Source organism: Schistocerca piceifrons, chromosome 4 (genome assembly GCF_021461385.2).
Source record: "Schistocerca piceifrons isolate TAMUIC-IGC-003096 chromosome 4, iqSchPice1.1, whole genome shotgun sequence".
NCBI lineage: Eukaryota > Metazoa > Arthropoda > Insecta > Orthoptera > Acrididae > Schistocerca > Schistocerca piceifrons.
This window is the reverse complement of record NC_060141.1, coordinates 246,468,318-246,540,406: the sequence shown is the minus strand read 5'-3', so window position 1 is coordinate 246,540,406 and position 72,089 is coordinate 246,468,318. Positions and strand designations below refer to the sequence as shown.

At 42.3% G+C, this 72,089-nt stretch overlaps 1 protein-coding gene across 2 annotated transcripts; it reads right to left on the bottom strand.

Annotated features, from left to right (window-relative positions):
* Positions 1 to 20,257: 20,257 nt before the first annotated feature.
* On the bottom strand, positions 20,258 to 59,456 carry LOC124795720. Of its 2 annotated transcripts, XM_047259802.1 has the most exons (4): positions 59,318 to 59,456; positions 35,940 to 36,122; positions 21,480 to 21,609; positions 20,258 to 20,433 (listed from the first exon to the last, which is right to left on the bottom strand). In XM_047259802.1, exons 1-3 carry the CDS (start codon positions 59,361 to 59,363, stop codon positions 21,503 to 21,505), a joined length of 336 nt encoding a protein of 111 aa, XP_047115758.1. In that variant the 5' UTR covers positions 59,364 to 59,456; the 3' UTR covers positions 20,258 to 20,433; positions 21,480 to 21,502. The 2 variants fall into 2 exon arrangements, with proteins under 2 accessions (XP_047115758.1, XP_047115759.1); XM_047259803.1 differs by lacking the exon at positions 21,480 to 21,609.
* Positions 59,457 to 72,089: the final 12,633 nt, after the last annotated feature.

Below are 72,089 nucleotides of genomic sequence, written 5' to 3'. Positions count from 1 at the left end.
CCTAAGTACAAAAACACACACCCATGCCCGAGGGAGGACTCGAACCTCCGCCGGGACCAGCCGCACAGTCCATGACTGCAGCGCCTGAGACCGCTCGGCTAATCCCGCGCGGCCCACCATCATCAATAATACAAAGGCAACACTAGAGATGGGTCGTTCGCGAACTAGCGGGTCCAAAGGAACGGTTCACCAAGACGAACGGAACGAGCGAGGAACGAATTCTAAGGAACGGACTTTCATAGTACACTTCGGTCGCGGTTTTCTACTTATAGCTCCCGGGAACGGGAAACTGTCGATCTTGTTCTGTCGGCGATTTATTTCAAGCTTTTTTTTAACTCTGAACTTCTGGTTTTTTTCGTATTCTATTCAGCGTCCACGACAGGTAATTAAAATGTATTTTATAATTACGTAAATTACATAAAAATTACGTGGTATATAATACATACATCTTTCCAGGTAACAAAACGGCGTATCAGCTTACTTCACTTACTTCGATAAACAGCAGGAGAAATACTTGTAAAAAGGCAAGATTTTTTTTGTTATTACTAATGCAAACGAAGTCGGCACGGCACACACGAGCGGCCATTTTCCGTCTATTTTGATCCAAGGTAAAAGGGCATGTTCATTGTTATGGAAGGCAGACCGACTTACAACCGAATTAAGCCCGCGCTCCATAATAGAGAGTCTGGTGTCACATTTTGTAAAGAGAATATGATAACTTCTACAATATTATTTCAGTGGTGCAGGGTGGCGCACGAAAAATCGGTCCCGATTGTCGCCCACCAATCGTCATCTAATGTTTGGAAGTTGTTGCTTGCATTAGCTTATTTGCTGTTTCTTCACTGCCTAATTATTACATGTTTATCTATTCTGCTAGTAGCAGTCAACAAATCGTGCGTAATTGGCGAGCAGTCTGTACTCGGGGCCGGTTTTTCGTGCGCCATCTTATATTATTTCACTGCAATCAGCCACCTAATGCTACAGTTGGCTAAACGAGAGGTTTTGCAGACTCACGAAAATTACAAGCGTGTGAGAATTTTGTTATGAATAAAAACTCTTTACTCCAGGGGGAGGCAAGTGTCCCCTCTTGGCGCCTTCCATCTTCAGTCACCTATGCTACTAATTTTCTATTTTTCGTAAGAACCATATACCAAGCACAAATGAACGGTGAACGAGTAAAAATGAACGGTTCCCAAAAAAGAGCGATCACCAGTGATCTAGTTCCCAAGGATGAACGAGTTTGTCCATCTCTAGGCAACACTGCTGCTCTGCTTACACTTCCATCAAAGCCAACGTAACTTTGCCCTACGGTACTACACATCAGTCGATGCATACACGCAAGCCACAAAAATGACGTCCAGTCCATAGTAAGGTTTGAACTAAGTTATCGGCGACATGAATGGTATTTAAATTCATTCCAGATATCGTCTCATATAAGACAACGGCTCGGAGCATTACTCTTTGTGATGGTGTTAGCAGAATCTGCCACGTTTTCTTCTCGCAGTTCCTTTCAAATGAGTCCCCATTGTTAACTACAATTCTCAATACATGTACAGGGATGGCAGAATCAGATTTTCGAAGAACGGCCTGCAGGAAGTTTGCAAACTGACACAGCAGATCGTTTTGACGCCCTGTTCTACGCTGAGATTACTCTTCCTGAGCGCGCATAATTGTCTCAAAATATGAAACCATAGAACAGAGAGCGAATGTGTGATAAGTAAACAAACTTTTCCACTTATTTTTTTTTCAGAGTCGGTGAAGATTGTCCTTACTTTAGAGACGGGAACTTTTAGTTTCTTCACGAGATCATGAATGTGATAATACCAAGAGCGCTTTTCACCATAAGATATAACTGTAAGTTATAAACTATAACGAACGATTTCCGTGATTATCTGATCAGCTCGAGACAGTAAATTGATTCCACGCGAGTTCCGAGTCAGAAACAGTATACACTGTGATGTTTTTCTTTTTCTTTTTTTTCAGTTCACTTGAGTCCATGTTCTGTTACCCATGTACTAATGTTATCCACTGCCCTGTTTGCTAAATCATTTATAATACATCCAGAGTCTTTCACGTTGATATCATCTTCAGAAAGAATTATTTTTGCAATGTTTTATGACAGGTCAATCATATATAAAGCAATGGAAGCAGAACAGAACCCAGTGGCAACCCTCATTTTACAGCGTCTCACTCTGTGACCGAGAGGTTCTAGGCGCTTCAGTCCGAAACAACGGTGCTGCTACGGTCGCAGGTTCGAATCCTGCCTCGGGCATGGATGTGTGTGATGTCCTTAGGTTAGTTAGGTTTAAGTAGTTCTAAGTCTAGGGGACTGATGACCTCAGATGTCAAGTCCCATAGTGCTTAGAGCCATTTAAACCAATAAGATTCAAATCTGTTTCTGAAGAACAACTTTCTGTCTCATATACTCTAGGCTAGTAGAAATCCTTGGGTAACAGAAGAAATATTGAATTTAATTGATGAGAGGAGAAAATATAAAAATGCAGTAAATGAAGCAGGCAAAAAGGAATACAAACGTCTCAAAAATGGGAGCAACAGGAAGTGCAAACTGGCAAAGCAGGCATGGTTAGAGGACAAATGTAAGGATGTAGAGGCTTATCTCACTAGGGGTAAGATAGATACAGCCTACAGGAAAATTAAAGAGACCTTTGGAGTAAAGATAGCCACTTGTATGAATATCAAGAGCTCAGATGGAAACCCAGTTCTAAGCAAAGAGGGGAAAAAAGAAAGGTGGAAGGAGTATATAGAGGGTCTATACAAGGGCGATGTACTTGAGGACAATATTATGGAAATGGAAGAGGATGTAGATGAAGATGAATTGGGAGATAAGATACTGCGTGAAGAGTTTGACAGAGCACTGAAAGACCTGAGTTGAAACAAGGCCCCGGGAGTAGACAACATTCCATTGGAACTACTGACGGCCTTGGGGGAGCCAGTTCTGAAAAAACTCTACCATCTGGTGAGCAAGATGTATGAGACAGGCGAAATACCCTCAGACTTCAAGAAGAATATAATAATTCCAATCCCAAAGAAAGCAGGTGTTGACAGATGTGAAAATTACCGAACTATCAATTTAATAAGCCACAGCTGCAAAATACTAACGCGAATTATTTACGGACGAATGGAAAAACTGGTAGAAGCCGACCTCGGGAAAGATCAGCTTGGATTCCGTAGAAATGTTGGAACACGTGAGGCAAAACTGACCTTACGACTTATCTTAGAAGAAAGCCTAAGGAAAGGCAAACCTACGTTTCTAGCATTTGTAGACTTAGAGAAAGCTTTTGACAATGTTGACTGGAATACTCTCTTTCAGATTCTAAAGGTGGCAGGGGTAAAATACAGGGAGTGAAAGGCTATTTACAATTTGTACAGAAACCAGATGGCAGTTATAAGAGTCGAGGGGCACGAAAGGGAAGCAGTGGTTGGGAAGGGAGTGAGACAGGGTTGTAGCCTCTCTCCGATGTTATTCAATCTGTATATTGAGCAAGCAGTAAGGGAAACAAAACAAAAATTTGGAGTAGGTATTAAAATCCATGGAGAAGAAATAAAAACTTTGAGGTTCGCCGATGACATTGTAATTCTGTCAGAGACAGCAAAGGACTTGGAAGAGCAGTTGAACGGAATGGACAGTGTCTTGAAAGGAGGATATAAGATGAACATCAAAAAAAGTAAAACGAGGATAATGGAATGTAGTCGAATTAAGTCGGGTGATGCTGCGGGAATTAGATTAGGAAATGAGACGCTTAAAGTAGTAAAGGAGTTTTGCTATTTGGGGAGCAAAATAACTGATGATGGTCGAAGTAGAGAGGATATAAAATGTAGACTGGCAATGGCAAGGAAGTCGTTTCTGAAGAAGAGAAATTTGTTAACATCGAGTATAGATTTAAGTGTCAGGAAGTCGTTTCTGAAAGTATTTGTATGGAGTGTAGCCATGTATGGAAGTGAAACATGGACAATAAATAGTTTGGACAAGAAGAGAACAGAAGCTTTCGAAATGTGATGCTACAGAAGAATGTTGAAGATTAGGTGGGTAGATCACGTAACTAATGAGGAGGTGTTGAATAGTATTGGGGAGAAGAGAAGTTTGTGGCACAACTTGACTGGAAGAAGGGATCGGTTGGTAGGACATGTCCTTAGGCATCAAGGCATCACAAGTTTAGCATTGGAGGGCAGCGTGGAGGGTAAAAATCGTAGAGGGAGACCAAGGGATGAATACACTAAACAGATTCAGAAGTATGTAGGTACTGGGAGATGAAGGAGCTTGCACAGGATAGATTAGCATGGAGAGCTGCATCAAACCAGTCTCAGGACTGAAGACCACAACAACAACATCCTCTAATTATGAAATTAACCATTATTCATCTACTCCCCTAATCACGAAATGATCTAACTTAATAACACCCCACAAGTTGTGACATTATTACCGTGAACTGTGTTGGCCTGTTGGAACCGAAAATTAGCCTTTACCGGAAGTACATCACCTGCTAAGTTGGTGTCAGTCACACGCATTGACCCATGCAGGTGTTATCCTGTTATGCGCGTATCACCTGTACCTTATCACAAAGTTTATGGCAATTGCAAGCAGCTTTCTCACTTAGTCCATCTTTTAAGCTGAGTGCGCACAGTTTGCTGGGTGAGATGAGAGTCTGGAAGATAGACCACATGAGCAGTCATCCTCAGTTGATGTTTGTTAGTTGTCGCTACGTAGTACATAGCATTAGCCGTCAGTTCGTCCGTCTTGGAAATTGATTCCATGGATTTTCATCAGACAGAACAAATATCTATTTCCTCATGCAAATTATGCGCTTCCTATTGGTAATTCAAGTTCTACAGACGTGTACTCATTCTGAGTCCTGACGTTGCGATTATCAAAAACCTTTCCCTCAGGATAGCGAAAGCCGTGTTTCCACATTCGAGGTGACGTTAGATTTCGGCATTAACGTTTGTACTTGTCGATGCATGACTACGGAGGTAAGGAAAATGCAATATGCTCTGCTGAATTCGCCAGTGATTGTGATGGCAGGAGGAACTGTGTGGAAATGCGAATAGCTTGACGCAGGATATGTCTTTTTTACGTTAAGATCAAGGCGTTGTTTTCATCTGCTTCACTGGAAGCATTTAGAATAGCCTGTGTATCATCTTCTGAACCGTCAGAAACGACTTTGTCATCCAAGTATTGGGGCTGAATTGACGCTAGTTGAAGATACTTCTGTACCGGTCCTTATTTTTTAGACGTTGATAATCCTCAGTTTCAACATCTGGCGGTAATTTTGGTTTGACGAGACGAATGACTGCACCAACAAATAGTGAGAATATAGTGAGCACAGCGACACATCCCTGTTTAATATTAAAGATTTCAAATGATTCTCCTTGTTATTACTGGTGAAGACAGTGTCTTCAAAGAAGAATCTAAGTATTTTCTCTGCAGAACAGATGCGACCAATTTTTGAAAAAAGAAGTAAAGTGTAATTTGCTGTTTCGCACGCAACAGAGAGAAATTAAATAAGAATTCTTGAGGATGGCTATGTAGACTGGCAGTTTGCCGTGAAGGCGACGAATTTGCCTCAGGATTTCACGTTAAATGCAAGTAAATGACATTTATAGCAAGTTGTTGATGGCAACTGAATCCTGCAGGTGACGGACATTTTACGTCGTAACGAGAACAGCGAACTGTTCATCAGTACAGTTTTCTATCCGCAGTCTGAGATCGCAAAGTCTATTCAGATATAGTCACAGCGGAAGCGATCTTCGTTGCGACATAAAAGAGTCTAACTTTTGTAAATTGTTACCCTTTCAGACTACTGGAGACGTGTGAAAGTTTATTAGGATAAAACTGAAGACAATGAAGATAATATTTAAGCACACCTTTTCGATCCCAAACTGCTAAGCAAAAACTTGTATGAATGATATATTTCTGAAGTTATTGGTAAAAAGAAGATAAAGTACGGTAAACTTTTCAGGCTGTCTTCTAGGACCTATCGCAACATTTCGTAACTTAATGTCTAACATTACAGTTTTTATCCTGCTATCGTGCTTTCATAAGTTCACCGTCCGTCTAAAACAGTGGTCATCAAACTGCGGCCCGAATGAAGTATTCGTGCTGCCCGCGGTTATCAGCCGTGTTTTGTAACAAAACGCGTTTAGCAACTAACAGTCGAATAATCCAAAGATTCACCTAACGTCAATATTATAGTGTTCATGCTCAGTAACGAACTAATATACTTACAGAGACAGTAAGATTTTAAGAAATGCCTAATTTTGATTGACGTTGTTGAATTCGTTCGTTGGTTGTATGGCCTTCAGGCCAAAAGTCACAAATCAAAAGAAAAAATCGTTCGTGAGCTAGGAGAAGTTGGCCTTTTACGTCATGGGCAGAGGGATAAGTAGTGCGGTCACTGCGGGGTTAGAGCACGTGAGGAAAAGGAATGTTTTATTATTTTCTTCCAGTACTAACAACTCACAGGCTTGAGCAACTTGTACCGATCAGCTGCTAAGGTATAAATTTTGACACAGCAGTAACATGGTGAACGAGCTTTACACAGACGGTCATCTTCAAATGCTTTGTATATTTGAAACAAAGCATAAAATTAATTAAGGCTGTTGTAATACAACATAATGAATAGTAGAAGACAGGCATTTAAATAATTTATCAAACTGTATGATGGTGGCTAACATTCAGTAGCGTATTTAAATATAAAAGCAAATACTATTATTGATGAAAGTCATTCCAAACTGAAACCAACAACACTTCACTACCCAACTATAATGTCACAACTGCTAGATCTATGTGGCAGCCCCAGATAACAAATGTAAGCAACGGATGAGCATTTGACACGTCAGCTGCAAGCAGGCAGTGTTAAATAGTGGAAGTTCGTCCGTTGTGTGTCAACGGTGTTGTCTCACAAACTGTAGTGCAGCAACGAACGTAACATGTGTAAATCAATTGTTCAAGATATGCTCCAATATGTGTTAAAAAAGAGGAACGTGTGTGCAGAATTTGTCCTACGCACCCTATCTCTCGAAAAACATCGAATATAAATTTAAATGTTAGGAACTCTGTTCAGAAGGTGTTTGCCCGGAGTGTAGCGATATACGGAAGTGAAACATGGACGATAAGCAGTTCAGAGAAGAAGAGAATAAAAGCTTTTGAAATATGGTGCTGTAGAAGAATACTGAAGATTAGATGGTTAGATCGAATAATTAATGAGAAGATACTGAATCGAATGATCGAATGGGGGAGAAAAGAGATTTATGGATTTATGGTACAACTTGTCTAACGGAAGTGATCGATTGATAGCAGGCATCCTGTGACACCAAGAAATAGTCAGTTTGGTAACAGAGAGAAGTGTGAGAAGTAAAAAGGGTACAGCGAGTTCTAGCATTAATACACTAAGCAGGTTCAGATGGATGTAGACTGCAGTAGTTTTTTGAAGATACAGAGGCTTGGACAGGATGGACTGTTAGGGAGAGCTGCATCAAACAAGTCTTCGTTCTAGAGGCAACAGCATGAATAAAATAAAAGAGGAGACTTTAAAGGAAAAGGGAATAGACAAACTTCCTTTGCTGTGTGAAATGCTTTAACCTTTACGTCCAGAACCTACTGATAACAGTTAGCATTTTTTTAGGGTTCCGTAGCTCAGTCTATAAAAACAGAACCCTTTCTTGTTTTTCTGTCTGTCAGTCGGTCTGTCCGACTATTAAAGACTCTTTTCCTCAGAAATGGGTAGACATATGAAGTTGAAATCTATGTCGCATACTAAGATCTATGGTCCCTTGGCGGTGTAGAACATTGAAGCTTCTAAGTAAATTCAATCAGAAGAAACGGCTTCTATGCCATATGCCTATAGGGTACTTCCCATTGACCCAGAATCATTAAATCTGGCAAGAAGGGCAATGTTTCACAGTACAACCAAAGGAAAAAATTAGAAAATTGTTAATTTGTAATTTTAACACACGAAAAAAATTATATTTGTCATTTGTTATCCGACTATCTGTCAGTCTGTCCTCCTGTTAAGACCCCTTTTTCTCGGGAACGGGTAGACATACCAATTTCAAATTCATGTCACATACTAATATCTATGGTCCCTTAGAGGTGCAATAAAAGTTAGCCTCTTAGTCAATACAATCAAAAGATATGGGCATCTATGTCACATTTTGATATTCGTAAACACAATCATAAAAATCTATAGGGTACGTCCCATTGATCTCGAATCATGAAATTTGGATGTAAACAACGTTTCATAGTACAGGTAAAAGAAAAAATCGGAACAATGTTAATTTGTAATTATATCAAGTGAAAAAATTTTTTTTGTCATTTCTTACAAAGTCTGTGAGTCTGTTCGTCAGTCTGCTAAGACTCCTTTTTTCTCTTGGACGGGTAGACATATCAAGCTGAAATTTATGTCGCATACAAAGGTCTGTCGTCCCTTAGTGGTGCAATGAATGTAAATCTATAAGTCAGTGCAACCAAAAGATACGTCAACTTGTGCCACATATTTTTATACTGGCAAACTCATTAAAACCTATGGAGTACTTGTTGTTGACGTACAATCATGAAATTTGTCAAACAGTGAAAGTAAAGGGAAAATCCGAAATTATTCATTCGCAGTTATGTCATATGAGAAATAATGTTGTCATTTGTTATCCAACAGTGTCTGTTCATCCATCTATTGAGACGCCTTTTTTTTAGGAACAGATAGATGTATCAAGCTGAAATTTATGTTGCATAGTGAGGTCTATGGTCCCTTGCTGCTGTAAGGAAGTTAAGCTTCGAAATCAATGCAGGCAAAAGATATAGCCTTATGTGTCACATATTTTGATACTTGGAAACACACTCAATTAAACCTATAGGTTACTTCCCGTCGACGCGTCATCTAATTTGGGAGGAAACAAGGTTTCACAGTATAAGTACAGGGAAAAAAATCAGAAAACTGCTAAACTTGTAATTATGTCAGGCAAAAAAAATTTCTTGTATCATTTGCTATCCGATTTCTAAGTTGAAATTAAAAATTCTCTACAGTCTCCGAATCACCGGGTCCGAAATCTTGCCAGTGTCAATGTCGCTACAAGGCAAAGACCTATAGATTACTTCCCGTTGACGTGTCATCTAATTTGGAAGTAAACAAGGTTTCACAATATAAGTAAAGGAAAAATCAGAAAAATGTTAACTTGTATGTATTTCACTCGAAAAAAATTTTCTTGTATCATTTGTTATCCGATTTCTAAGTTGAAATTAAAAAATTCTCTACAGTCTTCGAATCACCGGGCCTGAAATCTTGCCAGTGTCAATGTCGATAAAAGGCAAAAATCGTCGATGTTCTCGATTCCCGAAATGGCTGAACCGTCTACGTACACAATAAATTTTTTTTCGGGACCCTCAGAGTGCGAAATTTACTCGCACTGTCAATTTTATACAAACTATAGTTCCAATGGCACTGCTAATGACAATAGTGCTACAACAGATTAACGTCCAATACGATTCGCAGCGGCTCAGCTTGCAGTCCCTCACGGACACATTTAATGGTATGCGATAACCTGTTTGCACACTTACCTACGACAATCATCTGTGCTGACAGCATGTCTAAGCAGTGGCGAGCTCTGAGGACGCAGCAGGACTGTCGCGTCTGTGCGCTGTCCGCGGCCTTATATAGCAGGCTGGACCAATCTGCAGCCGGCTGGCCGATTCAGGAATACACAGCGGGAAAACTACACAGATCGATAACCGACGTAGCGAATCCCACGCAGCAGCAAACCGTGCGCTATACTTGTGTAATAACCGCTTAACAGCGCTGGCTTGCGCTGAAAAGGGCGTCAGTTTACGGCGCCTGCTTCGAGGTGCCGAGCTCATCAAGTGCGAGACGTATCTGTGGAGGGATGATGTTTATGCTCTTACTGAACATATAGTTACGCTCTTACAAGAATGAACGCGTAACGAGTTGTGAGGTCGCCGTTTCTGCATCTCCACCGACACGAGAACAAACAAAACCTCTATGGGACGGGACAAAGTGTGATTAAACTTTTCTGTGATCAGTACGACTTTTACTGCTGCTTGCTTTTGATCGCTCTCCAGTCATTAATGTGGAGTCTTCAGATGTGGTCGATCGCTAAAATGGATGTCTCGTAACGTAGCGCAGAAGGATATATCGGGCCAAACCGATCCATGTGGGCGACTATTTGCTCTTCAGCTTCACATTGGTCGCATCAGAGACATTCTGAAGTCCCTATGCGAATCGTGCTGATGTTGCACGACTGTCTTCTGGGAAGAGAAAATTCTGGTACATTCCAAGTTGGAGCTGACTCGAGGTGGGAGTTCGTGACTTGCAGATCGTGTCAAACTGATGTCCGATGATCATTGATGCTGAAGGTGTTGAGGTGGTTGTGGACAGCTGCAGATGGATGTCTTGACTTCAGTCTCTGTTGCTAGCGTTTAAGGAAATCTGTATCGCTATGAATGGGAATGGATGGGTTGCCATTACATTTTTTTCAGCTTTGATTTCAGGGCTACCAGTCTTCTAGTCTGGGGAGGTGCGATATTACTCATTAATGATAGCTACTGGATAGCGGAGTTGTTTTAATAGTTCCACTTACGGTTCGAAATGCCTGGTTTAGCTGTGGGTCGACAAGGTTGGTACTGAACAGTAATTCTCAAGTAGGGAATGCCGTTCGGGACTGAACCATTCACGAAATTTGAAGCTTTACTCGGATCCTGTGGCATGGTTTTGTTACTGTATTTCAGTAACACCTTTCGGCAAATGAAATCATAAACTAACAGTGGCATGTCAACGCATTATGCTTAACAAACTTCACCTAACCGATTATCAGTGAATACTAATAATGAAAAGGTGCATCTTCGGTAAGCAGAGGAGTAGTTATGAACGAACTAACCAACGAGAAGGAGCCAGTGTGCAACTGTGAGCTGTTTTGTAAAGCATCCCACACAGTATCACTTACAGGAATAACGTAACATAATTGCATGTAAAAAAAAAATCAAACTCTGCAGTAGTATACGTAACGTAAATCTTCGCTTTTGAGATCGCTGTCTTCTTTTTATCTCCACATACATAAAAAACATTTTGCCTGAGCAGGTACAAATTACGTTTTCCTGTCCTTTAACATTTTGCAGTGATATTTCACGAGTTCAGCCACTGGCCAGTTTGGGCGCGATTTACCGTGTATTCCAGGCCTTGACACAGCGTCCACATCTGACGTCACGCAGTATTTCACGGCGAAAATCCAGACGCACAGTGCGTGGCTAGCGTGTACTGCGCGTGAGGAGCACCTTATCAATTCGCTGACTAATTTACGCGTACAGCGCCTCTTCCCTCTCGTTCCCAGCTTGTTGCTGAACCAACTTCTCTTGCCTTCTGGCATTTCCGACAGAGAATAACCTTTAAAATTCTGACTTGTATATTGTTAGTCTTGACTATTTTCTTTGCGTAAGTAATTCGGATAACTTGTTGCAATTGACATGTGAGTCATATTTCCAATAGCTTGTAGTGAGTATATTTAATGTGTCTTTGTTCGTTTTTATATTCATCCGTAAGTTCTGTCCGTTGAGAGAATACTGTAGCCGCACGAGCTGCATTTAATAAATTACCCATTTTAATCTTTCACCTAACTTCATCGTGCCGTTGCATATCGATAGTCGCTGAGAGGTATGTGATTAAATATACGCCAGTAGTTGCAAGAATAAAGAAGTTAGGGATGTGAGAGATGGAGAAATCATCAGCACTGGTAAAATTTCAGTCTGACATAATTTATTGATTGTTGTGGTATACGGGCATCTTACGTAGTTCAAAATGGTTCAAATGGCTCTTGAGCACTATGGGTCTTAACATCTGAGGTCATCACTCCCCTAGAACTTAGGACTACTTAAACCTAACTAACCTAAGGACATCACACACATCCATGCCCGAGGCAGGATTCGAACCTGCGACCGTAGCGGTCACGTGGTTCCAGACTGAAGCGCCTAGAACCGCTCGGACACTCCGGCAGGCCTTTCGTAGTAAAGTGCATGATTCTCTATCACTGGTGTTCGTGTAACAGGTGGTGCGATAAATAAAAGAATAGCTACCTATAATTAGCCCTTCTAACTTGAAACATTCGTTATCAACGTCATCGTCCGATCTTGTTCATTATTAGGAAACTGGATATAGTTTGTTGTAAAACAAATCGTAGTATTCGAGCTACACATAGTGTAGGGGAAGGTAGGCTAGGACTGGAACTGAAGACGAGAACAGGAATGATGTGACGTCACCATTTAGGTGGAGATTTCAAACCATATCCGTCCCCCCTCCCTGCCCCTTGGAGTAGGAGAGACCGGGCCAATATCGACACGTTAAGACATTTTTCGGTTTGCTTTGGAATCTGTCACTCCCATGGCATTGTGTCTGATCCAGGAACGTTAGACGTATACCTGTACCAGGAAAATCGAAAAATATTAAATGCCTTAGAAGCTATATAAATATTTTTTAAGTGTGCAACCTGTCAGTATTGCCCCGAGTACCTGGGTAATACTCTTTGTGGGTAATACCAACAGTACGAAATGCAGACAGAATAATATTCCTAGTCGGCCGGGGTGGCCGAGCGGTTCTAGGCGCTACAGTCTGGAACCGCGCGACCGCTACGGTCGCAGGTTCGAATAGTGCCTCGGGCATGGATGTGTGTGATGTCCTTAGGTTAGTTAGGTTTAAGTAGTTCTAAGTTCTAGGGGACTGATGACCTTAGAAGTTAAGTCCCATAGTGCTCAGAGCCAATAATATTCCTATTCTACCAAATAACATATTTAATTATCTTAACATGTATCAAAATATATACACAAAAAGTGTTTATAAAAGTTGTTCAAGCTAGAAAAAAATATATCAGCCTCAGCTTTATTGAAACCTAGAAATCTATTTGTACTTGTTGCTGATAGTTTTCTGAAGCTTACAAGGATTTTTCTTTTTAAAAACAGAAGTGTAGTCTTCTCCAGATATTTTGGTAATTTTAATCAAATTGTGCTTATGGCCTAGTTTTTCAGCAAGTTCATGGGCAATTCACCCCAACTCAATCAGGGAAATGTCATAGAATTATTGTGCCAATGTAGTCACATTGTTGACCAATTATTGTTTTTGTTCAGCAATAAGAATAAATCTTCTCCTCAAGATCTTGTGTGAATTTGATTTTAATAGGTCATAAAGTGTAATTCCTGGTATTTTCAATTCCTCCTATACGATATTCAGTGATCTCCCTAACTTCATTAAACTTAAATGCCATTTTTAAGGTTACTAGACTCCACTTAGCACCTATCGATTTTCTTTTTCTTGTCCTCGCCATTTAAAATTGGATATAAGGCCTTACTTAAGTGTAAACACCTTTTTCCTGACGTTTAGAGCATGGGGAAATACCGACAGCCTGCCGACATTGCCCTACGTTCGTTTGTCAACATTACCTCACTCAGCTTCATGGCTGAGACTTTAATGGCTTTGCTAGTGCCCGAAAAGTTACAAAACCCACACTAAAAGACGCAGTAATAAACATACTATCTGCCTCCCTTATAGTTAATACATTTAAACATGTTTACGTTCTTAACGCTGTTTGATAGTGAACGAAATATAGCATGAAAATTCACTAAATTAATTAATGTCTAACGCCTCAATAAGACAGTCGTTTACAAGAACTCTTCGCCTCTGCACCCTGCTCCTGGCATCATCCGCTATGCTTCAGTAGTTTCTCCTACTCACTCCAGCGCTACTCAGCTGAGAAAACGATTGTGTCGGTATTAACTGATATGCCGGTGTTCTCCCAGTCTCCCCTACATTGTTTATCTTGAGCAAAAAGAAAATGGATTACTTATCAGCAGTGTATAAGATTTTTCTTAGTAAAATATTTCTGTAACATAATTGTAATTATCGTTTCATAAAATAAAACATATAAAGTGCACATAACGTGTGTCATACCAGTAACCATTATGATAATGATTTTCTTGATGTGGTACTTCATAGTTTTTTTGGGTATTAACAAAATCGATATCCTCATCAGCGTCAACCATTAAGTTACAGGTTATTTAGGAAAACTATAATCAGGAAATAATGCTTTTAAACTGGTTCTTTATATTTCGAACCGTATTTTTGTTATGAAGTTAGTACTTTTAGCAACTTTTAGTCTGCTGCTGAGTTGTGTGAATAAATATTTTACTGTGCAGGAATGGCAAGGCGATGACAAAGTTAATGTGTGTATCATATATGAGATGTTAATTATTCGAGGACACAGAAATAGAAGGAACTATACTGACTTAGACGTACACAAGTGACCAATTTTTTAATCGATTGGCGACAGAATTAGATTTTCTGAAAATATTCGCTACATCAGGGCAACGGACAACATTTTGCTTTCAAATATTCTATCGTCAGACATATATTTAAGAAGCAATCTTTTGCTTCAGAGGCTAAGGCTGTCTTAAGTAAATATGGGAACGGGTTTCTATTAAGCAAAGGCTGAAAAATTTTAGTGTAGGTGTGGATAATATAGTTTTTTATTCGTGCAAATAACTAAATTTCATGTGCGAAAAGTAATAATTGATGTTTTAAAACGTATATATGATGCTTTTCGTCTTCCTTCCTTCCTTGCAGTTTGTGTAATTTATTATGGAAGTTCCATTATCAACAACATCGATTATAAATTGTAGCTTTAATTATTTATCAATGCTGTTACTAGCGCTGATAATCCCTTAGTGCTGGGACTAATACTTTCGTAATCTCACATTCACCGCCTAGTACATATATGAGCGAGGTTTCTACGGCCTCTCGCAGCCCAATCACCATCGTTCACGGTCATTCCAGTCGCCTTCATTAAGAACTATGGCCGCCATTGCTTCGTTGAGGTCGTCTTTCCAGCATCTCGCAGGTCTACCGCGCTTTCTTCTTTGGTGTGGAGTCCATTGCCATACACGTTTTGGCCATCTTGTGTCTGACATACGCTGTAAGTGACCATACCAGAGTAGGCTCTTCCTTTCTATGTAGTTTAGGATTGTGCTTTCGACATTCATAACCTCTCAGATCCTATCATTTCTAATATTATCAAGCTTGGAAAATCCACAACCCCGTCTCCAGAAATCCATCTCGACAGCCAGCAGGAGATCTTCCTGCCTCTGAGTTAGTTCCCAGAACTCTGCACCATAAGTTGTGATTATTTCAATAATTGTGTGGTAGATGGTATGTTTTGTTCTGCGCGTTATGTTTTTGTTCCAGAGAATACCATTTAGTTCCAGAATGAGTTTTTCACTCTGCAGCGGAGTGTGCGCTGATATGAAATTTCCTGGCGTATTAAATCTGTGTGCCAGGCCGAGACTCGAACTCGGGACCTTTGCCTTTCGCGGGCAAGTGCTCTACCATCTGAGCTACCCAAGCACGACTCACGCCCCGTCCTCACAGCTTTACTTCCGCCAGTACCTCGTCTCCTACTTTCAACCTTCACAGAAACTCTCCTGCGAAATATTAATACCATTAGTTGTTTCATGGCTCGCTTGCCCTGGCCAATTTTATTGTTTATATCATCCATACTTCTACCATTGACACCCTTTAACAGTATCAGCACCAAGTTGTAAGTCGTTAACAGCATTTTCTCCCACTTTCAGATATTCTGTTTTAGATGCGTTTATGACAATACCCCATTTTTCATATACTTCTTTCAATTTGCGCAGCATGTAATTTGCATCTTCCTCATATCCAGCTACTAACACTTGGTCGTCAGTAAAAAATAAAGTGAACAAGATCTCATCGTCGCTGGGGATACCCATTCCTCCTCATTTCCTTTTCCGGAATTTTAGTGCCTCCTCTAGGTGGATCTTAAAGTGTGTTGGGGCGAGTGTGCATCCCCGGCTTAGTCCCTTTGTCACCTCAAGCTCTTGAGATAGTTGATTTCTCACTTTGACCATTGTCGTGCAACCTTGGTAGAGGAGTCCGACAGCTTTCACACAGCGTGTCACCGAGCTATGTGAAAGCTGTCAGACGCCTCTACCAAGGTTGCACAGCAATGGTAATAGAAATAGTAATGGAGATATTCTCAAGTATAATAGACCTTCTTTTGGACCACTCAAGTATTGTTGTCAAGAAGAGTAAAATATCATCAACGTACCACGGTCCTGCTTCCTCGTTGCTAATGCTGCTCGTGAGGCCAGCGACCCATTAAAGCTGGTGCTACTGCCTAGACCTAGATTTATAGAATGCACAGTCCAGCATGGCCCTTCAGCTATTCTTCATGGCCGTGGTGATCCGCTGTGTCGGGATGCTCCACAGGAAACAGGGCTTTAAATGAGGAGTTGGTTTGAGAAACCACATTGATGTAGCCCAGCAGGAGTATTAAATATTAAATTTGTATTTATTTTTATATCAGACATGTACGAGCACAACAGCACTGCAAGTCAACGGTAAAAGCTCAATGAATAACTTTATCGAATGTTTACTATTAATGGCAGTTCATCGTCCTATGAAAGGTGTAAGTGCGACAGCCCACGAACAAGGTGTATCGCAAACAGCGCTCTCAGACTCACCGACAAGGGAACCACAGCAGCACGTCTGAAACCGAAGACTTACTGCCGACCACTTGTGCTACCGCCGCTGATCGTTGCAAATCTCCCCATGCGCTGCTCTCTGTTCTTATTTTTAGACGGTACCTTATCCCACACAGTAGCCTGTCGTTCTACCGCTGCAAAAAGTACATATTGATTGCTATATGTTGTACGATAAGCTGGGTATTCAAAATAAGCATAGCGTTCTGATCATTTTGGTACGTTCTGCTATGTGTGAGGAATAAACAGCATTTCTATAGAGACCCATATTATTCTCGATCTACATGGACCTCCATCAAATGGCTACCAAAGGCCGTGCATTATATTGGGTAGCAACTGGTTACTCGGTATGTCCCGGTTTCTGATTTACCTTACTGAGTACCCGACGTTGCACGGGTATGTATTTATTCCATTCTTCTGTTCGTCCGTCTGCTCCTTCTCCATTTGTCCGTCCGCCCCGATAGCTGAGTGGTTACTGCAACGGACTGTCGTGCCAGGGGGCCCGGGTACGCTGGGTCGGAGTTTTCTCCGCTCGGGGACTGGGTGTTGTGTTGTCTTTATCACCATCATCACCTCATTCCCATCGACGAGCCAAGTCGCCGAAGTGGCGTCAACTCAAAAGACTTGCACCAAGTGACCGGTCTACCCGACGGGAGGCACTGGCCACACATTTTTCCCTTTGTCCATCTCCTCTTCCCACCGCTCTCTTTCCGTCACCTCCTGCCCTTCTTTCTGTCCATATGCTCCTCTCCCCTCTCCATCCATCTTCTTCTCCCCCCTATGTCGATCTGCTACTACATCTCTCGCTGTCCTCTCTCCAAAACGAGCGAGGTGGTGCAGTGGTTATCACACTGGACTCTCGCATTCGGGAGGACGACAGTTCAAAGCCGAGCCCAGCCATCCTCATTTAGGTTTTCCGTGATTTCCCCAAATCGCTTCAAGCAAATGCCGGGATGGTTCCTTTCAAAGGGCATTGCCGATTTCCTTCCCCATCCTTCCCTTGTGCTCCATCTCTAATGACCTCGTTGTCGACGGGACGTTAAACACTAATCTCCTCCTCCCTCCTCTTCCTCTTCCTCTCTAAGTTATGATGCCCACCCCAATAGCAGGCTGGCAGTTCTTACCACTACAATATTTCTTTCCAGGCGGTAAATAATATGTGAACCAGATTTGGGTGAAATCGGTGCAGGGGCTTAGAGGATCTTTTCAGCCACGACTTTCCCAGAGTACGCACATGTCCCATACATTTAACATATTTCACACGTATTTGTACCGTATTTCATCTGTATCTGTAGCGAATTTCACCCTGTAGTTTCAGTCTCTACGTCGTATCTCCTAAACAATATGTCGTGTAATTACATACTTCCTCATGTACATACAGTGGTTTATTTGGATACTTTCTGCGAAATGTATTGCGAATACAGTAAGTATCAAAGACGAAATAAATTAAAACATCAGGTATGATGCGCATTTTTTCAGGTATCTCAATGTTTATGACGTCATATATCCTGAAATAAGTGTCGTACTATAAGTTTAAAAGACGTGCGTGATACGGCAGTTTCTTACTCATCTCAGTGTTTATGACGTCATGTTCCCTGAACTATGTATGTACATGTGACAACTGTCTGCAAAATCTGTCGCGAATACAGTTAGCAATAAAGAAGTAATAAATTAAAACATCGTGCTCGATGCGTCAGTCTTACTGCATGAACAGCGAAAACCTAGTAAGCGATAAACTTTCTTCCTTTCATCATTTTGCTGGGGTTGTTACAAAGATTAAATGTCGTTAAGGTTTGAAATTATGTATAAAGTTCGTCGCAAGTCACTAAGTGCTCTCATTTTCAAATACTGGATGAATATACTCTGGGTATTCGCGCGTCATGGGCTACACTACTTTTTCGCACCCACCCCCACACTTTTGATAAGTAGGTGGTTCTTACATCAACAATGATTTTGTCCAGAGAGAAAGTGACATGTCTAGAAAGTCTGGTTGCAATCGTTACAATGTTTTAGGAGGAAATGTGGAACACACATACATACGTATATAAAAACACACGTACAAATATCCATTTTTGTAATAGGTATGGATTTATCTTACTGAGACCTAGTTAGAGTGCAAAGATCCTTTAGTTTATTTAGATGTACTAATGCAGTACAGAAATTATAAAGTAAAATGTTTATGTATTCTAGTTTTGTTGGCAATGAACCTGTCACCCCCGAAAACTGATGATTCGACTCTGACACTAATATTGTTCGTTATCGATTATTTTGATATGTCACCCACTTGTATACCCCGTCCGCTCCAAGTACAATGCATAGAACGTTCATGGATATAACTCGCTCGTCAGACTGGCATGAATTTTTGCGTTTTGTCGGTTTTGGTTGGTTTCATTTGATAACAAAAATCTCGTCACTCTTGACATTTCTTTCCGGCAAAGAATTATCCACGTTTTGCACTCCAATCAAATCTCGGAAGACATTCAAAAGTCGTTGATTTTATTTGTGAGTCACATTCTGGAAAAGATCCTGAACACCTGATGTAGAGATGTTGCTCCACGTCCTCTACTAAACACTGCGTGGTTGCAATTGACTAGTAGAAAACACATCTGTTGTTGTACACCAAGAATGAAATCAGTCTCGGAAATTTTTGGACGGATGATATATTGAACCCCACGCGCAGCGGGGCACTGGCTGTCTTACCCAATAATTATATACGTACCAATCTCCGTTGCAATTGCTCTGGGCGTTTCAGAGCATTTTGACTAATGTCGTGAAACTGTGACAGAGTTGATGAAATTATTTCGGATGATCAGCCGAGTAACAGCATCGTCTCGAAGCAATTTTGCTAATTGTCAACTTCAGGTTAACTGAAATTCCCATCTCCACGTTGCTCTAGCACAGGGATCTGTCATGTGTAAATATTGCCGTGGTCACATACAGGCTAACCAAGTGCTGTGCTGCGGTGGAGCAAGTCACAATTTCTCCTGAAGAAAACTGCAGCTAAAACTCGAAGATGTCTTATCTCCTAGCGTTTGCGCCTCTCGCAGGATAACTTGATAACGTTTTCCTCTATCACTTATTTACAGACAACTCGACACACATTATTTGGAACAGCGCTTCTCTGCTACATCTGAAATGTTTTCTTATCACTTATTCTTCTCCAGACAAGTCTTAGCTTCCCCGCGTGATGTATTTGGCAGCTAGCACTGCTATGCACAATATTTTACCTCTACAGTATGGCACCTACCTATATCCTATCCTCCACTTGTGTAAATACGTGGTTGTGTCGCCTCTCTTGTGTCTTGGATACATTTCGTTTGGGGGGGGGGGGGGGGGGGGGGTACGTGAATAGACATGGTATTCACTTAAATGCATTAGGTTAATCAGCTCAGTAGACGCTACTTACACTACGTTTCCTATATATTTTGTGGGAACCTTGACTGAGATAAAATATGGATCACGAACTCTAGAACGTACACTTTCAGTTGTCTAACCACGTTGAAGATTGTATTTTTAGGATCGTGTGTTCGACGACAGGTCAAGTCATTCGAATCAGCCCCAACATCGCTTGTAGTGTAAGCAGTAAAGAATGTCGTTGTTTTCGGACTTGATGTAACGTTTGCAGGCAGCGTACCCCAATGTGTCTACTGTTATACGAAATTTAGATACGTAAATAAATAGAGAAAACAGAAGTTATTGAGTACTGATATCGTTTATTAAATAAATTGTTAATAAATACAAGGATGGCGATGCTGAAGTGTGGTCCCAGTATTACCGCTGGTCTGGAATTCGATTAACGTTTGTTGGTTTCTTGGTAGACGGCGCGCTGCTTAGAGCTATACAGTCTTCTTTCATCGTGAACTGGAAATCTGAAAGAGATACGAAAGATGTTCCATCAAACAATGAAAATAATTAAATTTCTTATCTTTTATGAGTTATTAGCATTTGAAGATCTTTTCAAAATAAATATTTAAAACACAGAAAAATATAAAAGTCTCTAACTAATCGCCAAATCTCTAATTCATAATCGTGGTGAAGAAGTTCCTACGATCAACATCTTATCAAGTAAAGGGATGTATACATACTGATGAGAGGAAAGAACAGTAGGAATGTTAAATTAACGATGGTTGTTTTGAGACACTTTATACAAAATTTCAAACATAACAGACCCTGTGTCTCGATTATCATAACCAATGAGATCCTACATTTAAAATACTCATTGTTTTATTTCTCTGTACTCCAAGATCTACCTATGTTCTGCTCTAATTGTTTGGTGAATTACTTAAGAAAGCAGTCTTTGTCTTTCGAAAACAACGTATGTTGTTTAAGTGAGACTAGATGGAAAACATGTTAGTCTGTTATACAAACGTACACTTTTCCGCAGCCTAATTTTTATTTTCGTACAACCTAGACTCGAAACTATGAGCTCAGTTTCCAATACAATAGTATTACAATGAAACAAGTTTTATTACATATCTCAATAAATATGTAGCAGCCAAATCAGTGAATAAGCCTAATGTCTACAATACAATAATTGTAATAATACAAGAAACTCAGTTAACAAAATCTCGAAAGAAACAGTTATCGTAGAATGGAAAATCAGTCAAGTTTGAATCATTATACTTTTCGTAGGTACTACAACACAAACTAATCAAGGTTGTGTCTTTTAAAATCATTCCGGGTGACAATTTTTAGTGACCCTTCATTTCCAGAACTTCTAAATCAATAAGTCCCTGTTCTCCGTGGCCTGCTCTACGCTCCTAGTACACCAGCACCGTAGCCAACATGACTGCAAAGTAACTGCTTTGAATTCACAGATTCATCTTCTGCGCTCATTTTCCCCTTCCGTCTCGATGACACTAAGATTAAATTGACAATGCCGTACTTAACGTCAACTATAAGTAAAAATACGTACTTGGCAGGTTGACTAGCAATATTTCATAACGCATTGACAGAGTCGTTCGGTGAATTCTTGTTGGGGGATGGTTTCGGACGTCCACTGTTGACCAGGGCTGGGCAGTTTTTGTCAAGCGTTATTCGAAAATCTGAAACATTTAAACAACAACTGCAGAATTCGGAAACAGCGTATTTCACCGTCGCGAAATGTTAGTTTACTCATACATACATGGCAGCATTCTTTTGCAGAATCATTAATTGTTTTCTGCCACCTGGTCAGTCTAGTTTGTACATGTAGCTCTCTTCTGTCATCTACCTTCCCTGTCTTCCTGCATCGACTCTGCAATTCCTATCCTCCAGTGTTATAGGAATGATTCAAAATAAGTTTTACACCACCCTCGTGACATATTGGTTGAGGATATTTGTTCATAAAAACTACTTGGGTCACAGGAAATCGTCACGTTTGAAGTGGAGGTACTATGGAACTTCGTTTGAATGTGGTAGTTTGGGCCATATATCAGCCGAATAATCGAAAATATACGTACACGCGGGAATTCAGAAAAAAATAGAATGACAGATAATACAATATTTTACATAAATGTTGACCAGATATTAAAAAAAAGAGTACGTTTCGTACACTGAAATAATCAGCTACGTATCTGTTGAGCCAGATTCGTATGTCGTTTACGTGTAGAACGATCACGTTATAGCTCGGCCGACATTGTTTCATCATGCCGTTCCAAAAAACCGTTATTTGTCCAGCTGCGATGTGGCAACTGTATGCGTCGTAATGTCTTCAGACTGAGTGTCAAATTCGTGAGATAATCCGTCATCACCATCAGAAACCATTGTCATTTCGCAGCGAGTCGTTTACGTTGATAACGCCTATGTCTGAGTATCTCGAGATCTTTGTAAATGTTGCAACACCAAATTCATCAGCAATGTCTTTCTACAATTGAAGCCATTAATTAAAAAACAGCACAAATGAATAGTTTGACACTACACGAGTTGTGGCTATTTGGTATCAGTGTATTCATTGACGGAATCCGTTCCTCTGACAAATGATCGAGATAAGTGGAAAGCGACGACATGTAAAATCATTTGAGTACCATAAGAACTCGAAGTAGAGAGGATATAAAATGTAGGCTGGCTATGGCAAGGAAAGCGTTTCTGAAGAAGAGAAATTTGTTAACATCCAGTATTGATTTAAGTGTCAGGAAGTCATTTCTGAAAGTATTCGTATGGAGTGTAGCCATGTATGGAAGTGAAACATGGACGATAAATAGTTTGGACAAGAAGAGAATAGAAGCTTTCGAAATGTGGTGCTACAGAAGAATGCTGAAGATTATATGGGTAGATCACATAACTAATGAGGAAGTATTGAATAGGATTGGGGAGAAGAGAAGTTTGTGGCACAACTTGACCAGAAGAAGGGATCGGTTGGTAGGACATGTTCTGAGGCATCAAGGGATCACCAATTTAGTATTGGAGGGCAGCGTGGAGGGTAAAAATCGTAGAGGGAGACCAGGAGATGAATACACTAAGCAGATTCAGAAGGATGTAGGTTGCAGTAGGTACTGGGAGATGAAAAAGCTTGCACAGGATAGAGTAGCATGGAGAGCTGCATCAAACCAGTCTCAGGACTGAAGACCACAACAACAACAACAAGAACTCTATGACTGTGAGTAATACTGGAAGTGGACCGGTCACCAACAGAAACAGATGCTTAATCACTGGTTCTTTGACTGTGCTTATGAACATGACATACCATTAAAAGCCCCTAAGGCAAAGGACGTTGGGAAGTATATAGCATCCGTTGATACTCGTCATCCCGATATTTTGAAGAACTGGTGCAGAAACACAGAACGCAACAGATGAAACATGCTGACTCAGATAGTCAAGTCTGGACACAGATTAAAACTGACACTGTATTATTCACAGTATCATAAACACGTTAGAGTAAAAATAAGTACGGTTTATATCTTGCCAATTTAATTCGGACTCCCTTACTGTGGAGTTGCACAACATGAAATATAATGATTTCCCAACCAGCAACAAAAAAAAGCAAGATTTCTGGCAGTGCTTCGCACTTAAGCCGTCGGATTTCACTAATTTGAATCAAAGTTTTATATATATAACTGGGCACAAAATACCAACATAACAATCTAAATGTTTTAGAGATATGCAAAAAAACTGGTTTCCTCAAAAGTAAGGTTGGTGGACTTGTGGTGCTCTTGTTCTGGAAGCCATGGCTTCAATTCTCCGTTACCCTATGCAGTGCAGCTACCTTTTTGTACATGTACACTACCAGTTTCCTTGTCTCTGATGTCATTGTTCACTTGTAACAATCGTAGGATATGCTGTACTGTACAGCTCTGTTTCAACGTAGTAACTGACTTGCATATGACGGCTGTCTGAATATAAATCTAACAGGTCTCGTCGTCGATTGTTGCAGCTATAGAGTTAGAATACTGTATAGTTATTGTACTAAAAACCATACAGATGAACTGGGGATCCCGATTTATGAGGGTCTGACAAAGGAGATCCCACTGTAAAGCTAAACCTGCATCTGTATGACTACTCTGCAACTGGCACTCAAGTGCCTGGCAGAGAGTTCATCGAACTGTGTGTGTGTGTGTGTGTATGTGTGTGTGTGTGTGTGTGTGTGTGTGTGTGCTGAGAGACTGAGTAACATGGAAAGTGATAACGATTTTGTAAATACGATGAAATAAGAAGAGCTCTCATTCAGTGTAAACGCCTCACGAACTATCACGCCAGAACAGAGAGAAGGAGTACATGTTAAAGTAAAAGAGGAGGTTTTTGACGATATATCTGTGTTATTTACGGACAGTGGTGTAGAATCTGCTTCAAGAATGTCAGTTAATGTCACTACTAGGGATAATGCAAATCCTGAAAGTGATATTAAGCATGAAATCAGTAACAACCAATTGTGTGATGACATTGTTGGTATTATTACTGAATCAAATGTGGATACCAAATATGGAATACTACCGGTGGAACAAGATAAACAGGAAACAGTGGTGCAGAAAATTGATCCTCTAAGTATGCAAGAAATGTTTGCAGCATTAATGGGTTCTATAGACGATGGAAACAAGCAACATACTAATTTGGCTGAAACAATTGGTCAGAAAATTAGTAAACTTGATGAATAACTCGCAAAGTGCACTAATGTTCTAAAAGAAATGTGGAACAATGATTTGAAGTCGTTAGAAAGTAAAGTGGTAGGCAAAATTTCTCAAGTTGAGAATAATTGCCAACAATTCGTTTAAACTGTAAAAAGTGAATTAACAGATGCTTTGAAAAAAGCTGCTATTGGAAACAAAGAAAGGGTAGATTTGATAAAAGAGAGTGTGCAGAAAGTAGAGATTAAAATAGCGGCGGTAGAGTCTATATGTGTAAATGATCACAAATTGTTAGACAGTAAAATCAGTTCTGAATATACCAAATGGATGAATGAAGTAAAATGTGTGTTTGACTGAGTGTGTGTGTCTGAAGAAAATGTTCTTCAGCTAACTAACCAGGTAAAAGAGGTTGAAACTAAGTAGGATGAGCATGAAAGTAGATCATGCCAAGTTGAAACTAACCTCAGACATTTAACCAACGGGAGTGGGTGTAGTTTTGTAGTAGAATCGTCTGAAATATCATACGTCACTAACAGGTAGGTTTTACGTTTTGATCCAGCAGGAAATGTACATCCAAAAGAATTTTGGAATGACTTTGAAGGTTTTTTACCTAGTTTGTGGTCAGACAGACAAAAAATAGGGTTTATTACGTCTAAATTCTTGGGAGAGGCTAGAACTTGGAGGGTTATCGCTACTGAACAGTACGATACTCTACATAAATTTAAACAGGCGTTTTCTAAAGAATATTGGGACAAGCAGAAACAAATGGAGTTGCTAAATACCTTCTGGGCTGGGGAAAGTTTAGCCACAGAGAGGAAAGCGTAAGAACGTTCGTGTTGAAGTGAATGACAAATTTGTCTTATTGAAACAATAAAGTAGAGCAAGATCAAATTGTTATGAACCTGGAAGGTAAACTGTCCACGAAATGGCGAAACAAAGTTATTGCAGCTCTGAGGGATGACATTCATAAATTCATTAGTTATTTGTAGAGAGCGTAGAAGTTGCTGCATGAGGAGGAGCATGCGAATCGTAATGTCAAACCACCAAATAATTCAGAATCACAGCAGAATGTAAACTTTAACAGAATAAGCGTTTACTATGGAAATAGCAAGAGCAGAGATGCCGGGAGGTGGTGCTATCCAGCAAATGATAGGCGAAATAAGGGGGACCAGGTGCACAGTTATCGATCGTATTCTCTGGTGCGAGAGGATGATGTTGCGCCAAGGTGACAGAAAATGGAGATAAAGGTAAGAAATAGTACAGAATCCCAGAATCCCTCAAACTAAATGCCGTCTGTAAAAGGGTAGCGTTTACAAGACGTGAAGTAGTAACTTGAACCCGCTAGCAAAACCGTTTGTATTGTACATGTTAGCACTAAACAGACAGGGGTTATAAGTAGGGAGCAGAAGAAGGTAGTAACAACAGACGAAACGAGCTACATAAAAAACTGTACATTTAACGGAGGTTTAGGGGATTTTTCGAACAGGCATAAACAAAATAAGCACTGTATTGCAAACTAAATGGATGATGTAGCAGCGGAAAATGTGACAGAACCTGAGTGCCAGAAAGTATTTAGCAACCAAGTTGAAGTCGAGTCATGTTCTGAGGAAGGAGAAATAACAGGAGCTGCAGAATTACGGGAGATTAGTGATGTCAGTGTAGAAGGAATACTAGCGTCTATAAACGACGACATTTGTGACGCTATAAGGGAGAGGCAGGAAAACGGTGTCAAAAATGGGGTCCACTCAGTTAATTGTGGAAAAAACTAAAAGAGAGAGAAAAGAGAGAATGGCAAAACGCCGGAAAAAGTTTTTGCGCTGTCATTAATGGGTAGAATAGTTAGTTTGGGGAAGAAAAGTGAAGAGAGTAATTCTCCAAAAATCTGTGTAATTTCTGGAAACAGGGAAGGTTTCGGCAGAAAGGATGCTGTGAACGATTTGTTGGAGGAGGGTTCTGACACTAGCAATGAAAGGAAGATGTTGAGTCAGCCAGTAATTAGTCTACAAGTGTGTAATGAAGAAGTACGGTGTTTAGCAGATAGTGGCAGTGATTTATGTGCTGTGAGTAAAAGTTGGTTAGAATCGTTGCCAAAGAGAAATGAACTTGTAATAATGCCAGTAAAGGGGAAACAGATAATGAGCTACAGGAAAAGTTAAAAAACCTGTTAAACACGAAGGTATATTGCCATTAAAAATAAATGTACTCCATAACTCCTTTATAATCCCTGATCTACATATAAAAATGCTAACTGGCGTAGACTTCTTTAACCAGTACAAAGGGAGATTAATTTTTAATGAAAATGTAGTAATTTTTGAAATAAATGGGAAAGATGTGATGGTACCATTTTTTCGAAAAAATAATTTGACCAAAGAAGAAGTAGCCAGTATACCAATTAGGTATTGTAGAAAGATGGAAGATTTAGAGGGCTACAATAGGTTTGGGGATGGTGTGGGATTGGACCCTGAGGAATGAAGGTGGTACAAGAAAAAATAGCTAAGGCTCTACCAACGAATCTCCAAACTGGCGAACTGGACTAGCGGAAACAAAGGAAAGTGAAAAAAGATTACTGCACAAAGGCGAAAAAGTTTACACATGAATATATGTGTCAATTTAGGATTACTTAAAACCACAGCCAAATGCGTATAGATTAGTATACTGGAAATCGGGGAAACCATTGGGCTTAAAAAATGTTATTGATTTGAAAAGATATATTAGTCCAGAGTTGATGTGAGCAAAGCTTGGAGGCTTCAGAGGGCGTTGTAACATATGCAATGCTAAGTGTTTGACAAACACCAGATGCTTGAGTTATTCACAATGCAATTTCAGTTTCTTTTCGTATTGTCAATCTTCCTCTTCTGTCATTCTGAGCTGAATCTATCATCTATAATTTTCTTCTCTATCACTGAAGGTAAAGTGTTTGAGAGCCTCAGAGGGCGTTATGGTGTCTTATGACGAAATAAGTTTCATGGTGAGAGAAATGGGAGTCAAATTGTAACGGAGTGAAGTGACGACATAAATATGTTGAGGTAGGAAAGTAAGTAAGGTACGAAGGTGATGACATAAAGGGAAAGTAGAAAAATGGTGCATTATCCTGCTGAAAGCTGACAGTAAGGATTGACTTTAGTAATATGAGAAGTTATTCCATGCTATGTGGAAATGTATAAAGCATTAATGTATCAGTGAAAATAATGGCAGATAGGAAGGAATATCCTGCTGGAATATGTAACAATAAGTAGGAGGCTGTTTGAAATGTAGGGAAATGAAAGTAACAGGATGTGACAAGTGCAGTTAGTAAAGGAGATATTTATGATGAACACTAAAGTGTAGTGATCAGGAAAAGACATGTTGTAATGATGAAAAGGACTATACAGTAGCCACATAGTTAAAGGAAGTTCAACAAATATGACGAAAAATATGCTGGGTAAAACTGAAGAACATTTATTATGAAAGGAACATGAATGAATATGGAGATTATATATACTGTAAATAAAAAAAATTATTACTGTTTAATAGTGGTGAAAAATATGAAGAAGAAGTGATGCAAAGAGACACTGCATAAAAGTGATAACTATGTATTATAAAATGTTTGTAAATAATTGCTTTGTGTGAAATGTGTTAATCAGAAATAAATGTTCTCAAGCTTAGTTAAAGTAAAGAAAAAGTTTAAGTTTTGCTTTCAATAACACCTAGTTTTTAAATAAAATCATTAATTCTTCTAAAGGAAATGAAATCGGGAAAAAAAATTCTAGTAGATTGGATTTCACTGACTAAAGCAAAATAAAGAAGCAACACTCTGTTAATTTACTTTCATTTGAAGTCAAGTTAAATGAAATATAAAATTTGTAATTAATTTCTTGGAATAATAAGTAATTGTGTGTTAGGATCTATGTAAAGAAAGTAGTCTTAGACGGAAATATGGTTTCAGGAACAACGTTGCACGTGAACTCTGGAAGGAAAGATAGGTGGAGAATGGGGGAATGTTACAGACACTACAGTGCAAAGGTGCCATAGTCAAAAACCAGGGAAATATATGTGACAAACAGACTACAGTGATGTGCTGGTGCTAAGGTAAGATAAAATACCATTACTAAATGGAAGGAGACAAATCGCAGTGCCTTCAAATAAAAAAAGTGAACAAGTAGTTAATTTCAAAAGACTTTCATGAAACATGAATTTAAAAATGTTGAAAAAGTTATTAAAATATTGAAAATTTGTTTTGAAAATTTGCATCAATTTTGTCAAGTAAGATATGATTTTTCATAAAGAAATTAAAAGATTAGGCTAGGTTAGTTGTAGACTGTCAAGACCAGAGTACTAAATTTGTAATTTTAGTTTCTAAGAATGAGAATTATTTGAAAGATGTAAAATTTGAAGCCAAGACCAATCATTTGTATAATTCTAAATTTTTTGGAAAAAGACTTTATAGCCATAGGGGTGTGTGAGGGCCTGTGTATTGAGAGAATGACTCATGCAAGCACAGTCACAGATGGTCTGAAGGGACCCCAGTCGAGTACACACTTCTAATTTTCATTCACCAGAGTCCAGTAGTGGACACAGACACTCAGAAAACAGGTCAAGTGAATGTCTTTGTGAATTGTTCTGTTTATTTCTTGAACGCTTTTTTGTTTTATTTATGTTTGTACAGTTTTGTATATCCTTTTAATAATGTGAATGATGCGTCAGTGTGGTCTAAAGTAAATATGTTGATCATTGTTCTACTGATAAACGCTGTACGAACTAGTGTGAGAAAGTTTTAAGACAGTGTGAATGCAGACGACTGGGAATTTTGTATCATAATATGTTAAATAAGTTTATTTTAAAAGGAAAGCTAATTATACTTCAAATGACAATAGTTAACAACGTGAAGTATAAACAAAATATCACAATGTCAAATTTTTATTTCGGGATAAAGTACAGTTGGAAAGAGTATTATTTGTTGATTGATTAGTCATGAAAAGCGCGGACTAACGCGGGACAATAATGTTTTCTATTGGCCATAAAGAAAGTTGACCAATCAGAATTGAGTATTCTTCACGCGTCTTTTCTCTTGGAGATAGAGAATGCTTAAAGGAGTCTAAGTAGTTGGATCTCAGCCTTTCAATGGTACGGTCGTGTGTAGTATGAACCCCGAAGAAAGTTATAATTTACCGGTTTTAGTTGTGCTACATGTTCCAAAAGTGTTTTAAAGTGAAGGCATATATATTCCTGTGTGTCTTTTAGAAAGTACGAATTTTTAAGTAATTTTGTGTATGAGAAAAGACAGTAATTTCGCGTGGCATATTGAGCAGATCTGTGACTAAAAACTTGAGTGCATTAGACACCGATAAACTTAATATTATGGCGAGAATTTTCATTTAAGAACAATCCGTGCTTAGTATCTGTTCACATTTCGTGCAATATATTACCATAAACTTGCTAACGTGAATGAAAGGGTTTGTGCATGATTGTGTTAAGGTTATCACGGGTTTGGCAGTGAATATGGACATTATCAAGGTTCAGAATATACCGAACTTTTGCCAGTATTCCCAACTTTCATTCAATATTAAGACTTTTCCGCGATTCTTCGAATAGTTACGTTACATGCAGTCTGGGACGAGCTGCAGTGCGGTAGGTTTCTGCTCGTCTTTCCTATCGGCGATCTGCTGCATAGAGTTCACAGGTAGGTGCAGGTAATGGAAGAAAGGAATCGCGCCGCCGCACAGTCGTGAAAGGGACGTTGTATACAATGTGAGCACTACCCAGTCCGCCAACGTGAGTCGGGGAGTCATTCCAAGATTAGACCGAGCACACGTTGTCACTTTACGGCGACTAAGAGTGTCTGCAAGGAAAGATGTTAGCCGATGCTGTACACCACAGCGACGTCATTCCAACAGTCGGTTGTTATTGTGAGTGAGAACGCATTGAAGATCTGACTCGTAATGGTCGCCCGCGGTCAGTAACACCAGCTGATGGCCGCTACCTACAGATCGCAGCTACCCCGAGTCGAGTGCAGCAGAAGTGCACGATACCATCTTGGAGGCAACATGGATGTCTGAATCGATCCAGACATTACTCATCCGTCTCCTCATCATCAGTTTTGCCTCTAAGCGTTCATCACGGACAACAACAAAGTCCCGTCAGTGGTGTGCTTTCTCTGCAGTGAGGAATTCAATGATGACACGTTGCTTGTAACGCACATCAACTACAGATGCCATTTTGAAACTGTCCTGCAGCTACGCTATCTGTCGGAAGTGACAGAAACTTGGCGTGCTCACTCAGGAGACTTCAAATAATACATACATAACGTTTCGCATTCGTAACGTTGCGTTCGGCTGAGAAAAGGCTGCCGTGCATTACTTTCTGGGCAACGCTCCTAGTATCCACTTACACCTCCCAACAACTACACGGAATCCTATAAATTCCTGCTTTTTCCAGCGGCTGGCGAGTATCCGTGGCCAATTTTAAGTGATCTTGTATCTTCCGGGTGGGTTTCTAGATTATCGCGATGTTCCGTTTTCTCAAGATATTTGCTGTGCGGTGAGTAACGTCCTTAATGAAAGACGCCTGTGCATCACTACGAATTCTGCGCGGTGGTTTTAACTCTCTTTTTACCTCGTCGGACGGATGACCACTCTTGAGCAATGCATTGGTCAGATGTTTTAATTCTGCGTCAAGCAGCTCTGTTTCGCAAATGTCCCTTGCTCTCTTCGCCAACGTTTTTATGATGCCTCGCTTCTGTTGCGGGTGGTGGTTCAATTCCCGTTGTAGGTCATGGTCTTTCTTGGAGACTAGCACATCAAGAAAATGTTATCTTCCGCCTGATAAACTGAATCTTCGGATTGATCCCGTTGATATGTTTGTGAAAACGACCTAATTCCTAAGTACCTCCATGAACGTATCATCCACGTACCGGAACAAAAATTGTTGGCAGTTTTCAGTGCCTGTTCCTCAATTTTTTCCATAAAGAAGATGGCTGGCGGGGTGGTCGAGCGGTTCTAGGCGCTACAGTCTGGAACCGCGCGACCGCTACGGTCGCAGGTTCGAATCCTGCCTCGAGTATGGATGTGTGTGATGTTCTTAGGTTAGTTAGGTTTAAGTAGTTCTAAGTTCTAGGGAACTGATGACCTCAGAAGTTAAGTCCCATAGTGCTCAGAGCCATTTGAACCATTTTGAACCATAAAGAAGTTGTACGTGGTTACTACGAAAAAGAACGGTCAAAAAGCGACTACAAGAGCACAACGGCAATCGCAGAAAAGAAGATTGACAGATAAGCTCTTCCGAAACTAACATTGCGAAGGGAACTGCATGTAATAGGCATTTAATCAGGTATCTCGCAAAAAGGCAAAGGAACTCGCGCAGCTTGTGTGTATCAAACAACACTGAAACTAGACAGTAACTGACTGAAAGCGTCTGGTGTGATCGGACGATCATTTTGCCTCTTTTCAAATGAGGCCCAATGATGAGTTTAACCCGAAGTGAGTGGAAGGTGTAGCTCAGGCTACATGTCGATCGGCGTTTAGTAAAAGAGTCCGCAAACATAGGGGTGCAGTTCTCCACTGGACGTTCTCTATCTCTTCTACTTAACCTGTCAACGAACGGTCCCAGACTGATAAGCAGTACTCAATAATCGGTCCTACTTTTGCACACCTCCGCTTCTATTAGTACCCTTGTATTGTATGTATTGAATGTTAACCGGGGACCTAGAAACGACGGAGAGGCTCCGTCCCCGCCACAGCCGCAGTGGTCCACCACCCCACGACGACTACCGCAGTCCACTTCACCCCTCCACCGCCCCGTACAGAACCCAGGGTTATTGTGCGGTTCGGCCCCCGGTGGACCCCACAGGGAACGTCTCACACCAGACGAGTGTAACCCCTATGTTTGCAAGGTAGAGTGATGGTGGTGTACGCATACGTGGAGAACTTGTTTGCGCAGCAATCGCCGACATAGTGTAACTGAGGCGAAATAAGGGGAACCAGCCCGTATTCGCCGAGGCAGATGGAAAACCGCCTAAAAGCCATCCACAGACTGGCCGGTTCACCGGACCTCGACACAAATCCGCCAGGCGGATTCGTGCCGGGGACCAGGCGCTCCTTCCCGCCCGGTAAGCGGTGCGTTAGGCCGCACGACCAACCGGGCCTGGCATTTGTACCCTTACTGGTCATATTTTATGTTAATAACCTGCCATCAATGGCAACACCAAAATTTTTGCAAATGGTGCATTTTTCTGTAATGAAAACAGCTGCACATGCATAAAGTCGTATCTTGTTAATATGATATAGCAGTGTCGTTCTTGTTCAGAAATACGACACATTCCTTCGCACATGCATGCGTGTCCGAAAGGACATTGTACCGTAATTCTAACAACACACCGACACCGGGCAAGCGGCTGCCACGTAAAATGTCTCCCTTGTGCGGGAAAATACATGATGAATGGAGAGTGCACGTTGTAGACACGTGGTTGACGACAAACAGATTTTTGGGTCTGGTTGTGGAGCGTACTCGGATATCCTAATGGTAAGGCGACCGCCCGCGATAAGCTGGAAATCCGTGTTCAAGTCCCGTCCAGCACAAATTTTCATATTCGTCGTTCCATTATACAGCTGATGGCTGACCATAATCGCAACTGCGAATACATTTCATATCTTGTTAAGATTTGTAAGACGTGCAAAGATTACCCATACGCTTTACATATTCAGAAATGTTGTATTATGCACTTCACAAAACAAAAACACGTAGTATCCTTTGACTACTGTATCGGTAAGTCACAGCTGGAAACATTCAACTGATTGAATTAGCTGGATGTAACAATCTGTCCGAGTATAAAGTGGAATGATTATATGGTCTGTATAATAGGTAAAGCAGCCGCCAGAATTCCGTTCATTATTAAGATACTAGGAAAACGTAATAAATGTTTAAAGGAGATTGCGTAGAAAACGTGTGACCATCCTAATATATAGTTCATAGATGTAGAGCCCTTATTGAATATGACTGATAAAAGATATTGTACACAGAGAGTGATTCAGCTGCCCCTAATACTGTATTTTATGCAGCCAGCAACACCTTCAGTTACCACGAGCAAGATTTTCCTTTTCTCTCGCTCGCTAAGGGCAAACTGTTAGTCCAGCAAAAATGAACATTATCTTTTTGTACGAAATTTAATGTCATTAAATTTTGTATTGGGATACGTTTTCCTAGGCCACAGTTTTCAGAAACTGCGGCCTCTATCAAAAACACACCTCAGTGCATAATTTAACTACACTACTGGCCATTAAAATTGCTACACCACGAAGATGACGTGCTACCGACGCGAAATTTAACCGACAGGAAGAAGATACGGTGATATGCAAATGATTAGCTTTTCAGAGCATTCACACAAGGTTGGCGCCGGTGCCGACACCTACAACGTGCTGACATGAGAAAAGTTTCCAACCGATTTCTCATAAACAAACAGCAGTTGAACGGCGTTGCCTGGTGAAATGTTGTTGTGATGCCTCGTGTAAGGAGGAGAAATGCGTGCATCACGTTTGCGACTTTGATAAAGGTCGGATTGTAGCCTATCGCGATTACGGTTTATAGTATCGCGACATTGCTGCTCGCGTTGGTCGAGATCCAATGACTGTTAGCAGAATATGGAATCGGTGGGCTCAAGAGGGTAATACGGAACGCCGTGCTGGATCCCAACGGCCTCGTATCACCAGCAGTCGAGATAACAGGCACCTTATCCACATGGCTGTAACGGATCGTGCAGCCACGTCTCGATCCCTGAGTCAACAGATGGGGATGTTTACAAGACAACAACCATCTGCGCGAACAGTTCGACGCCGTTTGCAGCAGCATGGACTATCAGCTCGGAGACCATGGCTGCGGTTACCCTCGACGCTGCATCACAGACAGGAGCGCCTGCGATGGTGTGCTCAACGACGAACCTGAGTGCACGAATGGTAAAACGTCATTTTTTTTATGGATGAATCCAGGTTCTGTTTACAGAATCATGATTGACGCATCCGTGTTTGGCGACATCACGGTGAACGCACATTGGAAGCGTGTATTCGTCATCGCCATATTGGCGTACCACCCGGCGTGATGGTATAGGGTGCCATTGGTTACACGTCTCGGTCACCTCTTGTTCGCATTGACGGCACTTTGAACAGTGGACATTATATTTCAGACGTGTTACGGCCCGTGACTCTACCCTCAATTCGATCCCTGCGAAACCCTACATTTCAGCACGATAATGCGCGACCGCATGTTGCAGTTCCTGTATAGGCCTTTCTGGATACAGAAAATGTTCGACTGCTGCCCTAGCCAGCACAGTCTCCAGATCTCTCACCAACTGAAGACGTCTGGTCAATTGTGGCCGAGCAACTGGCTCGTCACAGTACGCCAGTCACTACTCTAGATGAATTGTCGTATCGTGTTGAAGCTGCATGAGCAGCTGTACCTGTACACGCCATCCAAGCTCTGTTTGACTCAATGCCCAGGCGTATCAAGGCCGTTATTACGGCCAGAGGTGGTTGTTCTGGGTACTGATTTCTCAGGATCTATGCACCCAAATTGCGTGAAAATGTAATCACGTGTCAGTTCTAGTAAAATATATTTGTCCAATGAATACCCGTTTATCAACTGCATTTCTTTTTGGTGTAGCAGTTTGAATGGGCAGTAGTGTAAATTAAATTTCCTACAATAGCGTCCTGTTCATTTCTTCTCAAGGACTAATAGTTTGCGTGTTGCAATTAAGAGAATTTGAAAATCTTGCGCGTAGTTTTTGAAGCCGTTACAGGTCGCATAAAACGAAGTGGTAGGGGTGGCTGTATCACCATGTGTACAAAGAATGGCAACAATAATTGTCACAGCTTTGTTTAACTTCTAGGAGACCATCACGGAAATGTCATAAACACTGAACCAGCAGGCATTTGTGAATTGACATCGAGGATACCTGTGAAAGCCTACCGACAAAGTTCTGAGAACCAGTAATCTGTGAGCAATCTAGGAACATACTGCAGCTCCCGAAGTATTGCTCCCAAAGCGATCACGAGGACAAGATTAATTTGAGTTGAACAGCAATTCTTTTCACCCTCCATTCGCGAATGGAACTTGAGGAACCCCTAACACATTGTACATTGGTAACCTCTGCCACACACTTAACAGTGGTTAGCAGAGTATTGACGAAAATGATGATGTAGTATTGCATCCCCCCAATAATATCTGCTATCGGATTTCCGGTCAGTTATGCTAATAACAAGGGCTGCTTAACGCTACAAAAGAACAACAGCCCATGTTGTGAACAAAGGACTGAGAAGACATAACGCCTTGCTCTCGACTTGTGGGTTGTACGTGGAAGCTGCAGCACTCACTGGTGCGGTTGATGCAGTTGAACCTCTTAAGGTGGCAGTAGGTGAGGAAGGCGCTGGTGGTGTTGAGCTCGGAGTCCCTGCCACAAACGGGGGACCCGGCGCCGGAACACGGCTGGCAGGAGGCTCCAGCTGTCTGCGACGGTGGCGCTGGCAGTGGAGACGCCGAGGGCAGCGTCCAGATACCTGAGACAGAAGGCGGCGTCACTCTCTGCACTGCAGTCTCAGTGAGCTGCCCGCAGTTACTGGTCGTCCAGCTCTAACAACTACAGCGTTCATCAAACTACTATATATATTTATCACTAACGTTTTACTTGCAGCTTCGCGTGCATATGTGCATGGCACATATATTGCGTGTTCTCCTCTTCTCACTCTCACACCTGCACAACACGTTGTGAATTGTGGGATGAGTTAAGGACAATCTGTTACCACGAAAGGCCGGAATTTACAAGATACCGTGCCAATGTGGTATGGCTTACATAGGTCAAACCACACGCACCGTGAAAGAACGCTGCAATGAACATCAACGTTACACCCGCCTTTTGCAGCCAAGCAAGTCCGCTATTGCTGAACATTGTATTTCTACTGGACATTCAATGGAGTATGAGAAAACAATGATTTTGTCCACAGCAACGTCTTTCTGGGACTCCATTATTAAAGAATCCGTAGAAATACGACTGGCGGAAAATCTGTTAAACCGTGACAGCGGCTGCCAGCTGGACAGTGCATGGAATCCCATCATCTCCACGATTTGCTCAAATCGAAGACGACAGAGTGCGTCGACGGCCGTGGCAAACAGCAACGCAGAGGGCGACTGAGTTTCGCTATTCCACCAGCGAGGGCGCTGCCGGCGGGCAGTGTTGGTTCAACTATCAAGTTTTCGACGCATGCGCAGAATAGTTACAGTACGCTATATATTGCGGAGCGGAGGACGTTATCGACAGTCTGCGACGGATCACCTGAAGATGACTGGCAGGTGCCCAGTTGAAATATCGTGGGAAGTATTGAACGACGACCGGCTGCAAGCCTGAAATTTGTTTGAACTGCACAACACGTTAGTTGTTCAGGTCAGCCTAGATCTCAGATTTTACCAAATCTTGATAACCCCACTCCCACCCCTATGGAAGATAGTTCGTTCTTACACAAATAGAACTTGTTTCCAGAGAGTAAGTAGTGAGTGTACCAAATTTGGTTAAAATCGATGACTTAGGAGGAGATGTGGAACACATATAATCTACAGGAATATCCAACGATTGGTAGAAGCGGTGCTGAGGAAAGAGTACTTTGGGTCCAGGAGAAACACAGGTAATACTGACACTTTGGGTTACCTTAGAAGATGGATTGAGGGAGGGCAAACTCGCATTTATACCGTGTGACGAAAAGTGTTTTAAAGATTCAAAATTGTTAAGGTTTTCGTGGCCACTTTTTGGCAAACTGCCTGTTCGCATATGCCTCAGGTACCTTGGTCGACATTTGTTTGATGCTTTTCCTGGCGGTTGGCCAGCACGATTGGCTGGCATTGTCCGAGCTTCACCCTCCATTACTGGTGGCGGACTGGAGTCGAGCTCGCGGCCGCACATTATGTTATCTGGCGCGTCAACGTCCATGGGCTTTTCTGTGGGCGTTTCCAGTGCGGTTCTGCCCTTGCTACCTGCAACGGTCGTTTGCTACAGCATGGATATCAAGGAACCATTCATTTTTAGGTTTTCTTCTTCCTTGTTGAAGCTATTCTCGTGTTTGTCTATCTCTATAACTTCTCCGAACAAGCGGGTGTTATAGCTCTTCTCTACGGTAAGAACTTCCGTATCGGCGAATTTTACAGTGTGGTCGGTCTCACACAGTGCGTGCTCCACCACGGCCGATTTCTCCGCTTGCCCCAGCCTGCAATGCCGCTTATGCTGAAAGATCCATAAGAATAATGTTGCAATAGGACTGATTGTTAGCGCGCTCTTGGCTCACCGATGTATAAACTGGCGAGAGCGAAACACTTGGTCTCTCCGCTCCAGCAGCATGTGGAAAATACTGACACATACATAACGGGCTCAGAATATTTCGTTGAGAAGGTGCAGAAACTAAGACTTGGACTAAAGGACGTCCTGGTCAGCCTTGATGTTGTTTCTTTGTTTACCAAAGTGCCACTCAGCGACTCTCTGGAATACATCGGTTCCATTTTGCCGTAAAAATCACCAAGCTCTTTTATGTAGAACTGTTTCGCAGCTTCTACGAACAGCTGGAAGGCATCGCCGTGGGTAGTCCACTTAGTCCAGTGGTGGCCAACTTCTTCGTGGACATTTCGAAGCACAGTCACTGGACTTGGCACCTTGTGTGATACAGGTATGTCGACGGCAACGATACCTTCTTTGTTGGGAACCATGGTAAGGAGCAGCTCGGTGATTTCCTTAGACACCTGAACAGCCTCCTTGTCAAGATAAAATTGACCAAGGAGGTAGAAAAGGACGAACAGCTACCCACTCTAGATGTGCTGGCCACGAGGGATGGCGAAGACCGACATATATGGACTGATACCTACGCAAACTTTCAAATCTCCACTCGTACCACGAGCAACATGGTTGTGCGAGCCGCAGCGCCTCAGACGCGAGATGAAACACCTGAAAAGCATCTGAGGAGCAGTGGGTACTTAACCAGTTACATAAGAAGCGCCACAGAATCGAACACTCGGCGAAGTGACAAATGAGAAAAATAAATGTCGGGTCGGCATTTCTGCCACCTCTTTCGAGAGTGGCGAGCAGAACTGGATATATATTGCGCAACCATGGCGTAAAAATTATTCATAAACCGATAAAGAATATCAAAGAGCGTCTCAAATTGGCAAAGAAGAAAAAGGACCCACTTGCAATTCCGGGAATATACCGCATACCATGTACACTCCGTCTTCAGGCCACGAGTGGTCTACCGGGACCATCCGACCGCCGTGTCATCCTCAGCGGAGGATGCGGATAGGAGGGGCGTGGGGCCACCACACCGCTCTCCCGGTCGTAAGATGGTATTCTTGACCTAGGCCGTTATTATTCGGCTCCTCAATTGGCATCACGTGGCTGAGTGCATCCCGAAAAATGGCAACAGCGCATGGCGGCCTGGATGGTCACCCATCCAAGTGACGACCACGCCCGACAGCGCTTAACTTCGGTGATCTCACGGGAACCGGTGTATCCACTGCCGCAAGGCCGTTGCCTATACCACATACCATGTACGTGCGGCAATGCCTACGTTAAAATGACTCGATGATGAATCAGCACCAAGATTACCGAACATAAGCGGTATTGCAGGTTGGGGCAGGTGGAGAAATCGGCCGTGGGGGAGCACGCACTGTGTGAGACCGACCACATAATGAAATTCGCCGACACGGAGGTTCTTGTTGTAGATAAGAGCTATCACACCCGCTTGTTCAGAGAGGCTATAGAAATACACAAACATGAGCAGCTTCAGCAAGAAAGAGGGAACATCAAGGTCAACGGTTCCTTGATTCCCATGCTGCAGCGAACGACCGTTGGAAGTAAGAAGGGCATAACTGCAGCGGAAATGCCCACGGAAAAGACCTTGGACGTTAGCACGCCAGGTAAACTGGTGTCCAAAATTAAAGCAAGAAACAGGTATTTCTCCGTCCTGTGTCTAATTCACGATATAGTCATACAAACTGTCAACCATATGTCCTTAGGATCGTGTTCTGCACGAAAGATGGCATTCCTGTCAACGGTCAGCCATGCCAACGATGACGTCAAGGAATTTATGAGACGAGGTAATGTTTGCCGGGTAGCCCCACAGTCACAATCGCTGTATGCACAGTCACAGACGGTGCAGTATGGCTCAGAAAAGATGCATACCAGACTCTCTGCGGTGGAGGGCCATAGAAAGAAAGGAAGGACTGTCGCAAACTGATTTGGCCTGATGGCTTAATGTGAATCGTTCTTTGGTTTCTCGGATGTGGTGACAGTTTATAGAGACCGAAACTATATCCCGAAGACCAGGACAGAGCCTACCACGTGTGACTTCAGAAAAGAGGACCTTTATTTGGCTGTAAGGGCACGACAGTACTGCCTTAGTACTACACGGCTACTTGCATGTGAGCTCGCAGCATCCACTGGACGTGTTGTATCGAGGCAAACAGCGCGCACAAGGCTTCGGCAGAGAGGCCTTTACTGTCTGACGTGTCTTCGCGGAAGGGAATGTCTAGAGTGGAGTCATCAACATGCCACCTGGACAGTCGAACAGTGAGCCAATGTTGTTTTCACAGGTGAGTCCCGATTTAATCTGGAGAGTGGTTCTCGATGGATTCGCATCTAGAGGGAACGTGGAACACGATTTCGGGACCGAAACATTGTAGCAAGAGACCGAGATCGAGAAGGATACCTAATGGTGTGAGCAGGGATAATGTTTACCTCTCGAACCCCTCTTCATGGAACTGTACAGGTGAATCGTTAGTGTTTAACTGCTGTCATGTATCGTGAGTAGATCTTGGGATCTCATCTGCGGTTGTTGCGAGGTGCTGTGGGCCCAGACGCCGTACTGGTGGACGACAATGATCAGCCTCATAGATCACAGGTGGTTGATGTTTCCTTGGAAACAGAAGATATTGCACGCATAGTGTAGCTTGCTTACACTCGCGTTTTAAATCCCATAGAGCATGTCTGGGATGCACTAGGGAGACGGCTTGCATCACGTCAGCTTCAACCAACACTCTCCAAGAATGCGAGCTCCTCTGCAGGAACAATAGGCGTTATTGCCTCAACATGAGACTGATGACATCATTCACAGCGTGCCCCGTCGTTCTCAGGCCTGTATTGCTGCCAGAGGTGGTCACACCCCATACTGAGTACATTAACCAGTTGTCGGAGTGTGTGTGCAAATCCGTTAAGTTGGAAAAAACGGAGAGCATCTTTGTCTACCGTAATGCATGTTGCAGTTGTTTGCGTTCTGAATTCTTCACATAGTTTCTAATTTATTATCATCTGTTTATACTGTTTTGTGGCAAAATAAACGCAACCTTGCAAAATTTCCTTTGGTTGATTTTATTTTGGACACCAGTGTATATATTATCTGCGGCCACGAGCTAGACTCCAGTCCACCGCTAGAGGGTGAAGCTTTGAAAATGCCAACTACTCGTGTTGGCGAAAAGTCGGGAAAATAATCAAACATATGTCAACTGCAGAACCGCACGCAGAAGCCAACAGGTGCTTTTGAAGATGCTGATTGGACAACAATCTTTGAAATTCTGTAGTTATCAGAAATGGAATATACAAAGCGAAGTGTTATCAGCTGTTTGTAGATGAAACGGACTGCAGGTACGAAAGGGGCACAGTAGTTGGGAAAGAAGTGAGACAGGTTTACAGCCTGTCTCCCGTGTTATTCAATACTGACATTGATCAAGTTGGAAAGAAAACAAAGCAGCAATTTAAAAATGGAATTAAAATACATAGAGATGAAATGAAGCCTTTAATTAACATAAAGCTGAGAATGGTATCAAATCATATTGTAATAAACATCAGTGACAAAACAGACTTTTTGGCCGCGCTTGCAGTGGGCATTCTTTGCATCTATTGTGACTGTTTATTCAGTTACAGTTATTTTACGAGAGCTATTCGGAAAGCCAGGAACGATCGGTCGCGAAAAACCACAGTGAAAATCTGATAGAGCTTTGCACAGGTGAGTTGAGCAGTGTCCCTATTATGTCCGTAGACAGAGTCACGTCGCTCTTCTCCGTTCTGAACAAGCAGTGAGTGCCTAAAGATGCCTAGAAAATAGTGTCTGCCGCCAAGTTCGGGTACCTTGATCACCCACCATACGGCCCGAATTTGCCTACCTCTTATTTTCATCTCTGCTCACATGACTGGCGGACTACGAAGACAACATTTTGGTACAGACTACGAACTGCAGTCAAGCGTAGAAAATTTTAAAGCACGGAAGGCTGCCTTCTCTGACAAGGGTATTGGAAAGTTGGTACAAAGCTCCGATCGATGTCTAAATCGGAGTGGCGACTATGTAGAGATGTAGCTGGAAGATGCAGCTAACTGTTGCAAAGAAAACGGAAACCTATGCACTTACAAATGAATTTCTGGCTCGTCTATGACATTGCAATTCTGTCAGAGGTTACAAAGGACTTGGAAGATCAATGGAATGAAGTGGTAATGTGTTTAAAGGAGGGTACAAGGTGAATATCAATAAAAGAAAGTTGAGTGCGGATTGTTGACGAATTAAGTTAAGTGATGTTGTGTAAATTAGTTTAGGGAATGAGGCACTAAAAATAGTGGACTAGTCCTGCTACAGGGACAGACAAATAAATGACAACGTAGAAGTAAAAACAGCATAAAATTGTAACCACAATTGATACAGACGCTTTTATATAAACGAGGAATATGTGAACGTGGTTTAGTTTGAAGCTCTAACAACATCCGTGCATATAGATTCAGTTATGGGTATTCAGTTCTGGCTCTTCTGGAAACAGCTGTTTTTTATTGTCCAAACAAGTTTCAGCACAGAATGAGATTTTCACTCTGCAGCGGAGTGTGCGCTGATATGAAACTTCCTGGCAGATTAAAACTGTGTGCCCGACCGAGACTCGAACTCGGGACCTTTGCCTTTCGCGGGCAAGTGCTCTACCATCTGAGCTACCGAAGCACGACTCACGCCCTTTCCTTCAGGAGTGCTAGTTCTGCAAGGTTCGCAGGAGAGCTTCTGTAAAGTTTGGAAGGTAGGAGACGAGATACTGGCAGAAGTAAAGCTGCGAGACCGGGCGTGAGTCGTGCTTCGGTATCTCAGATGGTAGAGCACTTGCCCGCGAAAGGCAAAGGTTCCGAGTTCGAGTCTCGGTCGGGCACACAGTTTTAATCTGCCAGGAAGTTTCATATCAGCGCACACTCCGCTGCAGAGTGAAAATCTCATTCTGGAAACATCCCCCAGGCTGTGGCGAAGCCATGTCTCCGCAATATCCTTTCTTTCAGGAGTGCTAGTTGTGCAAGGTTCGCAGGAGAGCTTCTGTAAAGTTTGGAAGGTAGGAGACGAGGTACTGGCAGAAGTAAAGCTGTGAGTACCGGGCGTGAGTCGTGCTTCGGTAGCTCAGTTGGCAGAGCACTTGCCTGCGAAAGGCAAAGGTCCCGAGTTCGAGTCTCGGTCGGGCACACAGTTTTAATCTGCCAGGAAGTTTCAACATCGAGTATTGATTAAAGTGTCAGGAAGTCGTTTCTGAAAGTATCTGTATGGAGTGTAGCCATGTATGGAAGTGAACCATGGACGATAAATAGTTTCGAAAAGAAGAGAATAGAAGCTTTCGAAATGTGGTGCTACAGAAGAATGCTGAAGATTAGATGGGTAGATCACATAACTAATGAGGAGGTATTGAACAGAATTGGGGAGAGGAGGAGTTTGTGGAACAACTTGACTAGAAGAAGGGATCGGTTGGTAGGACATGTTATGAGGCTTCAAGGGATCACCAATTTAGTACTGGAGGGCAGCGTGGAGGGTAAAAATCGTAGAGGGAGACCAAGAGATGAATACACTAAGCAGATTCAGAAGGGTGTAGGCTGAAGTAGGTACTGGGAGATGAAGAAGCTTGCGCAGGATAGAGTAGCATGGAGAGCTGCATCAAACCAGTCTCAGGACTGAAGACCACAACAACAACAACATGAGGTGGGCCCCGTCCCATCCGCCTAGTGACAAAGTGGTGTGGCGCTGGATCTGGACTAATGCTCTTCGTGTGCAGAGCTTTAGCCCATGACGCGACAGAGGAGTCGCGGCGGACAGTGCCAGCCGTTCTCTCTTTAATGACTGAGCTGCTCGCTGAACGCCCGACAAACTACACACGTTGCTGGATCTTTGTTTTCGATTTCGCTCGGACTTCGCTTTGGACTATTGGACTACTACTGGCATCTCTGCTGCTGTGTAAGGCCATTCAGCTTACTATCTACAGGTTGGGCCAGAAGTCCCAGTACCCGCTAGTATCGAGTGAGGCGCTTCGTCTTGCTACAGCCATATGCGCTCTGTAAGGACGCTTTCCTTAAGCAGAGGTATTAAACGTTTTTGTAACATGTGTCAATAATTTTCACCATTCACAGTCTCTTAAATAAAAGTGCGGTCCAAGCAGATGTGATGTCATCGCTAATCATATCACGTAAGGCGGGTTCCTTTCCAATTCGACTGTGTAATGATGATTCTCTTTGGTTCAAACGACAATAATTTTGCAACGTGTGCTGCGATAAATGGTGTAGTCATCTGAAAACAGAATCTTAGCACGGTTCACTGCATTGGAGAACGAAGTACGGCGTGCTAAAACGCCCTCATTCCAGTCTGTATCCGATAACTCGTTTACGAATGTCGGTCGGAAAAGTCTGACCTTAAGGTCTTTCTTCATGTGATCTCACATTGTTGTCCTCAGTACCGAGTTCTGAAGAACGTTTAAGCGTCCACTTCACTGAAGATTAATCAACAGAAGCAGAGACACTGGCACACTTTTCTTCACGTGTCTGTTTTTAACACTGCCAAAAGCAAAAGAACGTCTTTCCCAATTCGGAAGTGTTGTCTTTCGGTTTGGAGCCTTATTAAATCTTTCCTGGAATGCTCCCATAATCTGTCCTATTGTCTGCCCTGTGTGTTATCGTTCGTCCACCCACACACTTGTAATGTAACTATGACCGCTCACATCTCCCGTGGCTAAAAATTTAAACGCGAATGCGGCTTCAACTGCGAAAGCATGTAATCATGAATTCCAAGAACTCTTTTCAACAACTGATAAGAACTAACTTAGCTACCATCCTGCACAACAGCTTTTCCTACTAAACAAAGGTTACAGAGGCACGGGGACCACTCATCCACACTGTAGATTTAAGTCTATTTTTCGATAGCAGATTGCGCTATGCCCTCAGCAAACGACACTTGTGTAGCAGGTGGACTTTTAAATTTGCTGCGTCGAGAATAGGACTGTTGATGTTATAAAAATATCGGGAATCCGATGCATTGATATTTTAAAAAATATGATTATCGGCACTCGTTACAAAGGAAAAATGTATCGATATGTCGACGGAAAAATATCGATGTACCGTCCTATAAAAATATCCACTTCATACTGCCGCTTTTAGAGCTGTAGATATGATTCATTATTAGATATTCTGTACATCAACAAGGAAGAAGCCTGCCTATCCCCCTTAGAGCAAGAATTGAAAGGAAAATGATGCATGTTACGTTTGGCGATAACCACTTTGCTAACAATGGTAACTGCATGTAAGTGGGACACTAAAAGGTGTCCGATGGGTCCGCCATTCGGATTCGTCACATATCGGATTTGTCCGAAACGCTTCAGGTCGACTTCCTTTGTAGTGCCAAAATTGAGTGGTGAAGCTAAACGTTGCAGTTTGTGTTGGTAGCGCCAAGTGCCGATTACGTCGTCATTTCTCCTCAGACGTCTCCACCCACCCCAAAGACTAAGATTTCCATTTAGATTTTTGTTCATAATTTTCAGCAGTTGTTTATGAACAATGCCAATGCGAAGAAACAGCACACTAAAAATTGTTTTTTAACGCAACTGGCTTGCTATTTCTCCACATCGAAACTCTTGTTGTTCTATTCACACTGACCCCCTCACCGGTGTAGTCGGACTTCTTCTTTTATACGACATAGAGTTGTTTCACACAGTCAAAGAAAATATTAGACGTGATGAAACCGCAAAAAGTAGTAAGGCTCCTTCCCACAGTGAAAGTAAAATCATGTTCTACTACAGTTTCAAAAGAACAACTTCAAATATTTAACGAAAATTGTGAAAAAATATAATGTAAAATAAAAATATAGGCATTCGGTATAGCCTTTTTGACATCAATATGTCGTTGTATCGGGGAAAAAGTCTCGCTGATATATATAGATACATTTTGGAAATAATATTGATATTTCGATATTTTTCCGATTGCCATATTCGAAAACGCTCGCTCGGTACTAGTTGCGCATGGGCACCCTTACACTCTGTTTGTTGACTCTGTAAGTAGGCTGTTTAGGTTTTTTTATTGGTAACACCACCTCTGTATGAAAATCACTGGCTGTGCTGGGTGCAGTCTGTGGCTGCTTTGCATTGTTGTAATACTCGCCATTGTAGTGTTAGGCAGCTGGCTGTGAACAGCGCGTAGCGTTGCGCAGTTGGAGGTGAACCGCCAGCAGTGGTGGATGTGGGGAGAGAGATGGCGGAGTTTTGAAATTTGTCATGAACTGCTATATTTATATATGATGATATCAAGGTAAATACATTGTTTGTTCTCTATTAATTTCATTTGCTAACTATCCCTATCAGTAGTTAGTGCCTTCAGTAGTTTGAATCTTTTATTTAGCTGGCAGTAGTGGCGCTCGCTGTATTGCAGTAGCTTGAGCAGCGAAGATTTTTGTGAGGTAAGTGATTTGTGAAACGTATAGGTTAATGTTAGTCAGGGCCATTCTTTCGTAGGGATTTTTTTGAAAGTCAGATTGCGTTGCGCTAAAAAAAATATTGTGTGTCAGGTAAAGGACAGTCGTGTATTATTGTTCAAAGGGGACGTTTCATATATATCAAACTACTGAAGGCACTAACTACTGATAGGGATAGTTAGCAAATGAAATTAATAGAGAACAAACAATGTATTTACCTTGATATCATCATATATAAATATAGCAGTTCATGAAAAATTTCAAAACTCCGCCATCTCTCTCCCCACATCCACCACTGCTGGCGGCTAACCTCCAACTGCGCAACGCTACGCGCTGTTCACAGCCAGCTGCCTAACACTACAATGGCGAGTATTACAACAATGCAAAGCAGCCACAGACTGCACCCAGCACAGCCAGTGATTTTCATACAGAGGTGGCGTTACCAATAAAAAAACCTAAACAGCCTACTTACAACTCGTATTGTGTGCATGTTTTGCCGAACAAGAAAAAGGTGGTTTGACAACTACTTTAGAGATCGCAGGCACAACACTTGTTATAGCTATCCTCGATTGTGCGACGTTGTTCAGATGTGGGACCCACGTCGGGTCGGGTCAGTGATTGAAATATAATACAGATGTTTCACTCCTGCGCGTGCAGCGGCTGGTGAGGCCGGAGTCAATCAGGGCCCACAAGAAACACGTGCAGTGCAACGAACTTGTGACGTCACTCTAGCTGGCTTGTCCGCCACACTTTGCGTACGCTCGGCTCCATGCAGGCCCCACGGGAAATCATTGTGTAATTGAAAAGGTACCCTCTAAAGGCATTGACTTTGTGTGCTATCGAGAGCTTGCATGCATCTAAACATGCAGACAAGAATTATTAAACTAGTCTGAAATATTTACTCATTCCCCGCCGGAGACGGCTGCTGGCACTCGTAAGGCGCGCAGTGTCACGTGCTATGACGTACGCGCCACGGCGTCTTTCTCGAGGGCCTCGGGAGGCAATGGTGTTACGTAGAACAGACCAGCTTTCCAGGCCAGAGCTAGCTTTGGTCACTTTAGCCGGGTCAAGCATGCACCTGAGCGACTATGTATTGGGTAAGTCAACGACTGAACGTCAAAACTACTCGACAAAGTTTTGCGACTACACAAAACTTATGTACGTCACATAACAACGAGACAAGCAAACTACTTTAGACATCTCAGAAATGAGGTCATATTGTTGAAAATAAGATAAATAGCTGTAAGCACCAAAATGTTTCATTAAAATTCGATAACATTAATAAAACGTTTGAGAGTTAGCTAAATACGGTATCGAATCGTCCGAGGAACATATGGACTGGACTACAGACAACAAGGACAGACCACGTAAGATGAAATTCCATGAAGAGCGGCGGCCCCGTCCAATACCGCATGGGGTGCACTTATCCAGTGCCAACGCTGAGCCCAAAATCTATCACTAAGCTCATTATTAATATATACTCAAAACCACTACATTACTGAACTGAATTGACATGTAAACATGGGAAACAGATCATTTTTGTATGAGCACCGGTACGGTAGCTCAGCGTGTTCGGTCAGAATGCTGGTTGGCCTCTGTAATAAAAAACTGAGTGGAAGGATCAACAAACGAACATTAACGGACGTCATGTGACGTCCACAACGACCAAATACAACGATCAACAACGAAAAAAAAGTGCGGATGATAGTAGACTGTTGCATGGAGGGTCGTGAGTTCAAAATTCCCCTCAACTGTAAAATTTTAATTTCTATATTCGGTTCGAGTATTGTCTAGAAGTATCCACAAATGTCAAGAATCATTGTACTGGAATGTTCTGTAACTGTATTATACCGTATGTGTTCTGGTCAGAGGTAGACTATGTGTGTATGTCCAAGTACTGAATAAACCTTCGTTAAGTGAAGTTAGTGTTCGTCATTCATCCAATTACACCTTCGTCTACGTGGCAATATTGTCAAGGATTTTTCGAATACTAAAGTGCAGGAAATAGGTTTTCTCTCAAAACTTCTGTTATTTTTAAAATTGAATGACTAACTATAGTTTTTTGTGTAGTATGTGAGATAATAAATGGCGATTCTATAAAATGTGTTTTTGTTAAAATCTGAAACTAAATTAATGTCCCAAAAAATTTTTGAATACTACAGCTGGACTTACTACACAACCTAACTTCAACATTAATTGTGAGGGATGGAAGGGGAGCGGCAGGTGCCAATGCATTGCTCGCTCTAAACTATGGACAGGCTAGGGCCGTCTCCATCCATTAAGTACCGGGTGACCAAAAAGTCAGTATAAATTTGAAAACTTAATAAATCACGGAATAATGTAGATAGAAAGGTACAAATTGACACATATGCTTGGAATGACATGGGGTTTTATTAGAGCCAAAAAAAAATACAAAAGTTCTAAAAATGTCCGACAGATGGCGCTTCATCTGATCAGAATAGCAATAATTAGCGTAACAAAGTAAGACAAAGCAAGGACAATGTTCTTTACAGGAAATGCTCAATATGTCCACCATCAGTCCTCAACAATAGCTGTAGTCGAGAAATAATGTTGTGAACAGCACTGTAAAGCATGTCCGGAGTTATGGTGAGGCATTGGCGTCGGATACTGTGTTTCAGCATCCCTAGAGATGTCGGTCGATCACGATACACTTGGGACTTCGGGTAACCCCAAAGCCAATAATCGCGCGGACTGAGGTCTGGGGGCCTGGGAGGCCAAGCATGACGAAAGTGGCGGCTGAGCACACGATCATCACCAAACGACGCGCGCAAGAGATCTTTCACGCGTCTAGTAACATGGGGTGGAGCGCCATCCTGCATAAACATCGTACGTTCCAGCAGTTGTTTATCATCCAGGCTGGGGATGATGCACTTCTGTAACATATCGGCGTACTTCTCACCCGTCACGGTAGCAGTTACAAAACCAGAAACACGCGCCATCTGTCGGACGTTTTGTGAACTTTGTTTTTCTTTTTTGTTCTAATAAAACCCCATGTCATTCCAAGCATGTATGTCAATTTTTACCTCTCTATCTACATTATTCCGTGGTTTATTAAGTTTTCAAATTTATACTGACTTTTTGATCACCCAGTATATCAATTTCTGTGACATATGACTGGAAGAAATGTGAGCAAAATGCGTAGCACGTACTGCAAGAGTGGCCAGCAAGGAATTACCAAAGATCAAAGAAAGAACTAATCGAGGCAACCGAAACTGACACTGTTTGATAGCATTAGACTTTCAAATATAATGTAAAATTGCATAACTTCCAATAACATAACGTTTTATTTTTACAATTTTGTATTTCTAAAGTTTCAAATTGTGTGTGCTGCTGTAGCGAATTATCTTATGATAAATAAACTAACCCGAAGTTTGGCCCCAACACCAAAATGTTTTGCTATGCACAGTGCTATTAGAGTTGATTAGCTGTTGCCTTCTTCCGACCTCTGAACTGACTTACCCCAGCTAGTTATAGAGGGGACCTACAGTTTAACGTGGACACTGAAACACGTTGCATCTCCGCATTTTTCACATCAGCAGTTACTACCAGAGGGGATTTCGTTATTGCAGGATTATTAGATGCCAGCACAATTTTATTTCAAAATCATGTTAACTATCATTTTGTAGTTAAACTGTAGATCGTAGATAAATTTCAACGCCGCTGAAGTTTATATTCATAAATAATTCTTACATTAATTGTAAGATTTATGTGTCTCCTTGTTTCTTCATTCACTTATGTCGTGAGACACTTCTACAATAAATCAGTGTGATATAAAATATTACACTATTCTTATGTCGTTTAATATGATACTGATCAGCATCGGAAAGCGCATGTAGCTATACACAGTATTCAAACCGAGTCCTTCACCAAACAACAAAAAGAAAACCCAGTTGTAAATTGTAATAATTTGTGTATGTGAAAAATGCCGAGTTAAACCGTGGTTTGAAGTCCACGTTAAACTGTAGGTCCTCCTATAGCAGTCCGAGAATGTCAGTTCAGAGGCCGCAGGAAGGCAACGGCGTACCACTTCCAGTAGTAATATCATGGCTAATTAAGCACTGCGCCCTTCAAATCAACTTTCTGGTTAATGATAGCGTTACCTAAACTATAATAAAGAACTTTGATCGTTGGGAACTAAGACATGTAAGAGGAGAATGGGGGAGGGGGAGATAGGGAGCGCGGCAACTATCCATAGCGTGACTCTTTGTCGTGTTCAGTTGAGGATGAGGTGCTGAACCTGTGGCAGTTTTCGCGGCGATTCAGCCTTTTTCGAATTCTCCACTACTGTGATCTGCAACATGCACTCTCCAGAAGATCGCGATTTACCTACTGGGCATGCGGCAGACGATGCCTTCCAATCAAAATAAGGATATGCTTCCAACATGACACCGTGCCAGTCATCTCCACAGAACAGGTGTCACTGACTCTCTAAATTGTTTGTGCAACGTAACATAACAACGTCATTTAAATCAGATATTCTTCGAGCAAGAGACCAAGGAAATTGTAAAATTAATTTCCCACCAATATCACCTTTATCTTCGTCTCAGAAAATGCGACAGCTTACAAAATAATTTCATACATTTTAAGAGCTTCTAACCCGCACATACGATTCAGAGTCTGCTACAACGGGGAACATCTGTACCATAACAAGGACCGTGTCACGCAGTTGTGCCATATCTACGTACTGCTTAAGTTTAGCGTTTGGAAAGCACTGCAAAACTGAAGTTAAAGTCGCAGCATCACCCCACAACAAATTAGCGTATTTGTATTGTTCTTTATGCTTTTTCCCTCAACAATCGAAAAGAATAATACCAGCTTCCCTTCACGATGATATCTTGTTATGATCTGTTGACAGCTATCACGTGATCTGTAGCGACTTACACTAATCTGTGTTAATCATCAGATGTAGGCTTACTACTAACCTAATATTATTCTACCGTGCTGCATGGAGAGTTCACAGAACACTGTTACTCCGTTTCGAATACTTTGTATGTCGGTCGATGTTACCCTCTACTACCGTTTCGTTCGATTGTCAAGAGACTGTGCCACTTTGTCAGCTTTATTATGAATATATCATGCAGCGAACTACCCTAACCGTCTCGAAAAAAGCGGAGCCACTTCCGTATGTATGAAGGGTAAAAATACGCCTCAAATTGTGTACCAATATTTCAATAATTCTCATGACTGACAGCTTGCCTCAATTGTGAATAATTGTGGCTAAGAGAAACATCCCTTTAGTGTTTTTTGAATTCAGGATTACTGGTATCCAGCTTCAATCATTGACGCAGATTAAATATCAGGGCGAAACGACATTAAATGCAACGAGCACGTGAGATCAGTTGCGATGATGCCGAATGAACGAGATTTGCAAGGAAGTGTAGTGAACCTGTAAAAGAGACATCGCACAGAACGATTCTTGAGTACTCCTAGAAAGTTTGGTATCCACACCAGGTCGGTTTACGGGAATACATTGAAACAAGTCAGATACGTGCTGCCAGATTTGTTACCGATCGGTTCGATCAGTGCGACAGTGTTATGGAAATGCTCCATGAGGGAAGTTCAGAAAACCAGGATTTGCGACATGGTATAAGACGATTCTACCGCTCCAACGTTCACCACGCATGATGATAAAAGGGACGAAAGAAAACAGATTAGGGTCCGTAGAAATGTACGCAGGTAATCCTATTTTTTGCCTCGCTGTATTAGCGACAGGAAGAGGAAAGGGAATGTCTAACAGTAGTACAGACTACTCTCCGCCGTACATTAAAGAGCGTCTTACGGAGTATATACAACAAGCTTCCGTTTATCTGGATATGGATTACACAGCTTGCGCATTATCCAGCTACCTTTCGGGGATTTTTGAAAAATAAAGGATGCAGCCTCAAGTATTATTGTGCAGTTGTAATCAACATTTTCGAAGGGAATACAAATTTTTAGTTGCGAAGACGTAGATGACGAAAGCATCCGCGGTTGGTTAATTAGTGATGTCTCTGAACCGGGATTTGAGCGGCTATGTAACACGGATGTAGTGAGCAAAGGGTATCCTGTAGAGGGAGACAACGAAGATGAGGCGATCGAGAAATCCATTATCACGCATACGGAGGCATTGAAATGCATTTATCTGTTACTAGAGTATGCAAGGTAAAATTCATTTATTACATATGGTGGCCGTCTTCCTCTGGCCGCCTTAAGGAGTCGGAGTGTCCATAGTCGCTGTACAGCAGCCTGAGAGACTACTGCCACGGGAAACATTCGTCTTTAACATGCGCAGCAAAGGAAGTAACAAAGACCATAACTAAAGGCTATTTGCAGGAACCAGTATGTGGTCCACAGTTTTTGGACGTAGCGCTGGAGACCATACTACACACGTTTTTCATATTAGGTGCTTTGTGTTGCCTCCTACTGCCAGGTACTCCATATCAGAGACCTCAGTAGTCATTAGACATCGTGAGAGAGTTGAATCGGGCGCTCCGCGGAACTCACGGACTTCGAATGTGGTCCGGTGGTTGGGTGTCACTTGTGTCATACGTCTGTACGCGAGATTTCCACACTGCTAAACATCCCTAGGTCCACTGTTGCCGATGTGATAGTGAAGTGAAAACGTGAAAGGACACGTACAGCACAAAAGCGTACAGGCCGACCACGTCTGTTGACTGACAGAGACGGCCCACAGACGAAGAGGGTCTTAATGTGTAATAGGCCCCCATCTATCCAGAACATCACACAGGAATTCCAAACTGCACCAGGATCCACTGCAAGTACCATGACAGTTAGGCGGGAGGTGAGAAAACTTGGATTTCATGGTCGAGCGGTTGCTCATAAGCTACACATCAAGCCGGTAAATGCCAAACGACGCCTCGTTTGGTGTAAGGAGCGTAAACAATGGACGATTGAACAGTGGGTGGAGTGACGAATCACGGTACACAGTGTGGTGATTCGATGGCAGGGTGTGGGTATGGCGAATGCCCGGTGGAAGTCATCTGCCAGCGTGTGTAGGGCCAACAGTAAAATTCGGAGGCGGCGCTGTTATGGTGTGGTCGTGTTTTTCATGGAGAGGGCTTGTACCACTTGTTGTTTTGCGTGATACTATCACAGCACAGACCTACATTATGTTTTAAGCACCTTCTTGCTTCCCATTGTTGAAGAGCAATTCGGGGTTGGTGATAGCATCTTTCAACACAATCGAGCACCTGTTCATAATGCACGGCCTATGGCGGAGTGGTTACACGAGAATAACATCCCTGGAATAGGCTGGCCTGCACAGAGTCCTGATCTGTGCAGAACACCTTTGGGATGGTTTAGAACGCCGACCTCATGACAGGTCTCACCGACCGTCATCGATACCTCTCCTCAGTGCAGCACTCCGTGAAGAATGGGCTGTCATTCCCCAAGAAACCTTCCAGCACCTGATTGAACGTATTCTTGCGAGAATGGAAGCTGTCATCAAGGCTAAGGGTGGGCCAACACCATACTGAATTCCAGCATTACCAATGGAGGGCGCCACGAACTTGTAAATCATTTTCAGGCAGGTGTCCGGATACTTTTCATCACATAGTGTATAGACAGCAGTAACTTAATCGGCCTAATTCCTTTTGCAGATGACGTGTTGTTCGTTTTAAGCGGTGATTCGGGAAAAATCACAGACGACAAATGTAACACAGCACCCCATAAACTTGAAAGATGGTGCCGAAGTGTCAAATTATGACTAGCACCTCAAAAAAACTATGTACCTCCTACTGAAAGGGACCCTAGCAAGAAATACTAAAATAAAATTAAACGATGTAAGGATTTCATGATACATTGTAACGAGGCATCTATCTATCGCTTGCTGGCCAGTGTGGCCGAGCGGTTCTTGGCGCTTCAGTCTGGACCCGCGCGACCACTACGGTTGCAGGTTCGAATCCTGCCTGCATGGATGTGTGTGATGTCCTTAGGTTAGTTAGGTTTAAGTAGTTCTAAGTCTAGGGGACTGATGACCTCAGATGTTAAGTCCCATAGTGCTCAGAGCCATATCTATCGCTTGAGCCTTGTCCTGCAGTTACGCAGGGTCAGCCATCGTTAATCGGATTTGGCATGTTAATGTTTAAGGGATGGCCGTATGTTCTTCCTGCCGCCACCTCGTACGCCCCAGGACGGAATTAGTGTACCCCAACTGTCTGCGTCGAGTGTAATCCATGGGAAAGTGCGAATGTGTTCAGATGTCTGCGAGCCGTGTGACTGAGGCGGAACATGGGGACCAGCCCGGTATTCACCTAGCGGGAAGTGGAAGACCGCCTAAAAACTACATCGAGGCTGGCCGGCACATCGGCCCTCGTCGTTAACGTCTGGGCGGATTCGATCCGGGGCAGGCGCGCCTATCCGAGTCTAGAAAGCAGCGCGTTAGTGCTCTCGTCTACCCTGGCGGGTTACGTTGTAACGAGGCATCGATGATTATTAAATCAAACAATGGAAAATCCAGAATGGAATGTAACGATATTATGAAAAGAAAGTTGCTACTCACCATATAGCGAAGATGCTGAGTCGCAGATAGGCACAACAAAAAGACTCTCACAATTAAAGCTTTCGGTCATTGGCCTTCGTCAACTCTATGGTTATTCCTTGACGAATGTCGTAGCTTGGGACAGCATATAAAGGAGGCAGGTACAAAAGATACAAACGTCTTGATTCTTTCGAAATATTCATAACCCAGGAATAAATAATTAATACTTACATTTAGTGCTGTCGATAAAAATGTGACTGTACGGCCTACGTTATCTTCCTAGACAATAGGCTGTAATTGTGAAGAATAAACAAATAAATTTTCTCTGTAAGATTGTGGAGAAATCCATTAAGTTTAATAAACCAGCCTGCCTGTGTTTTATTGACTTGTCGAAAGCCTTCGATAGTGTTAGAAAAAAGGAGATGTTCCAAAACTCAACCGACTAGAGAGTGTCAATGGGTATCGTAAAAATCAAAGATATACAGAGTGTCCCAGGAAGAATGGTCAGTATTCAGCAATATGAGAGGAACGATCATTCGTAACAAAAAGCCTAGTAATCATGGTCTTTAAAATGCATCCTTAAAAGCTACGAGCATTTCTTCAGCTTCGAAAGTGTGCAACACATCTCTTCTACTGCAAACTATTTTCTTTCCGTATTTTAAGAGGAGTCAGTATGGAACAAAACAAGAAAAATTTGTCAAGTAAACATGGTGCTGACATGCATACCCTTAGAGCCATGAGTACTCGTTCTTCGCTAATGTGAAACACATCTCTTCGGACCTCTTTTTCTTGTTTCAGTCTTTACTACCACCAGCCAAAATATGGAAAGCAAAGAGTTTGCAGTAGAAGATATTTGTTTCACAGTGTCGATGATGAAGAAGCTCTTAAGGTATGCATCCTAGAGCCCATGTTTACTGGACCTTTTTGCTACGAATGGTCGTTCCTGTCGTATCCCTGAATATTGACCAGCACCCTGGGACACACTGTATATATAGGTAATAAAGCTATAATTAAAACACACGAACGATTGAAAGATAAAATTATGATACATAAAGGAATTAGCCAAGGAGAATGATTAAGCCTACCCCTATTCAAGTTGATAGGGACAAAATAACTGATGTTGTAAGAGACGAACCAGCATATAAAATCTGAAATAAAGTCTTAAATGTTGTAAGTTGTGCTAATGCTGCTGTACTGGTAGCAGATACTGAGGATAATTTGCAAAGTTTACTTCGCAAGTTCAATAACTTGGAAAATTCATCTAAAAATTCAAAGTGTATGGTAATATGGTAAGTTTTAGATATGTTTTCTGTTATTGTAAATAATTCACCTTTAATGTACTGGGACAAAGATGAATGAGTGCACTGCATGGGTAGTGAATAAGATCCTTGACTCTGTGTTCAGTTTTATCTACGGTTGACTTGCTAGTCAGTCAGTTGTACAGCACTGAGGCATTCTTATTTGAGACATGGTAGCGAACAGTTGAGTTTTTCAGTGAATGAAATCTCTTATTTGTAAATATGAAAGAAACTATCTGGAATACTTCAATATGGAGTTGAAAACTCATTTATAATATTTTGTTGTTCTTTATATTGATGGAGAATATTTTAGAGAAATTTTAAAGGTAATGAGAGAATTTTGTAATCGTTAGAGTCTTCTAATGTTGTGCGGTCTCTTTGTCAATAATCAGAGTTTGATTTCTTGAGAACGATTTTCTTCAGTGAACAAGCCTTCTCCATTATTCATACCAAAATTTTAAATATTCTATCGTGTTTCCATTGCAGCTTACGCCAAACGGCCCAACAGATTGTTTCTGACAAGTAAAAAGAAAGAAATTAGCAGTGAGAAGTTTATTTTACTTTAGCTGTTGCATCTGCTGATACGTATTTGCTTTTGAGAACGTCAGTACTCCAGAGACAAAAACAGCATGCTGAGCAAGATGTAAGTCACGTTTATTTCAAGGCAGATCTCACCTTGTATTCTTGAGCAAACAATGTGTAGTCGAGATTGTAAGGTGTCGTACTAGCAAGCATATTAATTTTCAGTGCACAGTGTTGGTGATTGCAAACAATTATTTTCTTCCGAGTAGAGTAGTAATTTATTTTTGTGGATATTCCAAGTCAAACTTTGCAGTTCATTACCCGCAACATTCATAATGTACTTCGGCAATGAGTTTTAGTTACATAGTTTTCATTGAGCACACAATTAGTTTCTTTTGGCATCTAATTAGATTCATTTTCTTTATTTAAAATTTTGCATTTCATGAACTTTACATTTTTATTTCACGACACTGTTCGCATGCGCAACACACGACCTACCAAAAGTCAGTTTTGCTCAGCAATTGAATACGATAGAAAACAAGAAAGTTTTTGAAATCAATATTTATAATCATATTTCTCTCACATACAGAAAATATTTCATAGGAAGTTTAGAGCATCAAAAACACCTCCTATTTGTTAATTAGAAGTAGATGGTCTGTCAATTGAACAAGTGATTTGCTTTGATTATCTAGGTTCTGTTAAGCATCAGTTATAAAGTCTTAACCTTGGAAGTGAAGAACCAAGTGACAAAGGCAGTAAGGGTAGCTGGTTGTTTGCAAAATACTGTATGCAGAAACAAATTTATGAGAACTGAGGAGAAAATAAAAATATGTAAAGTAATGGTGCATCCTGTTGTGACATATGCATCAGCATCTAGAAACAGAAACGAAAAAAATAAAACAAAAGTTAACGGCAGTGGCAATGAGGGTACAAAGACAGACCAAGGACTAACTATGTGTGACAACAGAACAATTTTATAGATAAGAGACCAGTGTGAAATACAAGATATAAATAAATGGATGAAGGCTAGAAAAAGAAATTGAAAGGATTATGAGGAATGTTTGGACACCACAAGACTAGCTAAAATTTGTAAGCTTGGGAGACAGCAAGAGGAATGACTGCCTGGACGACTACCCAGAAGATGAGACAACAGCTGGTCCAGAACATACATGGAATGAGGCCAACAAACAGGGGAAAAGCTAGTCAGCAGAAGCAGAAAATGACGTAAATAAATAAATACACCGATTATCTGAGTCTTCTGAAAATGAGAACCATCGTCAGGAGGAACGTGAATGACAAACAGAAGGAAAATGGGAGATTATTTCCCCGAAAATGAACTGAAAGCAAGTGTCTGGAAGCAGTGTGTCTAAGGTGGGCTTTTTCATATAATTTGTCAGTGTCCGATAAGTAACTCACAAGTAATTCAATGGGCTTTCAGTAGTGACATGTGGTATGTTTTGAAAATACAGTAAATAGCATTGTTATTTATAGATTGTTCCGTTACTTCTTGGTAAAACAATTCCATATTTACAGTTGAATAACAAGTACATTGTTTTTTTACTCCACCGATTTTTTTTAATTTCAAACTAGTTTTCGGCTTTTTGGGCCATCTTCAGGAAACAACTGACCAACCTCTGGAAGGGACATTAGTTTTTAGGTAAACAAACATTATAAGCAAAGATGCATCCAATTGCATGGAGTGTTGTGCATCAAACCTGTTTATTAACTTTCCAATTACTCTTTACCCAATAGGCAATATTAAACACGATAAATACTTAAACTACACAGTATGACAAGTTATGTGGTTATAACGCTAAAGTTTGTGAGGTCCTGACACTGACTGAGAAACTGATAAACAGAGCACTCGTCACTTCCGTTTTGCAACATCTTTTTTAACAATGTACGCTAAACTTTAGACAACGGACAATATTATACACAATAATTAAAATACACAATCTTCCTGAATTACAGGCAAATAACATGTAATAATATAAGACTGTGTATTTTAATTATTGTTTGTAATATTGCCTGTTGCCTAAAGTTTAATTTACAATACTGAAAAACATATTGTTGCACAACATACATGAGGAATGCTCAGTTTAACAGTTTCTCAGGAAATGTCAAAACCTCACAGACTTTAGCTTTATAACCACTTAACTTGTAATATTGTGAACTTTCATTAGTTATGTCAAGACCTCACAGAATTTAGCTTTGTAACCACTTAACCTGTAATATTGTGAAATTTCATTATTTATTTTGTTTGTTGTTGTTCTTTGGGTAAAGAGTAATTTCAGTGTTAAGAAACAAGTTTGATGCACAACAGTCTACGAAAGTGGATTGTACCTTTGCCTACAATATTTGGTTATCTACCGACTAGTGTATCTTCCACACGCTAGTCAGTTGTTTGCTGAAGATGGCGCAATAAGCTGAAAACTAGTTTGAAATAAACAAACCTCAGCAGAACAAAAGCAGTGTACTTGTTATTTAGACATAAAGTGTAAGTAGCAGTTTCCAGTAAAGAAATGTGTTTCTTATTATCTGTGTTTTCCGATTATCCATGCAGTCGCAGTCTCGGGTCTGTTTTAACGCGGAAAGTCGGGAGCCAGTAGTCTGCAGATGTAGGTAGAGAGACAGTGCTCGGAGAAGTGGCGGTGCACCCCCGTACTCACCGAGTAGCACGGCGAGGCTCAAGCAGGTGACGGCCGCAGACGCCATGGTGTGGTGTGCCGAGATGTGTTGCCAACAGCTGGCCCGCGACCGCCGCTTTATACCGCCCCAGACCGCACCACGGCCAGCACCGGGCGTGACCCCGCGACCCCTCGCTGTGATGGACGCCCTACGGTCGCGCCGCTAACTGCCGGCCAGCGTCCAGTACGGCCACAGCCTGCCTGAGAGGGACTGCCCGTGGCCTCCGCTGGCAACGTGACCTCTGTTCCGCGTCACCGACCGCTGGCACCGCGCTGCCGGCTCTCCGCTCGAATCCACGTGCCATCTCTCACCTTACTGTGCAAATACTGTTGCAGCACAGGTGGACGTCCCGTCGCGCACCTAACACTGCAACAACCAAAATAATACCATTTTGTGTCAGCAGGAAATATGGTAATCTTCCGCTTGAGACGCTGTAGTGTGCCACACATTTCGCCGCACTATCTTCCTGGAGAACTGAGTGAGGCTACGTGAACTTCGTGTTATTTAAGTACAAATTTTGCAGTTGATTTTAAGCTATCTTCCCGATGAGCTAAAGACTTGAAATTTTAAACATAGCTCAGAACGGTACGACAATGGAATATTAAATCACTTTCTTTTCCGTCTGTTCGGCAGAGGTGCGGGGTAGGGGTGAAAAAGGTTCATAACTCCATACGTCTCAGCTGCTCTGCAGGACTGGTATGTCATGCAGGTAAAACCAGAATGCACTCCAGGCGGTACGCGAGTGGATGGGATACCTGAGCAGAGAGAGAGGGAAAGGGAGATGGACAGACAGGCGAAGCAGGGGAAGGAGGTGATGTGTAATGTATGTGACATACACATATATTGGCAAAATCTTCACGTAAATAGCTAGTACACACACCAAAATAAGTTTTACATCAACCCAGTTCTCAGAAATCCTGAAGATAAACGTTGACTGTGGATATTGTAGCCGCCCGGTTTGGCCGAGCGGTTCTAGGCGCGTCAGTCTGGACCCGCGCGACTGCTATGGTCGCAGGTTCGAATCCTACCTCGGGAATGGATGTGTGTGATGTCCTTAGGTTAGTTAGGTTTAAGTAGTTCTAAGTTCTAGGGGACTGATGACCTCAGATGTTAAGTCCCATAGTGCTCAGAGCCATTTGAACCATTTGGATATTGTATCACAGACACAGTCCCCTTCACTATTCAGAGATGTCACTAAACCCGCCCAAAAATGTAAACGACCACGCATCAGCAGCGCCTATTAGACGGCGGGAGTCCGACAGCCGATCAGTTCCAATCATTCCACCAGGAAGGAGGTACACGGCTCGTGTTGTCTGTAGTTCAACCATACCTAGACCGTCAGTACCGCGGTTCGATCGCGTCCGCATTGTTACTTTGCGCCAGGAAGGGCTCTCAACAAGGGAAGTGTCCAGGGGTCTCGGAGTGAACCAAAGCAATGTTGTTCGGACATGGAGGAGATGCAGAGAGACAGGAACTGTCAATGACATGCCTCGCTCAAGCCACCCAAGGACTACTACTGCAGTGGATGACCGATGCCTACGGATTATGGCTCGGGGGGAAGCCTGACAGCAACGCCACCATGTTGAATAATGCTTTTCGTGCAGCCACAGGACGTAGTGTTACGACTCAAACTGTGCGCAAGACTGCATGATGCGCAACTTAACTGCCGACGTCCATGGCGAGTTCCATCTTTGCAAACCACGACACCATGCAGCGCGGTACAGAAGGGCCCAGCAGAATGCCGAATGGACTGCTCAGGATTAGCATAATGTTCTCTTCCCTGATGAGTGTCGCATATGCCTTCAACCAGACAATCCTCGGAGACGTGTTTGGAGGCAACCCGGTCAGGCTGAACGCCTTAGACACATTGTCCAGCGAGTGCAGCAAGGTGGAGATTCCCTGCTGTTTTGGGGTGGCATTATGTGGAGCCGACGTACGCCGCTGGTGGTTATGGAAGGCGCCGTAACGGCTGTACGATACGTGAATGCCATCCTCCGGCCGATAGTGCAACTATATCGGCAGCATGTTGGTGAGGCATTCGTCTTCATGAACGACAATTCGCGCACATCTTGTGAATGACTTCCTTCAGGATAACGACATCGCTCGACTTGAGTGGCCTTCATGTTCTCCAGACATGAACCCTATCGGACATGCCTGGGATAGATTGAAAAGGGCTGTTTATGGACGACGCGACCCACCAACCACTCTGAGGGATCTACGCCGAATCGCCATTGAGGAGTGGGACAATCTGGACCAACAGCGCCTTGATTAACTTGTGGATAGTATGCCACGACGAATGCAGACATTCATCAATGTAGGAGGATGTGCTACTGGGTATTACAGGTACCGATTTCCTCTTAACTCAGACCTCATGCAATTAGAGGTAAAAGTCAAATCAACCCTTTTCTTGAAACTTGAAACTTCCTGGCAAATTAAAACTGTGTGCTGGACCGAGACTCGAACTCGGGACCTTTGCCTTTCTCGGGCAAGTGCTCTACCAACTGAGCTGCGCGAGCACGACTCACGCCGCGTCCTCACAGCTTTACTTCTGCCAGTACCTCGCCTCATTCTGGGAACCCTGTTCTTATTTCCGCATGCGATATATGAGATCGCGGCCGCACTTGAATTTGATTCAACTTTTCTATAACGAATGAGCAATATGATCGTTCTTTAGCCCTCCTGTACTGCATCAAAGAGAGGTTATATTTCGGGTGAATATTCTTAGATCATACTTACGCTTTTTATGGGACGCGAGGTGCATTGGTTGAAAATCGTTTTAAAATTTGCAGACTTAATAAAAAATATAAAATTTCAGTTCACTTGATACAGTAATCACTAGACGGGTGTGTATTGAAAGGGAGATAAATGCTTATCAATTAACATGTAAAAATAAAATAAATCTAGTATACATTTTTTACGTTTCACAACACATTACCCATTAGCTTTCTGTTCCCATTTCCTGATTCTTTAGTCTTTTTCGTAATATTTATCTTTCTAAAATTCCCTGTTCTGTCCCAGAATTAAATCATAAAACCCCTTTGTAAAAATTCCTTGAAGCTATACTTGTTCTGCGTAAAACTAAAAATTCTGTTTTCTTGATTTTTGTTCTCTCTGGTTCCGCCGCTGTTCTCTGCTGGTAATTACCCTCTGCCTCTCACATAATTGTGAACTGAAGAGTAATCATGTAAAAGTACATGTAATCATGAACTCCACGTTCGTGCTGCTTCATCACATTGTTCAGAGAGCGCGACTCCATTATCTAATAACAATATCTTTCGAGAACCTATAACCACCCTATTACACATCGAATAGAAAATAGTAATAATTTTAGAATTTTATAACATTTTAGGATACTCATTCGTAACTCATTCCCATTACGTTACAAAATACACTGGAGGAGAGAAAAAGAAAGAACAAACCTTATGTTGGGTCCAGTAATGTCTGGACGAATTATGCCCTGAGAAGTCCATACGCCGCAAGCTGCCTTACCGCGTGCGACGGAGGCTACTTCTAGTTCAAGTACGTGGGGCCTTCAATAAGAAATGTAACACAATATTTTTCTGAAAATACGTTGATTTTATTCAGGATTCCAATGCACCATATTATTGCCTACTCTTTTGGCTACAAAACCCTACTTTTCAACATAATCTCAGTTCAATGCGACGGCCTTACGCCACCTTACTGGGAGGGCCTGAATGTCCACATGGTACCACTCTACTGGTCGACGTCGGAGCCAGCGTCTTGTTGCATCAACAACCTCCCCATCATCCACGTTCTACTTCCCGCTGAGCTCATCCTTCCTTGGGCCAAACACTTGAAGCCGGAAGGCGCTTAGGCGGCGAGGAATCCAGTAAGCGCAAACCTTTGAGTACCCCAACTGATGTATGAGTATGTCAGTGCTACCAACAGAGACGTCCATTTGTACAACGAGGTGTTTGATTGTGGTCCGTCTATCACCTCGAATGACAGTGTCGGCACGTTCCCACATTGCTCGAGTCAGAAGGCACCTCCCTCACAGAGCCATTTTGAATGCTACGTTTAGCGTCGCCACCTATCGGAACTATATGAAACCTTGCTAGCTGAAGCGGGAATATTCCACGATGTCCCACAACGAATGCCGCATTTTTTCAATCGAAATTGGCCGAGGTAAAAAAATGTGTTGCATTGCTTATTGAATACCCCTCGTATAACTGACGATCATGAGTAATGCGGATATCGATAAGCCTCCGTTCGAGCTGCAAGTTCACTTATTTTTTTGTCGTACTAATTTTGCCAGTATGGGTGCTGGAGAAATGAATACGTCATCTGCCTTTTCTACGAGGAGCACACTCAAAATTTTAAGACAAATCTTTTTCTTGATACACGACAGCTCTCTTGCTGCGTCTATCTTTGGAATTCGTTGAGCATTTTCATAACCTGCAACGAGTGTTTTGTGAGCGATATCTTTCGTCGATCAATTACATTTCGTTTGAGGTTCTTCCAATCAATATCAGCCTAGCACTTACTTTTCGTGCAATTAGTTTTATGTTGTCATTTCACCTTACATTGCTCTTGATGGATACTCTTAGATATTTTACGATCGTTGCTATTTCCAGTAATTTTCCGACAACAGCGTAATCGAAAAATAATGCCTGTCTTCGTCTGTTTATGCGAAGAGTGTTACATTTATTTGCGTTCATGATCTCTGCATCAAACTAATATCTTCTGCATATCTTCTTTCTTGCGTTCCGTAATTAGATGTCTTTAGAATACTCATCAGAATCTGCCTTTATTAGAAATAAAATGAACAAATAGAACATTGCGACAGAATCCGTAACATTACAATAGAAACCTTACTGTCATATTAGAGAATAGTCCACAGTTACACCTCAGGTAATTGTTTAATGAGAACCATGGAACCATTAGTCAATAATAATACACAACTTGCTATAAACTTAAGTCGACACACTTTATCAAATACTGTTTACAAAAGTGGTGCGTAAAAATAAATAGACCACCTGTCTGCTTTAATATATCCTCTTCACCTAGCTGATAATTAACTTGGACGCAGCCACTTCACTCCGTTAAATATACATGAAAAGAGAATGAAGACCTCTTCTTTCTACCGTCGCGGTCTCGGAAGCCAGACAAAGTGTGGACGGGCAACAACGTCAAGTATAGGTCAGACAGACAAACAGAAGCTCCACAGGGTATTTAGCTGATCAACTTCAGTGTGCTACAGGTGACTGGAAAATTGAAGGGATGTTAATCGTGTATAGTGTCAATACTTGTGTAGTCTGTAAATGTGTGTCAGTCCCGAAAGTTTCGTGTGAGGATCATCTCTGGACGTTCATGAATCGAATTTGGAGGTTCTTGGCCTACCGAATTGATGAGGTTGTGGGGCGAAGAAGCTATTTTCGTATAAAATCTGATAGATTTCGCCTAGATAATTTGTTAGATATATAATTTTCCTGGAAGTCTCCTCATGTGTGTGTTGAGAGTCTACCTGGGAGATTCCATTGCAACTCGAAAAACTTCTGTAGAGTTTGTAGTCTATTAAAATGTTTTTTTGCGACTGTTGACCACACTGTCGAACTCTATAAGGTAGTCAGAAGCATGATGACACTCCAGATAACCAGTTTTGTGTTGTCTGATGGCGCGTCATTCTTGAAGAGCGCAAACAATTGATAAAATAGGCCGCAATCCTTATTGAACGCACTGATTATGCACAACCTTCAAGCCAACCTCTTGTCTCTGCTAAGACATGTGACTGAGTCACGCCAAGTCAAGTCTGTGCCACCAATCGAGAGTTCGAGCTTGGGGAGTTTGAGCTCTGTGGTAAACAGAACTGCTTGGTTCGTGTTAGGATTGACGTTCATCTTCGGACAGTGTACCAATGAGTGATTTTGTCCAGCTATCTCTGGGGGTGCCTAACAACGAAGCTTAGGTTGTGGCAGCACTTGAATAGCCAGTCATCGCCCTACCGGACGATTTCCACTCCCGCCTGCCTGGGTCTATCGTTGATGTAGATAAAGTGCATCGCGGGATCCAAAACCGAGCCCTGTAGCACCCCAGCCAGTAGCTGTTTTATGCTGCTGCAATGATAGCCGTTCCTGACGAAGGATCTCCTCTCCACCAGGAACAAATAAATCTTCTTGACCACAAATCATAGACAGCCTGTGGAGAATATATATAAAGTCATCGTGCCACACGCGTTAAAAGCATATACTGTATCAAGAAATACACTCCCTATGTTTACTTCCTTGAGTGTTAACAGTACAAACGTACTGAACCAAGCTGATGTCAACATCTACTTAAGCGCTGCTTACATAGTCATAGTTGTGAATATAGACTACCTGTAAGGTAACAAATATTGCTAACTGTACGTAATAAGGTAGAATCGATATAAAAACTGATTACAGTTTCAGAGCAACGTGGGAGACATACACTGAAGCGCCAAATAAACTGGTGTAGGCATGGGTATTTGAATACATAGATAAGTGTATGTAAACAAGCAGAATACGGCGCTGCCGTCGGTAAGACAAAAAGAGTCCGGCGCAGTTGTTAGATCGGTTACTGCTGCTACAGTGGCAGGTTATCAAGATTTAAGGGAGTTTGAACGTGATGTTATAGTCGGCGTACGATTGATGGGACACAGAATCTCCGTGGTAGCGATGAAGCGGGGATTTTCCTGTACGTCCATTTCATGAGTATACCGTAAATATCAGGAATCCGGTAAAACATCAAATCTCCGACATCGCTGCGGCCGAAAAAAGATCCTGCAAGAACGGACCAACGACGACTGAAGAGAATCTTTCAGCATAACAGACGTGCAACCCTTCCACAAAATTGCTGCAGGTTTCAATGCTGGGCCATCAACAAGTGTCATCCTGCGAAGCATTCAGCGAAACATCATCGATATGGGCTTTCGGAGCCAAAGGCCCAATCGTGTACCATTGATGACTGCACGACACAAAGGTTTACGTCTCGCCTCAGCTCTTCAACACCGACACTGGACTGTTGATTACTGGAAACATGTCGCCTGGTTGGACGAGTCTCGTTTCAAATTGTATCGAGTGGATGGACGTGCACGGGTATGGAGACAAACTCATGAATCCATGGACCCTGCATATCAGCAGGGGACTGTTCAAGTTGGTGGAGGATCTTAAATGGTGTGGGGCGTGTGCAGTTTGAGTGATATGGGATCCTTGATACATCTATATACGAATCTGACAGGTGACACGTACGTAAGCTTCCTGTCTGTTGGCCTGCATCCATCCATGTGCATTGTGCACTTCCGACGGGCAATTCCAGCAGGACAATGCGATACCTCACACGTCCAGAATTGCTACAGAGTGGCTCTAGGTACACTCTTCTGAGTTTAAAAACTTCCGCTGGCCACTAAACTCCCCAGACATGAACATTATTGAGCATATCTGGGATGCCTTGCAACGTGCTATTCAGAAAATATCTTCACCCCCTACGTATTGTTACGGATTTATGGACAGCCCTGCAGGATTCATTGCGTCAGTTCCCTCCAGCATTACTTCAGACGTTATTTGAGTCCATGTCACTTCGTGTTGCGGCACTTCTGCGTGCTTGCGGGGGTCTTACAGGCCTACACGATATTAGGCAGGTGTGCCACTTTTTTTGGCTCTTCAGTGTATATTTCGCACGATGTATCAATAAGCGCCCATAACCGAATCGTTGAACACACACTCACACTCACTCACTCAAAAACACACACACACGCGCGCGCGCGCGGGAGGGCGCGCGCGCGGGCTTTCAATAACTGATGCAACACAGTTTTTCGGTCATTTGCTGTTGAAATAATACGGAATTTACTGTGGAACATCATGGGGTATTGCCGCTTCAGCCCCTGTAGTTTCGTAAAATTCCGATAGTTTGCGACGCTTTACATAGCCTTCAAAATGGTGCCTGTAAACTAGGTGCTTTCCAAGCAGAGTCAGCTGCTATTTTCTTTTGGCGGAAAACGATAGCATCGCAGGTATTCATAGGCGCTTGCAGAATGTCTTAGGAGACCTAGCAGTGAGCAAAAGTACATTGAGTCGTAGGGAGAGGCGTCTGTCTCCATCGCAACAAAATTGCGTAAATCTCTCCGTTCTCCCGCGTACCGTCCAGTCGAACACAGCCTTGATTCTTGCAATGTCGGAAAGTGCAGACACACTCATTCAAAATGATAAACGAATCAGAATCAAACACCTCGCTGCTCAACTGAATCGTGATAAATTTTGGTCGAACATCGTCACAGTCGATGAAGCATGGGTTCACCACTTCGATCGGAAATAAAACCTCAATCCATGGAGTTGTGCCACACCACCTCTTCTGCGAACAGAAAGTTCAAAGCCGCACCTTCAGCCGCTAAGGTCAAGGCGACGGTCTTCTGGGACTCTGAAGCGTTTATTCTGTTTGATATTCTCCAACAAGGAACAACGATCAACTCTGAAGTGTGTTGTGCTAACCTCAGGAAATTGAAGAAACGTCTTCAGCTTGTTCGTCGGCACAAAAATGCAAACGACCTTCTCCCTCTCTTGACAACGCAAGGCCTCACGCAAAATGCGCACCCGAGAGAAGTTTACAAAAATTCGTTGGACTGATCTTCCTCATCCACTGTAAAGCCCAGTTCTCGCACCTTCCGCCTTTCATATGTTTGACCAAATTAAGGACGCACTTTGCGGAAAGCAGTACGTAGATAATGTGGAGGTTATTGGCACAGTAAGACGTTGGCTCCAACGTTGACCAGTATAGTGGTGCCATGCAAGGGTACAGGCACACCAAGTAAAGTGGCGTAAGGCCGCCGCGCGGAACGGAAATTATACTGAAAAATAGGAGGGAATAACATGATATGCTGGGATCCCGAATAAAACCACACTGCTTTCGGAAAAAAGTGTTGCATTACTTATTGACGGCCCCTCGTATTAGCATATACGACCTGATTCCTAACACCTATTCGTTTGTTGAAGCCTTCCAACAGTTTCACTAGATCCTTTTTTACGTAAAAGTAGAAATAATTTTTTAAAAATTATTTCGTACGGAATTCATATGAAGAGTGGAAATTGAAAATGTTTTAAGTGCCAGATCTCATATTTATGAAGAGAACCAAGAAATAATGCATCACTTTTCGTATATAACACAAACGTTCCAAAAAAACTGAGAAGACATTTTCATATTATGGAATTATGTTGCTCATCGTATCGCAACAAAAAATAACGAGACAAATGAGCAAATAAATAATATAGTGAGAACATTCTAAGTACAAGGAACTTGAGTGATTCTGAGTGCCAATAATAAAGTTTTTGTTTCAAGGGTCATTAATACAGGTGCAGTACGTTTTACTGGTGGCAGTATAAGTACAGAAACACGTCAGAAATACACTCCTGGAAATGGAAAAAAGAACACATTGACACCGGTGTGTCAGACCCACCATACTTGCTCCGGACACTGCGAGAGGGCTGTACAAGCAATGATCACACGCACGGCACAGCGGACACACCAGGAACCGCGGTGTTGGCCGTCGAATGGCGCTAGCTGCGCAGCATTTGTGCACTGCCGCCGTCAGTGTCAGCCAGTTTGCCGTGGCATACAGAGCTCCATCGCAGTCTTTAACACTGGTAGCATGCCGCGACAGCGTGGACGTGAACCGTATGTGCAGTTGACGGACTTTGAGCGAGGGCGTATAGTGGGCATGCGGGAGGCCGGGTGGACGTACCGCCGAATTGCTCAACACGTGGGGCGTGAGGTCTCCACAGTACATCGATGTTGTCGCCAGTGGTCGGCGGAAGGTGCACGTGCCCGTCGACCTGGGACCGGACCGCAGCGACGCACGGATGCACGCCAAGACCGTAGGATCCTACGCAGTGCCGTAGGGGACCGCACCGCCACTTCCCAGCAAATTAGGGACACTGTTGCTCCTGGGGTATCGGCGAGGACCATTCGCAACCGTCTCCATGAAGCTGGGCTACGGTCCCGCACACCGTTAGGCCGTCTTCCGCTCACGCCCCAACATCGTGCAGCCCGCCTCCAGTGGTGTCGCGACAGGCGTGAATGGAGGGACGAATGGAGACGTGTCGTCTTCAGCGATGAGAGTCGCTTCTGCCTTGGTGCCAATGATGGTCGTATGCGTGTTTGGCGCCGTGCAGGTGAGCGCCACAATCAGGACTGCATACGACCGAGGCACACAGGGCCAACACCCGGCATCATGGTGTGGGGAGCGATCTCCTTCACTGGCCGTACACCACTGGTGATCGTCGAGGGGACACTGAATAGTGCACGGTACATCCAAACCGTCATCGAACCCATCGTTCTACCATTCCTAGACCGGCAAGGGAACTTGCTGTTCCAACAGGACAATGCACGTCCGCATGTATCCTGTGCCACCCAACGTGCTCTAGAAGGTGTAAGTCAACTACCCTGGCCAGCAAGATCTCCGGATCTGTCCCCCATTGAGCATGTTTGGGACTGGATGAAGCGTCGTCTCACGCGGTCTGCACGTCCAGCACGAACGCTGGTCCAACTGAGGCGCCAGGTGGAAATGGCATGGCAAGCCGTTCCACAGGACTACATCCAGCATCTCTACGATCGTCTCCATGGGAGAATAGCAGCCTGCATTGCTGCGAAAGGTGGATATACACTGTACTAGTGCCGACATTGTGCCTGCTCTGTTGCCTGTGTCTATGTGCCTGTGGTTCTGTCAGTGTGATCATGTGATGTATCTGACCCCAGGAATGTGTCAATAAAGTTTCCCCTTCCTGGGACAATGAATTCACGGTGTTCTTATTTCAATTTCCAGGAGTGTATTTTAAGTAGTAGAACTGCAGTCAACGAAAAATCAGTTCCATATGTTTAAATTTTTTGCAAGAGAATGTCGTCATTAAATTCAAGAAAAAAAAACCTCTCAGTATTGACTTCTGTTTCTTTCACATCTCCATTCTTAGGATCAGATGTTGCAAAATTTACTGTAAAACTCCCTGAGTTATTGAGAAAGAAATGGCAACACCGTCTATCTGTTTTGCAATTGACAAACATGGTTGGCCCTTCACATGAAGTGCAGCACGGCACACATCTGCATGGTCTTTCCTCTTTAGAATACATTGACATTTATCTATTCTTCCGTTGAAAAAAAAGTATTTCTATGTAACGATTTGAGGTGGATGAGGATGAGAAACTTTGATCATACTGCATTTCGGGGTCTTACATGCCTGCATTGACAATAGTGTTTCAGTAGCATCTTTATAATCAAAGAAGTGAGTTGTGTGCATTGGAGTTACATGGAATGGGTTCATAACTTTAGCTGACTCAACAATCTTGTGTAAATCTTACCTTCATTATCTTTTCTCGTTTCTCTATAGTTACAAAATCTTTGTCGCTACTCAAAGGGCTGTGCCCACTCACCAAAAACGCGTTATCTCTTCAAATGTAGATTATGGCGCACGGCACTTGGAACGTCATTGAGACGCACTGCTTGTCGCCATCTAGTAATGAATGTTTGAAACATTTTCCCCATGATTTGACGCTTTTGACCAGTCTAGGACAGGCAACGGAGTATCGATAAAACAGTAGGACTGAAAACATGTTCAGTAGAAAAATGGTACGCACTTAGAATGTATCCCATTTGCACTCTTCATATGTCCTCCTTCACTTATTTTTTTGTTTAGATTTGCAAAGCAATAGTATGCCATCCGCATATATTATAGTTTCTTCTACAAGAGAAAGAGATGAAGGCCACAACACGAAGCAACAACAAAAAGAATGGAAATTCGAGAAGAAATTACATTCGCGTGACTGCGTGTTATCGAAAGATAAATTCTGGGATATACACAGAAACAAACAAGAAATTAATTTATTGACTGAATGCATCTGCAGGTACGAAGCAGAGCTTACAGCCAACATCCATGCGACCACATGTAGGGAATCAGTCTCTGTCTCCCCTCGCTTTCTCCTGTTCGCATCTCCTTGTCTCTTACTACACTGTGCCTGATGCAAAGCGAAACTTGATTGCCTTCTCAAAGCCTCACAGAACTATGCGTCACGGAGCACTGGGGTTCGAGGACATGTTCATCATTGAAGCTTTTGTCCCATTATTGCGAATACAATGTTCCTGATGTCACGACTTCTTTTGTAATAACATACTCGGCGCGGTTCCTAAGAAGTACAATCGTGCAATAACTTGCACAAGGAGATTAAAGAGACAATTAAAATCCTAATATTTAAGAAGTCAGTTAAAGCACATCTCTTGAATAATTCATATTACACATAGTCCAATCAACTGGTGTTCAAAACAACCGTTTTCTAACAAACTTGCGGAGTTTTTTATTGAACGTACTTCACACATCTTGGATACGTGAGTCACAAATTCCTTTGAAGGTAGCCTATGTCCAAGAAACATTACCTGGGTCACAAAGAGCCAGAGACGAGTAAAAAAAAAAAAAAAACTGCGCACATGACATCAGTACTTGTATTTCTTCAATCAGCGGTAGTTGACTATGCACATTATCTGTCTTTTGTATCCATATTCTATCAGTAAACGATTTCTTTCTTTTCCAGTTGGAGAACCCAGTCGAAATGATGACCCAATTCTGGATTCAACATTCACTCACTTCATGACACAGGCAATTTGCTACGTACAGATTTCATACTCACCTTTCTATTCAAGGTCATTCACTTAATATAGTGTAAGTATAATTTGTTACTGCTTTCAGGAAATACACTTTCCCATCAGTTTATTGTAAAAAAAACCTCTTTTAAGCGTAATAC

Excerpts from the sequence above, each read along its gene's own strand:
- LOC124795720 (XM_047259802.1), bottom strand. The coding sequence starts at position 59,363 with ATGGCGTCTGCGGCCGTCACCTGCTTGAGCCTCGCCGTGCTACTCG. Across the intron at positions 36,123-59,317 it reads GAGCCTCGCCGTGCTACTCG|GTATCTGGACGCTGCCCTCG; the intron begins GTGAGTACGGGG and ends CTTCTGTCTCAG. Across the intron at positions 21,610-35,939 it reads CAACTGCATCAACCGCACCA|ATTTTCGAATAACGCTTGAC; the intron begins GTGAGTGCTGCA and ends TAAATGTTTCAG.